The 72,089-nt window shown below is 38.6% G+C and overlaps 2 protein-coding genes across 2 annotated transcripts; one reads left to right on the top strand and one right to left on the bottom strand.

Annotated features, from left to right (window-relative positions):
* Window positions 1-16,026: 16,026 nt before the first annotated feature.
* LOC113329201 (60S ribosomal protein L10a-like) lies at window positions 16,027-32,617 on the bottom strand. Its single transcript, XM_026576165.1, has 10 exons — window positions 32,459-32,617; window positions 22,265-22,306; window positions 21,654-21,746; window positions 21,056-21,206; window positions 20,707-20,912; window positions 19,071-19,522; window positions 17,120-18,188; window positions 16,783-17,020; window positions 16,551-16,680; window positions 16,027-16,272 (listed from the first exon to the last, which is right to left on the bottom strand). The coding sequence occupies exons 1-6, from the start codon at window positions 32,615-32,617 to the stop codon at window positions 19,493-19,495; spliced, it is 681 nt and encodes a 226-aa protein (XP_026431950.1). The 3' UTR covers window positions 16,027-16,272; window positions 16,551-16,680; window positions 16,783-17,020; window positions 17,120-18,188; window positions 19,071-19,492.
* A 13,921-nt stretch (window positions 32,618-46,538) lies between these two features.
* LOC113329199 lies at window positions 46,539-46,940 on the top strand. Its single transcript, XM_026576164.1, has one exon. The coding sequence runs from the start codon at window positions 46,539-46,541 to the stop codon at window positions 46,938-46,940; it is 402 nt and encodes a 133-aa protein (XP_026431949.1).
* The last annotated feature ends 25,149 nt before the right edge of the window (window positions 46,941-72,089 follow it).

Genomic DNA, 72,089 nt, shown 5'->3' with positions numbered 1-72,089 from the left:
GGTTACGATGCGTTGGTTGGCGACCTTGGACATCTAAGATTTGCATCTTAGATGGAAGGATGGCCGTTGATCGTCGCAAGCCTTTGTTTTGATAACCGCATAGGGAAAGCCAGCATGGTATGGCACGTCAAGGTGGCTGGCATGCCATTGGCACATGTGGCGTGGCTGGCATACTTTGACGCGGTTTGGGCGTGACCAAAACTAGGGTTTTGGTGTTGGGCCAAAGGTTACCATGTGTTGGTTGGTGACCTTGGACGGATGAGAATTGCACCTAAGATGGAAGGGTGGCCATTGATTGTCGCACGCCTTCGTTTTGGCATCCGTGAAGGTAAGGCCGGCATGGCATGGCTTAGGCGAGGCAGGGTGGATGAGCGGCATGCCATTGGCACATGTGGCATGGTCGGCATGCCTTGGCGTGGTTTAGGCGGGGCCAAACTAGGGTTTTGGCGTTGGGACAATGGTTACAATGCGTTGGTTGGTGACCTTGGATGGCTGAGATTTGCATCTAAGATGGAAGGGTGGCCGTTGGTTGTCGCAAGTCTTCGTTTTGGCAGCCGTGAAGGGAAGGCCGGCATGGTATGGCGCGGAAAGGTGGCTGGCATGCGATTGGCACATGTGGCATGGACGGCATGCCTTGGCGCGGTTTGAGCGTGACAAAAACTAGGGTTTTGGCGTTGGGCCAAAGGTTACCATGAGTTGGTTGGTGACCTTGGACGACTGAGATTTGCATCTAAGATGGAAGGGTGGTCGTTGATTATCACACGCCTTCGTTTTGGCAGCCGTTAAGGGAAGGCCGGCATGGCATGGCTTAGGCACGACAAGGTGGATGGCGCGGCATGCCATTGGAACATGGGGCATGGTCGGCATGCCTTGGTGTGGTATAGGCACAACCAAACTAGGGTTTTGGCATTGGGCCAAAGGTTACCATGCGTTGGTTGGTGACCTTGGACGGCTGATATTTGCATCTAAGATGGAAGGGTCGCCCTTGATTGTCACACGCCTTCGTTTTGGAAGCCGTGAAGGGAAGGACGTCATGGCATGGCTTAGGCGCGGCAAGGTGGATGACGCGGCATGCCATTGGCACATGTAGCATGGTCGGCATGCCTTCGCGTGGTTTAAGCGCGACCAAACTAGGGTTTTGGCATTGGCCCAAAGGTTACCATGCTTTGTTTAGAGACCTTGGACGGCTAAGATTTGTATCTAAGATGGAAGGTTGGCTGTTGATCATCGCACGCCTTCGTTTTGGTATCCGCATAGGGAAGACCGTCATGGTATGGCGCAACAAGGTGGTTGGCATGCCATTGGCACATGTGGTGCGCTGGCATGGTTGGCATGCCTTGGCGCGGAGGTGCGGCTGGCATGGCATGCCATTGGCGCAGTGGTGCGGCTGGCATGGTTGGCATGCCTTGGCACGGAGGTGCGGCTGGCATGGCATGCCATGGGCGCAGTAGTGCGGCTGGCATGGTTGGCATGCCTTGGCGCGGAGATGTGGTTGGCATGGTATGCCATTGGCACAGTGGTGTGGCTGGCATGGTTTGCATGCCTTGGCGCGGTGATGTGGATGGCATGGTCTGCCATTGGCACAGTGGTGCGGCTGGCATGGTTGGCATGCCTTAGCGCGGTAGCATGAGAATTAGGGTTTGGCATATATGATGTCAGTCAGTTTTAAGGGTTCTGACGTGGAACATGACCAATGTAAAAAAAAGGGTACCCCGGTAATTCTTGCGTAGGCATGCTGATTGATTCAAAAAAATTTCTAATGGTCATAGTGACGTCATGTCAGATATGCAGTTTTACGATTTTGACCCTAAGCTAAAAACCACCATCAACATTAAGTCCCCTGCTTAGCTCGGAACAGGAGCATTATTGCGAGGTAAGCATAACATGGTGACAGGCGAGGACAAAAATCGAAATGACAGGTCATGAAAAGATGGTCAGGAAAGTCCGACTAACATTTTTCGATAGGTAAGGAGAGTTCATGATCCTCATGTTTGGCGGCCTTGCGTATATTCTATTTGTGGTGTAGACCGTGAAGTGGCGAGATGAAGATCGTCGGCTTAGTCTGGCCATGTATCACCTTGGTTGGGTTAGGGAACATGATGACGCTGGCTTGACGAGTTGTTAGTGTTGGCGCGGCAAGTCATGGCGCGGACGACTTGGCATGGTGGGGCTAAGGCAAGGCGCGGTTTGGTGAGGCAAAACATGTGGACGGCTTGGCGTGGTGGGGCCAAGGCATGGTGCAGACGTCTTGGCATGGTGGGGCCAAGGCAATGGCGCGGTTTGGTGAGGCAAAGCATGCGCGGACGGCTTGGCATGGTGATTTGTCTTCGCGGGCCCGGTTGCCTCTTTTCCTTACTTGACTCAAATAGGAAGTCCTTTCCTGATTCAAACTCCCAAGTACCACGCCTATAAAAGGGGGTCGGCCTCTCCTTTTATTTCACACCTTTGTATTTTTTTTTATTCTAGCCGTGTGGTAACAGTAAAGCGGACGAGCGAATCCCAGGTATGTCTTCCAGCACTTCCTCTTTAACTTGTTTTTCTTGTTTTCTTCAGTTAGTGCAAACCCTAGTTGTAGGCATACCATTTCATGAACTTGTAAAAATATCGTTCTTTTGTGTTGGTATGTATCCTAGCCGTAAATATGCTTTGCGTTAACTTGTATTAACATTTAGGCGTGAATACCGTAGTAATGTTGGCCGCCTCAATTGCTGTGCAAAGTAGGCATGCATGAGCTAGTAACTGTCATTCCCTTCCCGTGAAAACCTAGCTCCTAGGGTTTCCTCCCTTTTCCTGGTGTGCCCGTGTGTATTGTTCCCATGATGGGGCGCGCCTCCTCGTCCGAGCGCAAATTTCCTGCTGCAGGGTACGGCCTTGGCATGAGGTGGTGATGCAGGGTCTGTCAGTCCCCATTTCTTTGCTCATGTGCGTTATGACTTTGCAACAAATTGGTTTGCGTCCAGGATGGATCTCCTGTGTCTGATAAAATAATTTCCGTGCACTTTTCGTAATAATTTCTCTTCGTATTGTTCCATTGTAGTTATTTCTAAGGTGAAAGTAGCGTGAAAGAATTTCGTTAGGATGTCATTTGAGAAAAGTTCTGCCGTACTGAAAGATGTTGGCAATTCCAAGACAAACATAGACTATGAGTTCTTTACAACATCCACCACAATTAGGAAAAATCATCCCAAGTATGTGTCGATTCTTCTGATTGGTCCCGAAAGTGAAGGAGAGGCCCGGTTAATTCGGACTGGAGGTGTAATAAGGTTTTGTCTTCAGAGGAAAGAGTATTATGCTTCTCCCATTGACTTAGAATCTGTGTGAGTCTGTTGCGTCCCTTTGAGAAATGGATGCGATTCATGATAAGCCAGGAATGTGTAAAAGCCAGTTTGACCAATGCGCAGATTATTGATGCTGTCGCGGCTTCCGCAATGCTTCAAATTAGGAAAGATATTCTAGGCTTGGTTGCTTTTATTTCCAGATGGTATCCGGACACTCACACGGCCATATGCAGGTGGGGTGAAATGACTATCTCTTTAGAGAGCATGGCCGTCTTGCTGAACCTTCCCGTAATAGGAAACCTCGATGTCAAGTTGTCTGCAGATGAAGAAGAAATGCGCGCCGCTTTGGTTGCGAAATCAAAAGGATTCGTTCGGAAAGTAAATGAGACGAGGTGCTTCTATGGCTGGTGGGTGTCTCAATGGTTTCCTGATGAGTTGGAGCCAAATCAGAAAAATAGTACACTTCATGTCGCAGCGTTCTTGGCTCTTTGGTTATCCAGAGATATTTTCGATGACGACTCTGGTAAGAAGGAGATAAGACAGGAACTTATCAAGTTTGCCATAAAATTGGCAAAAGTTTTTGTTCTCCCTATTGGCATCTTTTTTCTTGGTTCTCTGTACACAAACTTGGATCATCTAGTTGCGGACATGTGCACTTCAAATGTCCACATGAAAGTGGATTCGTATATTCATGCCGTCTTTCTCCAAGCGTGGTTGTGGGAGCACTTCGAAAGGTATGCTCCAAAACTGTTGGTCGTACTTCCCGAGTCTTGGGGTGGTTCTAGGATACTGCGCTGGTTGAATAGGCGCCCAAAGATTGGTTCGAACCTGGTTGGATTCCTTGACAACTCGCACACGGTCAATTTTCGTCCATGGTCTTCGATGCATGTGTCCATAACTCAGACCAATACCTTTGCTCCTTCTCCGAGCATGTCTTTGTCTTCTGATAAAGAGGATATGAGTGTTGGAGAGATGGTGTTCATGTGAAGCTGCACGCCCGGTCATGTGCCGTCTTTCTTTCTAGGATCTTGCAAAACAGTTTCTTACAATATCGATAGGGCGGTTCGGAATATGGGTTTTGACCAAGGGGTCCCACTCGTTCGTCAGCCGTTTCTTCCAGAAGACTCGTTTCCAACTGTTCCCGATGCTAGTGTTCTTGTGTCGGGTAAAAGTCTCCCTTTTCCGCTCGCGGAACAAAATCCATCAACAACCTCCAAATATAACATATTTTGGCAGGATGAGTTTCTCTCTATCCATGGATTCGTGAATGATGTGGTAGAAAACCGTCGCGGTAAGCCTTCTCCTGCGGTTTTAGTGGAGAATCCACTGTTGAGGGATCCTTCTTCGACCAAGCGAAAATTCGTTAGCCCGAATGCAGATAGTCCCCAAGTGAAGGAGCGAAGGTCTAAAATCCATGCAGACGGTTCCCAGTCAGATTCGACAGCCCTACCGACTTTCAGTTCATCTAATATGCGGGTACTTATGCTTTTCCTCTTGATTTTAGTTGGATCGCGTATATCCTTGTTTATTTTCTGAGTATCCGTCTTTGTATCTTGCCCAGGGTCTCTGCATCGTGAACATCTTTACCAAACTTGCAAGTAGTTAGAAAACATCGTTTCTCAAGACGGAGGGTGGCGGTGCTGAGCCTATCCATGGTGATGGAGAACCCAAGAAGGATGAAAGTTCAGAGTCCAGTGATGGAGAGAGTAGTTCTCCCGACAGCAGTGCTGAATCTTCCTCTAGTCGGTCTGAAAGCGAATTAGTGAGTCTCTCGCATGTTTTTTCTTATTTCCTCTCTTCCTTTCTCTTTGGAAAATATCTAATCCGTGATATCATAGGGGGAAGTTGTTTCTGAAGATGGCACTGAGACGGAGACTGGCGGAGATACAACTTTGTCTCCAACTGTGACAGCCGCACCGGGCGACCTTGAAATGGATGTTGATCGAGATGAAAACGTCGTTGTGACTCAGACAATGGAGAGTACTTCAGTGACCGCAGGTGCAATTGTCGTTAGGAATCCCTTGTCGGTTGATGATGCAGTCGCGGGCGCCACTTTCAACCCTCCATATCTGGTTCCTCATACAGACCATGTGTTGATCGGGGGATTTAGCGTGCCATCCAAACACGCGGCGCTATACACCAGGATATGGGAAAGCTACGGACATATCGCCACGACCAAGAAAATTACTAGTCCATTTGCGTTGGTTAAGCGTGTGGATGAAGCTTTGTCTTCGATTGACGACATGTGCAATATGACTGGTAATACTATTTCTGAGGATGTAGTCTCGAGCTGGAGGTTCCATCGTGACACGTGTCTAAACTTCGAGTTCAATGTTCCTTGGTTCGTTGAAGGTTTCTCTGAGGTTGAAAAGTTGCTGGTCGAAGGTCCTTCTGCGTATACAGTGAATAAGAAGGAAGCGGAAGTCGAAAAGTTTTCCAAGAAGCTGAAGTTGAAGAGGGCCGCTCTCCAAAGCACGAAAGAGGCTTTTGCCAAGAAGAGCAAGCCATTGTTGAAAAACTTTCCTTGAACTCATTTCTGTCTTCTGAACTTCTTATTTTAGGTTTTTTTTTTGAAAGGCAAATGAAACGCCTAGTTTATGGTTTTGATTTCCTGGATTTTTGGTTTGACAGAAAAATGTTACCTTGAGGGTTTTGGATTATTATTTGGAACGAATAGTTTTTAGAATAACGATGATTTTTGGTTACGATTGCGAATGGTGCAAACATCCCAGGAAAGCCACTGAATCGTGAGCATTGCTTGTCGACAGAGAGCATGTGATGAAACATAACATGTCTATTGGTTTTATCATTCCCGTGAAAACCTGAAGTAGTAAACCACGTATTTTGTCTAGGCAAGACTTACTCGGTTTTTGGATCTCCTGGTGAAAAAGGAATCTCCCGGATGTAAGACCGAGTTTTGTGGGAAACATCGCCGTGACTGTGGAAAGTCCCCAGTCATTCCTTGTCGTGTTGTCGATCCCTGGACGGATAGTTTGCTTCTAACCCCTCGGAAGTCCCCAGACGTCCCTTGCCGTGTCACTACTGGTAATCGAGCCGCCTAGTAGCTGAGTCGTCGATTCCTGAACGGATCGTTTGATTTTACTGTCATGACGTATGGGTCTAGGCATGAGATCGGGGATTCAAAATTGACATCGTGACCGAAAGATCAACCTCCCGTTGTGGTCGCCAATTGTTTGAGGGTGAAAACGATTTCTGCTGATTTTGGGAATTTTGGGTGTGTGGGTGAGAAACGAGTTTAAACCCTAAACAATATACTGCAAGGGATTACTTTAGATTCGAGAGATCAATCTGTACAACTCCGTCCTAAACCAAGAAATGGTCGTTCCAGACTTGCTTCTGTCACAAAGTGAAGGAGAAGGGTTGGTTTTGGGGAGGGAAGCGAAGAGAGTGTTGAGACCAGAATAGTTGATTCTGGAAAAGTAGTTGTTTCACGACTTGTATCAGAAAGTGGGAAGCTAACAGATGGAAAGTTAGCAAATATTTTATGAGTGTTGTATCCTCCTGACCTGAACTTGTTGTTCGGTGGAAATAGGTAATACCTATTTATACAAGTCGAAGTGAAACGTACTCTGGTCTCGTAAGAAATGGAAAACGGTTGAGTAAATAGGAGGAGGTGGTAACCGGTAACGCCTGGAATTGATGTTCCATAAAAGAATGCGTTTCACCATTACTCCCTGTATTTACTAACTGCCTCATCCTTATGACACTGTCTTAAAACGGGCATAGTGTACGCCGCACGCTGTAAACCGCCAAACCAATACCCAATGAGCATCCCCCAGTTTGTGACATGTGTTGATGTCTCGAGTGTTTTCGGAAAACATATAGCATGTTGGTGTTCGGAAAGTTGATCTTGGGAGACTTGCCGGCTCGGTGGTGACCTTCGACGGTCGAGATTTTGCATCTTGAGAGGAAGGGTAGCTGTTGATTATTGCAACCCTTTGTTTGGTAGCCAGTGGCATGAAAGCATGGCCGGTACGGCTTTAATATGGCCTAGTTTAGGCGCGACCAAAAGTTAGGGTTTTGGCTTTGTTTGGGCGCGACCAAACTAGGGCTTGGCGTCGGGCCAAAGGTTACCATGCGTTAGCTGGTAACCTTGGACGGCTAAGATCTCCATCTTAGATGGAAAATTGGCCGCTGATCTTCGCAAGCCTTAGTTTTGGTAGCCGCATAGGGAAGGACGGAATGGTATGACGCGACAAGGTGGTTGGCATGCCATTGGCACATGTGGCATGGCTGGCATGCCTTGGCGCGGTTTGGACGTGGCCAAAACAAAGGTTTTGGCGTTGGGCCAAAGGTTACCATGCGTTGGTTGGCGACCTTGGACGGCTAAGATTTGCATCTTAGATGGAAGATGGATGTTGATCGTCGCCAGCCTTTGTTTTGGTAACTGCATAGGAAACCCGGCATGGCATGGCGCGGCAAGGTGGATGGAATGCCATTGGAACATGTGGCATGGCCGACCAGCCTTGGCGCGGTTTGAGCGTGACCAAAACTAGGGTTTTGGGCCAAAGGTTACCATGCGTTGGTTGGCGACCTTGGACGACTAAGATTTGCATCTTAGATGGAAGGATGGCCGTTGATCGTCGCAAGTTTTTATTTTGGTAACCGTATAGGGAAGGCCGGCATGGTATAGCGCGGCAAGGTGGTTGGCATGCCATTGGCACATGCGGCATGGCCGGCATGCCTTGGCGCGGTTTGGGCGTGACCAAAACTAGGGTTTTGGCGTTGCGCCAAAGGTTACCATGTGGTTGTTGGTGACCTTAGACGGCTGAGATTCGCATCTAAGATGGAAAGGTGGTCATTGATTTTCGTCCGCCTTCGTTTTGGCAGCCGTGAAGGGAAGGCCGGCATGGCATGGCTTAGGCGCGTCAAGGTGGATGGCGCGGCATGCCATTGGCACATGTGGAATGGTCGGCATGCCTTGGCTTGGTTTAGGCGCGGCCAAACTAGGGTTTTGGCGTTGGGCTTAAGGTTACCATGCGTTGGTTGGTGACCTTGGACGCCTGAGATTTGCATCTAAGATGGAAGGGTTGCCGTTGATTGTCGCAAGCCTTCGTTTTGGCAGTCGTGAAGGGAAGGCCGGCATGGTATGGAGCGGCAAGGTGGCTGGCATGCCATTGGCACATGTGGCATGGCCGTCATGCCTTGGTGCGGTTCGGGCGTGACCAAAACTAGGGTTTTGGCGTTGGGCCAAAGGTTACCATATGTTGGTTGGTGGCCTTGGACGGCTGAGATTTTCATCTAAGATAGAAGGGTGGTCGTTGATTGTCGCACGCCTTCGTTTTGGCGGTCGTGAAGGGAAGGCCGGCATGGCATGGATTAGGCGCTGCAAGGTGAATGGCGCGGCATGCCATTGGCACATGTGGCATGGTCGGCATGCCATGGCGTGGTTTAGGCGCGACCAAATTAGGGTTTTGGCGTTGGGCCAAAGGTTACCATGCGTTGGTTGGTGACCTTGGACGGCTGAGATTTACATCTAAGATGGAAGGGTGGTCGTTGATTGTCGCACGCCATCGTTTTCGCAGCCGTGAAGGGAAGGACGGCATGGCATGGATTAGGCGCGGCAAGGTGGATGGTGCGGCATGCCATTGGCACATGTGGCATGGTCGGCATGCCTTGGCGTGGTTTAGGCGTGGCCAAACTAGGATTTTGGCGTTGGGCCAAAGGTTACCATGCGTAGTTTGGCGACCTTGGACGTCTAAGATTTGCATCTAAGATGGAAGGGTAGCCGTTGATCATCGCACGCCTTTATTTTGGTAGCCGCATAGGGAAGGCCGGCATGGTATGGCGCAGCAAGGTGGTTGGCATGCCATTGGCACATGTGTTGCGGATGGCATGGTTGGCATGCCTTGGCGCGGAGGTGCGGGGCATGGTGGCATGACTTGGCGCGGTTGCATGAGAATTAGGGTTTGACATAGATGATGTCAGTCAGTGTTAAGGGTTCTATCGTGGAACATGACCCATGTAAAAAAAAGGATATCCCGGTAATTCTTACTTAGGCATGCTGATTGATTCAATAAATGTACTAATGGTCATAGTGACGTCATGTCAGATGTGCAGTTTTACGATTTTGATCCTAAGCTAAAAACCACCATCAACACAACGATATAACCAAAAAGTGCTAAAAATAATTTGATGCGTTCAACCAAGTTATCGTATAAATTTATCGTCATATATTCTGAATATCTAACTCTCGGCTGGTTTGATAACCCGTAAAAAAACCTAAAGAAAAAAATAGATCGTCTGAAGCACCCTAAATGTGTAAGACGTCCTTGTTTGTAGATGTCCACGTTGTTAGATATCCACATGGTCGGTTATATGGCCTTTTAGATTTTTACTTTCCTTGCGCGCATGGCATCCATAATATGTGTAATTGATTACCATAAGACCCACGCCTTTTTACTTGATGATGATCAGCATACATAGATATTCTCTTTATTTAAATTCCAAATATTTATGAACATCTTCAGTTTGTTGGCATAAATGTTTCATGGTTTTGATCACCTGGAGCCACTAGGCCCACCGCACCATTTGTTTCTTCGGGACTGAATATTCTGCCTTGCTTGTTTTATGATCAAATATTAAAAATGAACACAATTAATGAGTTACTGTTGGTCTTGATAAAACCCAATCGTAAGTTTTCCAAAAACCACTGAAAATTAAGATAAAATTTTACCCAATTATGTTAGGAATCCATTATCACCTAATCGTAAGTAAGTACGGTTGGCTACGAAGGAAAAACCCGACAATAAACCGGTCCGAAAAGTTTTGGTTTGCACGATCTCCATCATGAGGTATGCCAAATTTTGTTTCTCTATTACATAAAGATTCACCCACAACAAATTTCTCATTAAAATCAATCAAGTTTTTTTTGAAAATTTAGGGTTTCAAAAAATTTCCCTTTTCCATCTGCTACTCTTCCTTCCAAAAACCAAATACTAACTCTAATTTTCTATCTCTAACTATAAATCAAAGTCATTGATCTAATTTAATAATAAAAAAATTGACAACAAAACAAGCAAAATTTATTGGTTATGATATACTAGTGCATACATAGTGAGCCGGTTGGAAATCCAATGGGCAAACAAACCATCATACTTTGGCTAAATTATTTTTTCTTACATGCTTAACCATTTTATAGGAAACTATGTTACGAGCTCTAATTACATACAGACAAGACCGGCAAGGGTTTCAACCCGACAAGCATACACACCTATTAATTATAGAATCATCATGTCAAGCAGGACGTATTTTTTGGTTTTTAAGGATATTTACTACATGCAAGTTATCATTTTCAAATATTACCTTCTTGTATTGACATATGTGTGCTTGTTGCATAGTATATAAAATCTCCATGCTTCAGCTTGAGTTATGTTTCTGGCATGTTGAAGGAGTCTCATCGATTCCACGAATCTCCATGTATGATCTAGGATTAAGATTGCAATTCCGAAAATAATATGATTAGGCAACATATATATAGAAGCATCAGTGTTAATCTTAAAGTAACCCTCTGGTGGCGCTAGCCAATGAGGAAAAATAATAATTCGTCTTTCAAACAACATTAACAGTAACAAGTTTGAAATGAAGATGCTACCACTGAAAATATTGTTCTAAATTCCTTATATTTCTAAGTGCATTTGGGTTACTATGCTGGAATACGCTATCACATCTATATTTCCATAAAGCACACATGATATATGCAGCGCAATGTATGGTTTCATGGTTCTTGAACTTGATACAACTTGTTTTGTCTACCCATTTAAGAATCCGGTCTCAAACCGTATTGTATCCACTAGTTATGTTGACCAAGCTTGGAGCAAATTCACACCATATAGAACAAGCAACCAAGCATTACATAAATAAATGAGTTGTAGTTTCTGGAGCTTAATGGAAAAATGGACAAAATTGATCTTATTGAGACCGAATTCTGAAAATTCTCGTTTGAATCGGAAGAATGTTATGAATCAACTTCCAAAGAAAATGTACACGTTTATATGGGATTTTTAATTTCCATAGTTGCAACCAAAACTGTGGGTGGAATTTGCATTTGTTATAGTTGATTATGCTGGGACATCGTGAAAATATAGTTATAAGAAGATTTTGTAGTGAAATGTCCAATGGAGGTTAGAGGCCAGATAAGTTTGTAGCTGAAAATTCTTGTCCAACCCGGAAGAGTATTAGGAGGCAACTTCTAAAGAAAATGTACAAGTTTATATGGTTTCTTTAATTTCTACAGTTGCAACCAAACTGTGGGCGGAGTTTGCATCTCTTGTAGTTGATTATGATGGTATGCCTTAACCATATAATTATAAGCTGATTCAGTAGTGAAATTTCTAGTGGAGGTTAGAGGCCAGATAATTCTATCTTTTCTCGTCAGATCCGGAGGGTCGAGTATTTGTTGTACGTGGTATGGAGTAAACAATTGTTGAAGAAGCATCACTTTCTAAGATTGGTTTTCTTCATCTACAAGTTCAACAACATATTGATAATCATTCAAATTCATCTCTTCTAGATGTAATATTGGGCCGCATGAATTCGGAATCCAACGATGTCTCCAGATATATATGTTTTTACTCTCACCCACTTTCCAGATAAAATTCTTTGCACCTGCTGCAACCCATGGAAAATACTTTCTCAGATCCATGAAGTTCCTGGCTTGAGAGTGTATGTTAACAAGTTTTAACAAGAAAAGTATTTGTTTCTCATTATCATAACCCAAGAGAATCTTGATTATGTAATAGTTGTCATGCCATTTTGGATAAGAGTGCCGAATTATAGAAGGATAAGTTTTTAAAGCCCAAACCTCCATATCTGAAAAGACAAGGGTACGCAAATACACCACAATATTTTATTTATCATCATATAAGTCCTCTTCCGAATGTGATCGTCTATGGACAGAGTCGAGACAATACGAAAATTCGATTCACACTTCGTGTGGTCGTCTATGGATACGAGATCGAGATAATACGACAAAAAAATCACTTGTGTGATTGACTATGGATACAAGATCGAGACGATACGACAACAAAGTGTGTACTTGATAATAGGTACGGTAATAACCGAAACTCTATAGGATCACTATCAAGTATTACGGAGTCAACGTACTTATGTATTCACTTAATTATAATAAAAATTATAATGTGGAAAACAAAATAAAAGACACCGCAAAATTTTGTTAACGAGGAAACCGCAAATGCAGAAAAACCCAGGGACCTAGTCCAGTTTTGATTACTCTCGGAATTAAGCCGCTATACAAAATCTAAACCAACTTCGTATAGTTGAGACCAACAAGACTACCCACAAATACTTAATTCCCTCAGTATCCCTGCGCCTTCGACTTCTAGAGTCACACGTGAACACCAAGTCTTTTGGATCGCATTCAAAACCGCAAAGGAATAATCTTTTTGGTAACCACTCTAATCAATCTTGCTATAAGATAAGATGAGTTGTTGACAAAGGCTCTTATTTTTAATCTAATAAACTCCTTTTTATATCAATCTAAACCAAAATAGTAAATTGCCAAAATACCCCTTTCAAATCAAATTACAAAAATGCACTTTTGGTACAAGACAAAAATACCCTTGAAATTCGGACGGATATTATAACCTCACATACTTTAAGAAATTTAGTCCATAAATTTAATCAAGACTCAACCACTAAATATAAAACATTTATTATTCGTTTACACAACAACTAGCTCCGAGAGGATCTAACTACTACTATGTACCAAATTGACACCCCGATTTTCGGGTCTGGATGCTGCCCGAATCCATTGGCCGAAACTCCGAAGTGCTACGTCAATATCATAGCCAAATCCCGGCTATTAAGCCCAAGCTCATTAAACAATCTATTTGGGCTAATTTAATTTAATTATGTCACTTACTAATTTTTTCGCAGTGGAACACTCAGAAAATTATTTAGGAAAATCTAACTATTGATTTAACCTAATTTTAAATCTACACGAAACAAAACACAATTTTGTTTTCAAATAAAAATACTACCACCGTTCAAGTCTTAGGATTTAATTAATAAGTAACGATTTCAACACCAAATTGTAAACAAAGGTAGACTCCTAGAATTTTACAGGCTTCATACAAGCTCCAAAATTAATTATAATTATATGGATAAAATATTAATTAAAAATATCATTAGGTATCAATTTTCCAGATTTTTGAATTAATTTTAATAATTTAAGACCACGGCCAAACATATAGTTAACCAGCACTGTTGAAAATCGAAACTGTGACATTCTGTTTCATAAAAATTATTTAAAATCACACACAATTTAAAATTACATGAGGCTTGTCATTTTAGAAAGATAAAAGATAGATGCTGATTTTCTCATAAGGCACTAAGGTCTAAAAATCAATGGGTCCTGGTTTTAAAATAGGATATTCACGAAATATTGTCAATTATCAAATAATTTCTGGATTTAACTGTACAAAGATTTATTTTGAAATATGTATAGAACTCGGAAAATTCCATACATATCACAAGATTTCCCTTAAGATGTTTTAAAATTATTACAAAATGAATCATAACCATAGGGAATTTTAAATCATAAACAGTCAACTCGGCATCATAAAATATTTTACGGTTTTGAAACTAAAGCTAATTACATCTTAAAATAGAGTTTTAGGGATACGCAACAACTTTAAGCATGAAAAATCATTAATATTTATATTCACTCAAATTTATAGAACAACACCGATTTTGTCATGATAATAAGTGCTGAACCGACATGCGGCTACCTACATACCCAAAGGGATCGAGCACGACCGTAGTTCCTCAAACGATTCACGGAAAATAACATGGTCAAAACCATTGTCAGAAGTAGTTTCTTCATAGATCTGTCTTGAATTAGAGATATCAAGACTAGTAATAATTGAAGATTCAGGTATGTCTTGTAGGTGAGGAAGAATATTATTAAAAGGATCATCCAATAATTGTTGTTGAGGAAGAATATTACGGAGTGGATTAAAATTATTAAGATTAACTTCTGTAAGCATAGACCGAATCCAAGTAGCAATATCAGCAGGATTATGATGAACAATATCTGGTGATAGATGTGATAGTAATCCATCTTCTTCAGCATTATTATTATAATTCACTTGCATCACCATTTCTAATTTTTCTAAATTCTCTGCTACTTGTGCCATATCTGTTGATTTAACTTCATAACCTAATCCTGCAAATAATTCATCCATTACTCTTCCCTCCTCCTCCGACTGATGATTCCACTATTGAATATACACATCTCCATCTGAGCGAGAACCACCAATTCCTCCTCCTCCTAATCCACCACCACCACCGCCACTACACTTTTCTTCACAATCTCTCTTTCCCTCCTCCTCCTTCTGATGATTTCACCATAGAATATACAAATCTCTATCTGACCGAGAACCACCAATTCCTCCTCTCCTAATCCACCACCGCCGCCGCCACTACTACTTTCTTCATAGTCTCTCTTCATATTTTCTTTTTATTTTGTTTTTTTCTCTCCTGATAGAAGTATGTGTGAGCTTCCAACTCAAAACCAATTGAAATGAGTGGAGTGGTACCACACCTTATATATAGGATCTAGACTAAGGAGTTAACCCATGTGGAACTATTTTAGTTCTCCAACATCTCCCTCTAGGTTTCATGCCAAAGTGGTCGGCCAGCTTTGTGATCGTGGATGACCATCCTTATATTATCTAATATTCTTGTATATTAATTTTTCCAATAGGTTTTCAAAGTCTAAAGGTAGAATATTATTAAAAGGAATATCATTGTTATATTTTGTTACTGGCTTTGCATATTCATATTAAAATTAAGATATTCGACTTATAAAAATTAACTTTTTGTGATTTTTGTGGTTTTTGTAATTTTTGTGATGTGGTATTATTGTTAATTCGCTACACCAAAACAACCTTTTTGTGGCGTTTATAAACGTCGCGCATAATTTGTAACAAGTGTTGGCAAAATATAAAATCTCCCTCTAGGTTTCATGCCAAAGTGGTCGGTCATCTTTGTGATTGTGGATGACCATCCTTTATATTATTTAATTTCTTGTATATTAATTTTTCCAATAGGTTTCCAAAGTCTAAAGGTAGAATATCATTAAAAGGAATATCATTGTTATATTTTGTTATTGGCTTCGCATATTAATATTAAAATTAAGATATCCGACTTATAAAAATTAACTTTTTGTGATTCTTGTGATGTTTGTGATATGGTATTGTTAATGTGTTACACCTAATAGCCTTTTTGTAGCGTTTATAAACGTTGCGCATAATTTGTAATAAGTGTTGGCAAAATGGCGTTCGCACGGATTGCAACGCTACAAAAATTATATTTAGTAACGCTTATAAACGTTGCAAATTGTTCGTGCAACGGTTTATTTTTCCATTTTGTGCACTATATTTTAACTTTTGCAACGATTATTATTAGTAGAATAGTATTTTTGTGAGTCCCATTTTGGTTTTCTATCCAATTTATTTGTTTGGTTTCAGTTTATCCATTGCTCATTGCTCATTTCAGGTGATTTGTGCAACGGATATTTTCCCTACTTTTATATCGTTGCAAAATTATTTTAAGGTCAATTTTTTTTTGCTACGGGCTGTAATTATTTTTGTGCACCTGAATGTTAACTGATTCTGCACCTGCATGCATATACCATTCTAGATGAACTAGAAGACCCAATTTAGGACACAACCTCAATATCATTAAAATCGATCAAGAAAAATTATTAAACATCACAATATATCAAGAACGATTCATACATCAACAGAGTAGATAGCTAGATGAACCATAAACCTATACAATATTAAACAACTTACGCAAAATCCCAAATATTATAAACACAAGTTTCTGAATTTGAAACTATGAAAACCCTAACCTTCTGCTGTTACATTCTGAGAAGTCTTTTGCAAAATCCCACTTGAAGTTTTCAGCAGATCTCATATTCAAAATATATGTATGCGGTCTTTACCTACAAAACATTCATTGGATTTGACAGCATGATGATATTCAACATTTCCAGGAATAAATAGTGATTATTATTACTGGGTGTGCAGATCATCAAAATTGAACTACGGATCCATATTAGAAGTCATGAGGAGGAAAAGTGCTTCCAGAATATATAGTAAGTAGCATACCAATGTAGGTTCTACATGTATAAAGGACCACCAAAGTATATCTATGCTACAAATGTTGTTCTATTTTTAAAACATTTGCATGCTTAGTAATCCATATTGAAGTTCATCTAACCTGGTCAATTAAAAGAGGCTTAATAGCAATCTTCTTCTTTCTCAGTAACTGAAAGAACTCATCTGTTGTCATAGGCTCGCTCCAGCAGCGCATCTGGACCAAGCTCGGAGATCGGAGGTTTCAACATTGGCTGCACCAACAAAGTTAACGGCATGAAATACTGAAGGAAAAAAGCAACTAAGAATGCAGTGGACAATTAACTGAATAGTGAGTATTGAGAGGGTAAGACTACATCTTTGAGCAAGCCCACTTTGGAAAATCGTCGCTTATCAGTAAAAGACATCTCCAAACCATCATCTAAGCCCACTTTGAGCAATGGATAAGCTTTGCGCAGGCACACTTCCTTGAATCAATACAAGCTCCTGTGCAGTTGCAACCAAGCGGGGCGTTTGTAGGAAACTTTACGCTTGCAGTAGCTTGGGCTGTGGTGATACAAGTCACACCTATATCATCTAAACAAAATCCATGCTCTACAAAAAGGAGAATTACGATAGCAATAAGTTCACTTCCCATATAGTTTAGTATCCAAGATGAAATTCATATTCTCTAAAAAGACGAATATCACCGACCTTGAGAGCCAAATTGTCATGTTTCAATACTTGGTCAGCTATTTGACATTTATTGCCAAGCAAATCATCCCACCTTGTCCAGTGTAAATAACATCGTCAGAATTATCTAGGTCATCTTCATACTGTCCAGACAACACAATTACAGAGTAACCACGGTAATAGTAGCGCAAGGAATACATAATAATAGAAGTAAAAGCAACTAGTAAATACATTTATCAGCTACATGTGTCAACAGCGAAACAATAGCTTTCTGCTTATCCAATAAACAAGATCGATGCAGTCAAAATCAAGCTGGCCAAAAGGGAGCTCCTTGCCAATAATATATACTACAATTGCCAACTGAGAAGACTTGGGTTTCCACACACATTAGTATGGTTTTAAGATAACTTAATAGATCAAATTCGAAATCTTCTAGCAGCTAAGGGATGGTAGAAAACAGACTATGTTTTCGTTCTTTGTAAACAATAAATTGGTGATTTCATTTAACTTCTATGTAACTCCGCAAAAATGAAGTAAAACTGAAGGCTCGACGATTAAAAAGAAAAAGCAAACTGAAGAAGATAATTTCGCGAAATACACTCGAAGAAAAGCACCTTTGTAGGCTACGAAGAAGATAGTTTCGTGAAATACACTCGAAAAGAAAAGCACCTTTGTAGGCCGCCCTTGCTAATAGAATGTCGCAATATCTTCTTCGCCCACTCTGGCGGACCTTTATCCAACGCCTCGTATGCACATTTCCTAATCCCGGTTCCTACATTTGTGGGCAGCTTTCTTGCAGGTTCCTAGACTTTTCCCCACTCTGGAATCTCGTTGCTGCTCTCAGGAATGATTGTTTTTGGGCATCAAATTTATCAATATAGTCCATTGACCAATATCATTTTCTATCTTCAGGGACCCAAAAATTTTGCTTTGTAGCCTCTGCAAGCAGCTGAGAATCAAATAAATTAGTGCTCTAACAGTTATATATCACTATTACCTGATTAGAGTAGAAAAGACTTAAGTCCATTGACCAATATCATTTTCTATCTTCAGGGACCCAAAAATTTTGCTTTGTAGCCTCTGCAAGCAGCTGAGAATCAAATAAATTAGTGCTCTAACAGTTATATATCACTATTACCTGATTAGAGTAGAAAAGACTTAAAGCTGAAAACAAATCTGGAATAAAAAAACGTACGGACAAAGAAAAAAGCGAAGTATAGTACTACGGCCATACAGCTTTAAGTTTCTGATAGCCCCTACAGCAACAAATCAGCATCTTTCTTAGACACTAATGGAAATTACTTCTGTAGGGCCCTTACTTGTAAGGTCTTTAGTGCGACTCACTCTTGCATTTAGCAATAGGTGGGATATTTTACCGCCACATTGAGCTTCTCCGCAACTTTAGTTCTATCTTCTACACACTACTTCCATGACTTTGCCAAACGACAAAGAAACAAAATATACGAGAAATGAAAAACAGCATGAACATTATCAAGGCAATTATATGTGGATGCTGATATATCAAAGAAACATGTGCATCGGTAGAAATATTCTAGATCTTATCTAGCACAGCTTCAGATTATGGTATTCGGGAAATGGTATCAAAAATACATGTAGAAGCGCAAAATAATTTGATTTGTCGTGGACCGTTCATATACTAGACTAGTTGTTAGCTCCTTAAGCGTCTAATCCTAATATATTTCATAATATGTAGACTTGAGAGATGACTAGTTAAGACATTTCCTGACTGTGACAAAACATTAAATACTGGCTCTATGGTTAGAAGAAGCCTTGAACACCATAGAGTGAGGACAAACTTCACCAACGTTATCCTACCGATAATAAGAAGATGGCAAACTATGCCCATATTACCAGAGAATTTTAAAACTTGGAAAATTTGAATAACGGGAACAGTATAAGAAATAACCCAAATGATATCTGGACAAAGAATAAAGTTGTGATCTAAACTTACCAGCGCATCCGCTTCATTCCACCCACCAGCTACTGAGTTGCACTCACAGCCACCGTTTCCCCCTGTCCTGATTCCTTAACTCTTATGCTTCTCCCAGGATTGCTGGCATGAGGTTCAACAATCTCAACATCAGAGGGAAAATCCCCATTTAGCCTATTTCTCATTCTCGGATATCTGCAGAACTATTGGCTCTTGAATGTCTAGCAAGCTCCTTTATCCTGGGTGAATTGAAGGAATTAATACTCCTAAATCTTCTCATAGGAGTGGGGTTCAAATCTGCATCATCAAAACTCGTACTTGTATTTTTTTCAGAAGCTAATTTGTTGAGGTGTGAACTCATGCCAGATTCTCTTTGCACATTAAATCTAGCACCAGAATGCCACAAGATCGGATATTTCACAGGAGTACCGTACGGAAAGCCACTAAAATTGGTATCGCCTAGAGTACACATCCTACAAGCGTAACAGGACTAATTAAATTTATAAATTTAAAGTTTGAGCAATTCAACAGTGATATCAACCAAAGACCAAAAATGAAACAGCCAACAACAGATTTTACCGAACTAACTGCTAGGGAAAGAAGAACTAGTGGTCTCCTAAATCTTAATTAACTGAATATGATTTCTTAAAATATCATTGCCATGTGAAACAGGAGCTGCAGTTCACAAATAACATCAGCTGTTCTTGTGTGCTAAATCAGTCATTGCATATTCCCAACATTATTAGCCAAATGGAAAATAACACACACAATGTAAGTTCAGTATTCAGTAGGACAAGTAAGTTTGTATGACAGTAAAACTAAAAACAATTTGTTTCCCTAATTCCGTACACCTCCAAGAAAAATTCCACCGAAAAAACAACTTAACTTGGCTTAAAATGCATCAAACTCTTGGAAATTCACAAATAATTATAAACATATTTGTCATGTCCCGTGCCTAGGAGGAGGGTGCGCATATCATTTCGATGACGGTATTTAGCATAATTAGTATCGTTGGTAGCCTTTAGTTGTAGTAGGAGTGTCTTTATCCTTTGTAATGAGAGGTTTAGATGTAAGCTTGTGGTGGCATTGTAGCCGTTAGATCTAGGGTGGTTTCATTGTCTCTAGCTTTATAATGGTACAGACTCTGTAAGAGAAGATCTAGCTAAGATTAATGAAAAGAATCAGATCGTTTCAATCGATAAAACCGTGTTCGCTGAACCGGGAGGCTTGATCTGTGAGGATCTTGACGTTACTACTATCTCTATCCTATTCTTGTTGTGAATCTCACCTAGGTTCATGACACATATATACTTTTTTCTTTGAAGCAAAACAGTTCCTACCTATATCGGGTTACAGACTCGCAGGCATTCTCTACATCTAACTCTCCAGGGATCTCACGAAACATGAAGTACAAATATTGAAATGTAATGCTTAGAAGATGTGGACTGTCTTTCCCATGGTACTCTTCAAGTACAAGCACCTCACCCGATTCAACAAAAAACACAAAAAAAAAAAATCAATATTTGACAAAGATACACTCTCAGAGATGGCAGATCATAGACAATTATGTTGAAAATCATACTAAGGAGGGCATATAACAGGCAAAATCATGAATAAATGGATCAAAACCACCAAGAATAAAGCTAAGAAGACTCACATTTTGCCAATTCTTTTTCAACAGTGATACTAGAAAGTTGACACTGAGCTGAACGTTCCGGAAGATCTGCTTCTCCTCCATACCAAGGTTACCAACAACAACACCCATACAAAAGACTTTCTTCAATTGAAACTTAACCATAGCCTTGGTTTCATTCACCTTGGCCTCAAATGACTCTTGATGAGTAACAAGAGTTGGGAACTTACCTGCGTTTCCTAGTATTAAAAGAACGCAATTAGCAATGACTGTGGTGGAAAATTCCTAGTAAACAAGAGCATAATAACAAAAAGGCAAGAAAAAGCAGCAACAACAAATTAATAAGTACATAGTAATTGGTAGAAAAACATGCCTGCCTTGTTAAGACCAGGTCCAAGAAGACGGGGAATCTGCTTGATAACAGCTTCTGAGGCTAGAAAAGCATGGAACTTCTTTGCAAGCTTATTCTTGTTCTGGTTAAGCTTCTTAAGACCTTCAACATCCATGTACTCAAGATCGATCTTCTGAGCCAGTAATCAAAAGTAACAAAGTATTATTACAAGGGACAGAAACAATTTGATCAACTCTCACCAATGTGGCCCTTGTAACTAGAGAATTGGAGAACTCAAGCAAATAATTAACAGAATAACAATATGAAGATGTAGCCATCATAACGAGCCATATGTTGATTAAGAAAGAGCAATGGCTTTCTGAGATGTCAATTTATATAAGACCCTAAATCAGTTTCTAGAGAGACTCGTCCACAAGGTATGCGTGATTGAACACTCAGAGATTGCTGTCCCTTTCAGGCTCTATGAACATGTAACAGAGCTGTTACTATTCGTATTAGACACATTATCATATAATTATCATATAACATCCTGACCAGCACAAACTATACTAAGACTAGTTACATTCATGAATTCAATTTACTACATAAACAAGTAATGGAATTATAGAGCAAAGCTCACCTTCTCAACATGCTGAGCATCTCCAAGCATGCAGACTTTCATTTTAGGGCGGGGAATATGTGGCAACTTCACTGAATCACTGAAACGCTTGTCCTGAAATCAAGTGCCGTCACACAACGCCGTTAGCTAAGAAATAAGAGGAAAACTTTCATAGGAAATGTAACATATTCCTCCATCCACCAATACTAAATGGGATCACGAGATTAACATAAAAGACCGACACTACAATGAAAGACATAAACCCATCTATACACTTAGAGAGCATCAACTAATTACTTGATAATTGAAACACAAATAACATCAGCACTCCAGATTACATTATGATAGTAGCGAACAAACAAACAAAACATATGAACCTGATCCTACAACAATTACAAACAAGAGAACTGAAACCCACCAGACATAGAATTTCCACTCTTAGGATTTACTGAAAATATAAAATTTGTTTGAACCAGGTATACATTAAACTTTCTTATTGGTACAAAAGGTGATGATTCTTCCAGCTCAGACAAGTAAATCAAAAATTCAGACCATGGGATTAACATAACATAAAAGATGAAATTTTTATATGATAAAAAAGAAGATTAAAAACCATAGGATCTGCAGCTCACCTCGAAGAAATTGAGAATCTGCAAAAATGGTGGAAACAGACTCTACACAAAAACTTAATCCTCAACTGAATACTTCAAATCTACATGTTAAAAAAAACGAACACCAAAATCAAAAACCCTAACTATTTCAGATACTAGTTAGGTCAAAATCAAAAACCCTAACTCTATCAAATGATTTCAGATGAAAACAAAATTAAGCACAAACTAGTTTATACCTGATGATAATCCAACAAACTAGTTAATGTCAGACTTGAATGATCTGATTTTTAGATTTCAGGGAAACCTAAAATCTATTGAAGATGGGGTTTGATTAGATGATGGATTTGTAGATCGATATTTCTTGATGATGGTCATTGGATGATGGATTACTCGTTGAAACCTACAATCTATTGAAGATGGGGTAGACTGCAGATTTGTTGAAGATTGAAGAAAAGAAATTTCTCCGTTAAAAAAGAAAAACCCTTCGATGAAAATGAAAAAAATAGAAAAGAGAGAGAGGGAGTAATTTACCTGGCTTGGTTGGGTATACCCGAATTAATTGGGATATACCCAGATTTAAATGGACTCAGTGCCCTTACTAAGGGGAGGTGGATATAAAAACAACGCCGGCTAAATAGCAGCCGGCACGGTCGAAATATAAAAAAGTGGCGGCCGATCTACAGTCGACAAAGTCCGTATCCACTACAATGTCGGCGTAAGCATGTTTCAAATAACATTTCATGTGTTGCAAAAAATCTGGTAGTCGGCAGGTTCATATTTTCGACCTTGCCGACTAAACAATGTTCATGAAAAGTCGGAGCATTATTTAAACGAAGACCACGCCGGCTCTTATAGTCGGCGGGGTCGATAATCGTCGACCTTGACGACACTGAGCAGCAAAAGTGAAAAAAAAAATCGATCATTTACACGGAAAAATCACAATCTTCATCACGTAAGTTTGCTACCTGATTACTTGCAGCTCCATTCTCTTCTTCTGGGTCATTGGATTTTACGTTTGGCTCAAGACATTCATTAATTAAATATTTAATGTGGGTTGTAGTTGTAGTGGTAAGGGGTATCGTTCAAACTCGAACTTGTGAAGGTAATGGATTTTTAGATTTTAAAATATATATACAAAAATATTAACAATGGGTGCGAGAGGTAACCAAGACACTAGATTCCACTATTACGTAAAATTGATTGATAAATATTTCAAAATTCTATTCTATTCTTAAGTCTTCTTTTATCTTTAATTCACTATCAATCATACAAATTCTCAAATTTTATTTGTAAACTTTAAGCATAGATTATCAAGAGATTTAACCAAGTATAACCTATCAAACTGAATAACAAATAATTAAGACAATCATTCAAATAATTTAAAACTCTGCAAAAGCAGCGATTAGGTGAATTATATAATTAAATGAAATAGTTACCCCTTTATGTTGCGTTAATAGCTTCCTCCATTGCCTTGGTTACGAGGGAATTAGTCGCTCATCATATTGGAAAACCTCTCAAAGAATTTCATTGATGCTCAAAAGTGTTTTACAATGAAGAGAAAGATAAGTAAATAGTATAAAACAGGATTCTGCGACCCACAGAAGGCGTCCAGAAACAACGACACAGAAGAAATAAGACTGTCGTATAGCGAAGTGCTGTAGAACAACGACAGTATTCTGCGACTGTTGTGCGTGGGTTGATGTTCTTCGTGTTCTTCAGCAGCACCAGCAGAACAACTTCTTCTTTCAGCGCCTGGTTCTTCGATTTTACGCCTCTATTCACTTCCAACTCTCGACAGCCTCTTCCCGATGACCAATACTTGTATTTATAGTGTTTTGGAGCAAGAAATCCGACCATTGATTGCGTATATTTTCTCTTTAATTCGATTATTTTTGCTTCCCAAAAATGAGAATACTTACCATTTATAGAATTTCCACACGTTAACTCGCTCCCAAAACGCTCCAAATTAGTTTCTTCATGCCTCAGAAGCTTTCCCGCACCTCCAAATCACTCCATGCACAGCAGAAACACACTTGAGCTCGCTTACAGTGCGTGTTGCTCTGTTTTGGTTTGGTGAATCGAACCAGGAATTTTAGCCAAAATTGACCGATTCCGTCACCCATACTGTGTTCCTCAACCTATATCATATCTCTATACCAAAATTCAGCCATTGAATCGACCTACCACTACTTCATTTCTTCGATCGAAAATTCTCCTGTGTTGTGAACATTTTTCCCGCCAAAATCGATATTCAAATGAAGAAGAGGGGTGTCCCCCTATCCTGTCTTGGTGTCCCCTTAGTAATTTGGGCTGAAATAGTAATTCTTGGGTTGAAATAGTAATTTTTCTGGTTTCCTCCGGGACATTTCTGGGACATTTCTGGGGTGCCTTTAGTACTTTTCTCCGGGGTGTAAATCATCACTTTTTGAGCATCTCTTTCCATACAAGGGTATTTTCTCCAAAAACACCTAAACAAACATAAAAACACCATAATGAGAACAAATGGGTACTAATAAAATACATAAAAGAGATCAAAATAGACACATAAATGCGTCTATCATTCATCACTTCCATACCCATCTTGAGTTTGAGGAAAATAAAAGTGAGGATCATGCATTTAATCCATTTGATCATGATTTGGTAGATCATCATACAAGTACTCATCTGTAGGAGGAGAGTTAGAAGACTCCCCCACTTCAAAATCAGGATTAGAATCACTCATTTCACAAATTTCACTCATATCACAAATTTCACAAATTTCAAAACTTCCTCTACTACTTCATTCTACATCTCTATTTAAATTATTTCTAAAACTCCACTTACAAATCAACTAACTAATCTAATCATTTCAATTAAATTAGTGCTAATCATTCTGGGAGCGTTTTAGTCATTTTGAAAATACGTGATAAAGCGGCTTTCTGTTTTACTTCAAAATGATCTTATTTTGTCTCATTGGGTATACCCCAATTAATCTGGGTATACCCCAATCAAGCCAGGTAATTTTAATCTTTTTAAAAAGAAGTTTTTAAAAAAATGTTTAAAATGGTAGACAAACAAAAGACAAGACATAAAATGTGACAAAGTAGTTTTTTTTCTTTCAATCTTCTTCTTCAAACCTAGATTTATTTGGATTGAATCTGATATATCAGATTTTCCTAGTAAATTTTGGTTTGTAATTGTATAATTAACTTTTCCTGCTTTCAATAAAAATCACTTTGTGATTTAATGTTTAGGTTTTAGAATTTACTTTTATATTTCTATTCTTCTGTATATAATGGCCATTTCATGCCTTGTAATACTTTTAATTCTAATCGCCATTAAGGCGTTTTATTATAGCCTCTGGGTATTATATTGAAATTCAAAGAGAGATTCAAGCATATCTTTGAAGACGATCAATTCCGACGTGACGATGATCAAGCTCTATACAAATAAGATCAATGGCTATCGGAATGGATTGTGATTACAATGATTAGCGGAAACTACTTCTACAACGGATTTTATTTTACCGAAGAAGAAGCCTCCAAATGGTTGAAGATTAATCAAAATACCATTACTCATATTAGTCTTTTTCATTTTTCTTGGTTTCATGTAGATCAAAAAAAAATACATTGTAGATTGGTTGTATCAGTATGCAATGTACAATGATGAAACAGGAGGGTGTGTTTATCTACAACTTCTGTCATGTAACAATCCAAACCTCAATTTGAATGAGGTAATCTAATAAATAATTCTATGGGTTTTCCAAAGCCCCTCTTTCCATCAAAAAAAAAAGAGGGTGACAAAGTACGAAAAGAGAGAAGGAGAATCAGATGTGTTTCTCATTAACATTTACTATTTAAATACATAAGATGAAGACAAGGTAGGACTCCTAGATTACATGTGTTGAGTATCATACAAGAAGTGTTACATGTTTCTATCCTAAGATGGAAGTTGTCCATGCATAGTGACACATGGGGGTGGTCAACCATACCACCAATAACATTCCTACAACACTCCCCTTTGGATGACCACCATTGTAAACTAACTGCTTTGTCAAAACCTTTCCAGAAAACATCTATTGATGAAAAAACTGGTCAAAGGAGAAAGACACTTGAGCTTCTGAAATGGGGTCGCTTGTCAGGAATCTTCTCCTTTGTAGAACTGTGTTAGGAAAACTACTTCGCACAAAAATTGCACACTTGTAAGGAGAAGAATAACCTCAACCTAAGTTGTATCTCTAGTGTTTTTGTTGTCTCATTAAAAACCTTGACGAGTAACAAAACCCTGGGGGAAAAAGTAACCTCGGTGAAGGAAAAGAGTACAACACACTTTGATGTCATTAGTGCATCGCTAGATGCTCCCTCTGATGTCGACATCTCCCCATGATTAGTATTATGGTATTATGTTTGTCTCATTAAAAACCTTTCTGAGTAACAAAATCAAGTGAGAAAAAGTAACCTCGGTGAAGGAAAAGAGTTCAACATACCATCAGGGTGCTCCCACTGATGCATGACAGTTTCTTTAGTCAATACATTCATGGGAGTGGACAATTCCTTTAGTTATCCAATTCACATGTAGTCATGGAAGTTCGGACAATTTCTATAGTTCTATACTTCTCACATGTTTCTCAAATGTGGACTTAGGTAATGACTTAGTAAATAAGTCTGCCACATTTTCTTCAGACTTTACCTTCCTGACTTAAATGTTTATAAGACATTGTTGTTGTTGATTTTAAAAGAAATTCGGTGATATATGTTTCGTATTATCTCCCTTAATATACCATGTTTCATACGTTCGATGCAAGCTGCATTATCTTCATAAATGCAAGTTGGCTCTTCGGTGATAGATTTCAAGCCACATGTCCCTCGTATATGTCTAATGATAGACCTTAATCTTATACACTCATGAACCGCCTCGTGTAGGGAAATGATCTCAGAGTGGTTCGTGAAGGTAGCCACCAGGGTTTGCTTGGTCGATCTCCAGGATATCGTTGTATTCCCGACAGTGAATACATATCCAGTTTGTGATCGACCTTTGTGTGGGTCTGAGAGGTACCCAGCATCAGCAAAACCAACCAAAACATTATTTGGGGTCTTGGTGTAAGGAGTTTTAATTACATTAACAACTCTCCTTTCGTCTTCCTAGGGATAAAACATACCCAAGTCAGTGGTTCCTTGTAGGTATCTGAAGATATTCTTTATACCATTCCAACGACGTTGCGTTGGCGCTGAGCTATATCGAGCTAACAAGTTCACTGAGAATGAGATATCTGGTCGAGTATATTGTGCTAAGTACAATAATGCGCCTATTGCACTAAGATGGGGACATTCAGATCCCAATACATCTCCGTCATCTTTGTTTGGATGAAATGGATCCTTATGTATATCTAAAGTCAGACCAACCATGGGAGTGCTAGCAGGGTGACTTTGTCCGTATTAAATTGCCTGAATATATTTTGGACATATGCAGATTGATGGATTAATATTCCAAAAGCGATGTTCTAGTTCAAGTCCTAGACACATCTGAGTTTTCCCAATATCTTTCATCTCAAATTTGGATTTCAAATAGCTTGCGGTTTCTCTTATTTCATCAAGAGTACCTACTATGTTCATGTCACCGACATAGACAACTATAATTTCAAATCCGGAACTTGTTTTATTTATAAACACGTAGGGGCATAATTTATTTTTGTATATCCCTTCCCAATCAAATAGTCACTTAAATGGGTATACCACATCTGCCCGGATTGCTTTAATCCGTAAAGCGATCGTTTCAACTGAATTTCAAATGCACTCCGTGGTTGGAGTTACTTTATTTGGGCAATGGAATTCCATCAGGAACTTTCATGAATATCTCTGTATCAAGATCCCTATAGAGATATGCGGTAAACACATTCATAAGTTGCATTCCAAGTCTTTCTGAAACTACTAAGATGAGTAATTCATAATCAATCCCAGGGCATTGTGGGAAACTTTGCGCCACAAGGAGAGCCTTATATCTCAGTACTTCGTTCTTCTCATTGTGCTTTCATACAAATACACATTTATGTCCTACAGGCTTTACAACTGGTGGGGTTAGCACTACCACACTAAATACATGTCTTTTTGCGAGTGAATTTAATTCAACATGGATTTCATCTCTTCATTAAGGCCAATGTGCTCTCTTTTGGCATTCTACAATAGAGCGTGGATTGATATCAACGTGCTCTACAATCTCTCGAGCAACAATATATGCGAATATGTTAGAATACTGCTCGGTCGAACTCGCATGCGTTGCTATCTCAAGCATGTTTGTCAATGTTAGTGATGAAAACTATAAGTCTTGATTTCTAGTCTACTATAGCTAAGTCTCGGACTAGGATAGAAAGTGTAATTGAGCTCAAGAACACCATGGCGATCATCATACAAGACGAAGAACTACTCAAGGAACTGGTGGAACTTCATCGACTATAAGGTATGTGGAGACTTGACTTATCTATCAATCAAAAGTCTATCTACTCTATCTCCTACATTGAGAAAAAAGTCGTTTTGCTATATAGACTTTGATTATATACATTTGCTATTTCAAGCCGAGTTTATCTCGCTTATCTATTTCTCGAAATATGTGTTGGTAAGCTTTTTCTTTTTCCAAATTCATCTTTACATAATGACGAAAATCATATTATGTTTCAATTACTTGAAAATGGCTTTGAAGAAAAATAGTTTGTGAACAACAACTATATAACGTCCTCTAAGAATGTTTTAATGATTGAAATGATAGTTTAGATTATATAGCCATTGTTGGATATAAGCATTGTGTGGTAACACATATATGTATAAGTCCTTATTCCTTGAACCAAAGTATGCGTACTTTGCTGCTCAGAAAAACCGGAACAGAGTCCGCGAACCCAGTCCGCGTACTGTCGGAGGTCCTCTTCCCGAGAAAATTTGCTGGAGTTTGTAAACAATTTACAAACTTATTCCGGGTACTTAAGTCCGCGGACTTAGGTTGGTTATTTTCTAAAAACGATTATTCATGAACTTATACTTATATAAACTAAGGAATGCAAGTTTGCAAACCGTGGCTATAAAGTTCATGAATCGATTCGAGTGAATCAAATCGTTTTGGCTTCGTTTGTGTCTTGTATACTTCTATAATATCTAAGCAATAGAACAAATCTCTAACTAGTTCATTTGAGTCATTTGAACTAGTTATGGTAAAGAAGAATATGGTTGATATGAAAGTGCTCATATGGCTAACTATTTGGTTAACTAATGTTGAAACAACGAATGTACATGTTTGAGTACGGTTACACAAACCTAAAACGTGCATTTCATTTTTGTGTAACAAGCTTAGTTTTCAATCTTTCGTTTGAAATATATTGGATGCTTTGTTACTAAGATAACATTTATTGCAAACCCTGATTTGAAAGAATATATAAGGGTGAACTCTAGCAACTGGGAAACCTAATCCTCACACCTCCTGTGTGATACTAGTTGTATAATCTAGAGTCGATTCTCCTTTAAACTTAGGTTTCTACAGAGACCCTGTAGGTTAACGACTTGAAGACTTCATTGAGATTGTGAAGCCAGACCGGTACAATTTTCTTGTAGTTGTGTGATCTGATATTGCTGTTTCTATCGTATTGAGTACAATCATAACGATTGGCTTGAGATTGATATCTCCGATAGAATATATAAAAGTAATCACAAACATCTTCGTATCATCGTTTGTGATTCCACAATATCTTCTTTCGCAGCGTCGATTAAGATTATTGTGAGGTGATTGATAATACTGAGCTATTCTTCGGGAATATAAGTCTGGATTATCAATTGGTTCCTGTTCACCGTGATTTATCAAAAGACGGAACAAAACTAGTACGTGTTTCTGTGGGAGACAGATTTATCTATTACCGTAGACTTTTCTATGTGATACAGATTTGTTTATTAAAGTCTTCGACTTTGGGTCGTAGCAACTCTTAGTTGTGGGTGAGATCAGCTAAGGGAATCAAGTGCATGGTATCCTGCTGGGATCAGAGATGTAAGGAGCGCAACTGTACCTTGGATCAGTGCGAGATAGGTTGGGGTTCAACTACAGTCCAGACCGAAGTTAGTTTGTAGTAGGCTAGTTTCTATAGCGGCTTAATACAATGTGTGATCAATCTGTACTAGGTCCCGAGGTTTTTCTGCATTTGCGGTTTCTTTGTTAACAAAACTTCTGGTGTTTGTGTTATTTATTTTCCGCATTATATTTTTTTATATAATTTAAATATCACAGGTTGTGCGTTTGAATCAATCATTGGGAAAACCTTTGGTTGTTGATTGATCCTTGAACATTGGTTTTTGGTACCGTTCATGTGATTTCTCTTGTATTCAATTAGACTCACAAATTTCTATTTGCTTGAGTAAGAATTGAATCGAGAAAGAGAGATATAACTCTTTGATATACTTTATTAATATTGAGTCTAGTTGATTATCTTGAAAGTATATTGGAGTTTGTCCATACAGATTGCTAATCGAAATATTGGGTGTGGTTGTTGTACCCCCTATTTTTCAATTGGTATCAGAGCAGGAAAACACGTTTAAAGACCTTACAAGTCTGTGTTTGTAGAAATATGACTCTATGGATAAGAGTACTATCTATGATAAACGCGTCATCAGAAACAAAAGTTCTTCCTCGACTATTTCTATTAAAGAGAAAGATTATCCAATCTCAAATATAGAGGAACCTTGTGTTCTGATGAGACAGACAAACATTGGCACGTGTTATTCCGACTACCCTTCAAAAGAGTCTATCTCTATTAATAAACGGAAAACACCGGAAGAGGGTGAATTGATTCTAAATCTTGTTAGAATCCAAGGTGGTAGATTTAATCGGTTGAAAAACCATGTCAATGTTCTTCTTGGTGTTGTAAGAGACTCCAATTTCGAAGAAAATACTGAAGATCACTCTTCACGTATGTCTCTTGAGGCAAGCCTTAAAAAGGACGCTTTGGAAATTGAACATCGCTTGAGTAAACTCTCAATTCAAGGATGCTCTAAGCAGTATAATATGCCATGTCATTCTGCTAAAACTAAAAAATTCCATCTCCAGAAGTAAAATCAGAATCCCTTCCTATCAGGAAAGATGTGTTAGTTCCCTCCTTGAATCAAGGAAGTTCCACATCACATGGAAGGAAGAAATCTCCTAACGAGGCTGTTAAGACTGTTTTGTCTAATCACACTTGTGATCAGAAAGGATGCCTCTTTTGCGAAGAAAAAGATTCTGCTAAACAAAAGGGGAACTCTAGGTTGAATAAAAATTCCTTTGTTCAACTTCAACACACCTTAGACTTAATTCTCAAAGGTGTAACTGATATTCGTATTTCTAAACCAATTGGTTTTCGTAGTTACCCTGTGTATGCTACCAGGAAAGTCAGTTCAATGAGTTCCTCGAATGCTCAGACCAGAACAGAAGTTTTAACAAAATTCGTCTAAGGAAAGAACAAGTCTCTTCTTACGTTAAAAGAGGAGATAATGTTGTCTTTGATGTGAATAAAATTCCAGGAGAAAGGAGCAAAAATAATGATATGAGAAACAACCCGAGGGAGATGATTAAAGGTTATAAAGAAACTATCAACATGTTGTCAATTCCCTCAAGTCATAAGTCTTCTGGTAAGAACTCAAACTATGTATAGTATTTTGATGACAATAAGTTTTATGATAAGCTTTCACATCAAAAGGGATCGCTTTCTAGAATTGAAAGGAAAAAGAGACTCGATCATAAACACAATCCTTTTAATGAGCTCAGAGCTCATACTTGCGCTAATTAATCACAAGGGTCAAAGTACTTGCTCGAAAAAAAAATCATGTTGAGCAAGTTATATCAATAATCAAGTATACCGTGGCAAATTGGTATCTGCTTAGTTGAGCTATATTCTTATCGTCTATAGCTAAGCTATTTTCTACAGACAACGCTTCCTAAACAGTATTGGTTGTGTCTTCTATCGATTCTCTCTGTTAATGCATGTCCTACTGCATCTCCCTTGTCTGCTACTCTTGTGCTCTAAATTGCTTCTTTGAAGTTATGAAATTTATTGAGCCATTTATGAATTTTCATGTAGCAAAAGTATTTAGTTTGAAAAACCTTTTTTTTGGGGTCAAGTTGTATTTGAACGGATATTTGTGTTCTGGTACGAGTCAACTATTTGAAAACCCTAAAAACCTCCTTCCCTAGAAAACCTTTTAAATACAAATCCTTTGAGTATTGTACGCATACTATGGGTGTTTTCTTATTTCTGTCAAGAATGTCATCCTCTCCACCTTCACGTTCTTGTGGGTTTGCAAGAGGGTTTCTTGATAAAGGTATAGGTTTCGAGTCAAAAAGAAGGAAGGAAGGAAAGAACCCTTGTAGAAGATGATCATAATAATGCCCCATGTTACTATGCTTATACTCATGAGGGATGTTGAGAAGGAGGATATGGTTTCTGCTGAAGTGGTTCATGATTTTCTTAAATACTTCGAGGAATCAAAACTGCAGGTCGTTGATACTTTGAAAAATCTCGATGTATTGAAAACTGAGTTGAAAAAGGTTACCTCTGACCTTGGTATCATAAAATCTCACATCAATGATCTTATCAAAGAGAATCTCTTCTCTGAAGATGCAATGGATGGTGTCAATCACAAGCTCAACGACCTCAAGACTCGAGAGAACCCCGAACCGTCTATTTGACCCAAGTTCGTGTTCAACTTTGGCATAGAAGTCCACTTTTCTTATTAGCTTGTTGATTTTATTTGCCTAGTAAATCTTCAGATGAGAATTTTATTTTCTTGTTTTGTTTAGAAGAATAACTAGAGTTTGGAATAGCCATTATTGTGATTACACATATCTATGTCCAACGTTTCCATCTTCATGTTTTTAGGTTTATTTGTTTAAATTCTAAAATTGTTTGGAAGATGATTTTTGCAGTATTAATCTTTATGGTTTTATATATTGCAATTTGTTATGGGATATGTGTGTTTGCGTCAGCGAACTATGATTGTCTCATACCTTGTCAAAAGTTAAGTCTTTCATATGTCAATATGTATGTATTGATAAAAGAATGAATGAACTTTTGACATTAAAAAAGTTGCAAGCCTATTATATGTCATTATGCAAATATTGATGGAAGATAGGATGAACCTTTGTTTACGAGGATTATGTCTATTGTATGTCATTGTGCAAATAGTGATGGAAAATAGAATTAATCCTTGTCTATTCCGCAGTATTGATCATCCCTGATCCATATTTTATGTATATATACTGTGCGGATCCATAAGTTCTCTTATGTTGAGCATTTCCGATTAGATTAATCATGGGTTTTCTTGTGGTTAATTTAATTGAGTATTATTTGGATTCAAATTCATATTCGTGTGTGATTTGTTATGTCCAAATAAATCCTTCTTTCTTTTATGAAATTAAGGTCGCTCTTGTTGTTTTTTCGGCAATGACATTTTATGGGGGAGAGTTCTTAATTGAACTTGTGATTAATTGCCAAATCTTTGTGGGAAGTACGGCTGTGGAATATTATAGGGGTTATCTTGTATCTTTATAAACTCCTTGGTGAAAGCATTTAGCTTCGGATTTATGATTGCATCTAAATAAGTTGATATGTGCTTGCTTTTGGTCATGAAATGTCTCTATGGAAATATTCATTAGGATCCCTTTTTCGTACCTTTGTCAAAGGGGGAGAATTTATGTGTAGTTCACCCTACAAATACATATGGTTTTCGGATCATTATGTAAGGGGGAGTGGTTTCCATGTGAGATGGAGTATTGATTAAGGGGGAGTGATACATATCACCATAGTATTGTTGTCAAAGTTGTGATATAATTGAACTTTGATGTTGTGTAATAATACTATGGCACTGTATAACAATGATTGATAATTCTTGTTTTCTCATTGTTATAGCTACGGATTTTCAACAACGATGATGCTAAACTTACAACCTTTGGAATAATTGGAGTACTTGGAAGTGACGAAGATTTCAATTAATGTTGAATATTAGGCATGTGGAAGAAGAGATACAAAATTTTATTTATCTATTTTTGTATTCCATATGTATTGATAGTTTGTCATTAAAATTGACAAAGTGGGAGATTGTTACATCACTGCTCGGTCGAACTCGCATGCGTTACTATCTCAAGCATGTTTGTTAATATTAGTGATCAAAACTATAAATCTTGATTTCTAGTCTACTATATCTAAGTCTCAGAGTAGGATAAAAAGTGTAGTGATGTAACACATTTTCTATCACTCAAAAGTCTATGAAAAAGTCGTTTTGCGATTATACACATTTTCTATTTCGAGTTGAGTTTATCTCGCTTATCTATTTTTCGAAATATGTGTTGGTAAGCTTTCGCTTTGGCCAAGTTCATCTTTACCTAGTGACTAAAGTCATATTATGTTTCAATTACTTGAAAATGGCTTTGACAAAAAATAGTTTGTGAACAACAACTATATAACGTCCTCTAAGAATGTTTTAATGATTGAAATGAGAGTTTAGATTATATAACCATTGTTGGATATAAGCATTGTGTGGTAACACATATATGTATAAGTCCTTATTACTTGAACCAAAGTATGCGTACTTTGCTGCTCAGAAAAATCGGAACAGAGTCCGCGAACCCAGTCTGCATACTGTTGGAGGTTCTCTTCCCGAGAGAATTTGCTGGAGTTTGTAAATAATTTACAAACTTATTCCGAGTACTTAATTCCGCGTACTTAGGTTCGTTATTTTCTAAAAATGATTATTCATGAACTTATACTTATATAAACTAAGGAATGCAAGTTTGCAAACCGTGGCTATAAAGTTCATGAACCAATTCGAGTGAATCAAATCGTTTTTTCTTAGTTCGTGTCTTGTTTACTTCTATAAGATCTAAGCAATTGAACAACTCTCTAACTAGTTCATTTGAATCATTTGAACTAGTTATGGTAAAGAAGAATATGGTTAATATGAAAGTGCTCATATGGCTAACCATTTGGTTAACTACTGTTGAACCAACGAATGTACATGTTTGGGTACGGTTACACAAACCTAAAACGTGCATTTCATTTGTGTTTAACAAGCTAAGTTTTCGATCTAACGAAATGCTTTGTTACTAAGCTAACATTGATTGCAAACCCTGATTTGATAGACTATATAAGGGAGAACTCTAGCAACTGGGAAACCTAATCCCCACACCTCCTGTGTGATACTAGTCGTATAATCTAGAGTCGATTCTCCTTTAACCTTAGGTTTCTACCGAGACCCTATAGGTTAACAACTTGAAGACTTTATTGGGATTGTGAAGCCAGACCGATACTACTTTCTTGTAGTTATGTGATCTGATCTTGCTGTTTCTATCGTATTGAGTACAATCGTAACAATTGGATTGAGATTGATATATCCGATATGCAAGATATAAACGTAATCACAAATATCTTCGTCTCGTCGTTTGTGATTCCACAATATCTTCTTTCGCCGCGTCGATTAAGATTATTGTGAGGTGATAATAATACTGAGCTGTTCTTCGGGAATATAAGTTTGGATTATCAATTGGTTGATGTTCACCTTGATTTATCAAAAGACGGAACAAAACTCGTAGTTATTTCTGTGGGAGACAGATTTATCTATTACCGTAGACTTTTCTGTGTGATACAGATTTGTTTATTAAAGTCTTCGACTCTGGGTCGTGTCAACTTTTAGTTATGGGTGAGATCAGCTAAGGGAATCAAGTGTGTAGTATCCTGTTGGGATCAGAGACGTAAGGAGCGCAACTGTACCTTGGATCAGTGTGACATTGGTTGGGTTCAACTACAGTCCAGACCGAAGTTAGTTTGTAGTAGGCTAGTGTCTGTAGCGGCTTAATACAGTGTGTTCAATCTGGAATAGGTCCCGGGGTTTTTATGCATTTGCGGTTTCCTCTTTAACAAAACTTCTAGTGTCTGTGTTATTTCTTTTCCGCATTATATTTTGTTATATAATTGAAATATCATAGTTTGTGCGTTCAAGTGATTTCTCTTGTATTCAATTAGACTAGAATATTTCTATTTGCTTGAGTAAGAATTGAATCGAGAAAGAAAGATATAACTCTTTGATATACTTTATTAAGATTGAGTCTAGTTTATTCTCTTGAAAGTATATTGGAGTTTGTCCATACATATTGCTAATCGAAATATTGGGTGTAGTTGTTATACCCCCTCTTTTTCATAATATATCATCAATATGCGTGGAAGATCTTTCCATTAACACGTATGCACTTTCACAATCCATAAGATTTCTTTGTTCTCTAGAATCAACTAAAACTTTGGGACGTCCCTCAGTAATGATTCATGGACATAGTTTTAATCAGAGACAATCGTATGATATAGATTCTCTGTATTGATGATATATGGATCGGTTTGTGCCTTACTCTCCTTTTTCTTCCTTGGATGAGTATCGATCGAACCAAGTGGTCCCCCCCTCTTCCTTTTGGGTGTCACGGCCTCAGCTACACTTCCACCAAGTACATCCTTGGTACCTATATCTATGGTACCTTTTCACTTTGTCAGGAATTTCCAACCTTGCAGGCACGTTTGCAGCTGGTATATGTGATCTCGTAACTTTAGCGGTATCAGTTAATGTATCAGGCATTGAATTTGCCACATTATGAAGATGGATAATTATTTTCACTTCACTTTCAAACTGTGGAGTGCAGGGATAAAGATGAGACAACGTGGGAACACACCACGACAATTCATGTCGTTCCCTTTGGAAGTCCTTTTGCATACCTCCACCTATTGACGGGAAGGTTGTCTCATCAATGTGACAATCCGCAAATCTAGCGGTATTGATATTGCCTTCAAAGAATCTAAGTAGCGGATAATTTTTGTGGATTCATATCGAACATAAATACCTACTCGTCTTTGTGGACCCATCTTAATTAGTACGCTGTGGGGGCGTAATAGGCACGTATACAACACAACCAAATATGCGTAAATGTGAAATATCAGTCTCATATCCAGTTACCAACTGGAACACAGAAAATGGTTGGCTAACAATGGGTCTAAAGCGAATAAGTAATGTTGCATGCAATATGGCGTACCCCCGGAAAGTAATAGGTAGGTTGGAACGCATAACCAATGGCATAGATATCATCTGTAACCTTTTGATAGTTGCTTCTGCGAAACCATTTTGAGTGTGTACATGGGGTACGGGATGCTCTGCGTAAATTCCATTAGACATATTTAAATCATCAAATACTTTATAAATAAATTCTCCAGCATTATCGAGTCTGATAGACTTGATTAGATGATCAGGGTGGTGAGCCCTTAGTCGTATAATTTGTGCTAGGATCTTTGAAAATGCAGAATTTCTTGTGGACAACAGTGCAATGTGTGACCAACGGGTCAAATCATCAACCAAAACCATAAAATACCTGAATGGTCCACATTCTGGATGTATATGTCCACAAATATCACCTTGTATTCTTTGTAAAAATGGAATATTTTGTTTGGTATTTTTAGCATAGGATGGTCTCGATCCTGTCTTTGCTAAAGAACAAGCTTTGCAGAATGAGCGACGTGCCTTCGATAAGGACAACGAAGAAGAATGGGATAGGGGGTGCGCTTCAATTACTTGGGGAGACGAAGGTTGCGTTTCTCTTACTTTAAAAGGCATAAAATGTGCATCATTTACTTTAGAATTCACATTGTTACTTTGCATTGTAACAATCTTTTGTCCCATTTTCTTTTTCATCCGAAAGAAAGAATATACATGTGAGTTCTTCAAAACACGGATCACGACCTGGGTGCCCTAATCGATCGTGCCAAAGCTTATACAAGTCACTGGCCAACAATTCATCGTTGGGAACCACATGGGATTCGATAATCCTAATAGTGGTGATATACAATCCACTAGAGTGACTCATTAGTTTCTCTAATATGATTTTCCTTTTGTATTCACTAGAGGTCACATATATGTACTCAATTCCATTTCACAGTGGGTTTCCAAGTGATAACCATTTGCAAGGATATCCTTGAAACCTAACAAAGTGCGGTGAGCTCTTGGTACATATAAAGCTTCTATGACTTTAATCATTGTGTGGAAACAAGAATTGAGCATTACCTCGCCCAATTATTACTTGTGATGATCCAATCATCATAGTCACAGATGTATTATAAGGAGTAAAATTGATACATAATTGTCTATTTCTGAGGATAGTGTGGGTGGTTGCACTATCAACTAAACATTCAATTTCTCCTGGAGACATTCATACAAGTACATTAGGAAGGAATGTTACAAACAAAGAAAAACGAACAATTTATCTCACTTCCTTTAGAGAATTTTGTTATACTAGAATGACGTACTTTTCATTCTAATTTACATGCTAAACAACATATTATCATAAAAAAAGTAAAATTCTATTGAACCTAATGGAAAATAAGTACTTATAGATAATCCATACACATAAAGATGGTAAAAACATGTTCAGCAACGGTAACACCTACTAAAACTATTAAACAAACGGTAGTCTAAGATAACATAAAAACTTTAAAGCATCGAATTACAAACAAAGTCTAGCAATCTAGAAACTAAATTGTTAGGCCCAAGCAAAATCATGCACATCCATAGTTGGGGCAAAGTCCTCATTGCCCAGTAAGTCTGAAATTGTAAGGTTGACGTCAGGGGTTACATAATTTTCTTCCATATAGTTAGCCTCTTGTCCGAGAGTTTCCCGGTACTTTTTGTAGTACGCAGCTACATTGGCACTAGCCTTGCAATGCTTGTACCAATGTCCGGTAAATCCACACCTAAAACAAGCCGCAATTTCGTCCGCGTCTTTTTTGTTAGCGGGATTTTTAGGTGTTTTTTCAAACTTAAAATCACCACCACTATGACATGAAGTTACTTCTCTATGTCGAACATTAGGTGACCTTTACATCCTTGACCTCGATTATGTTCCATACATCCTCTTCTATGAGAGGGGTAGACAATCTAATTTCGCACAATCATGGATCTAAATTGAAAATGTTGTCACGATCCGAATCTAGCAAAGGCACGGTGAGTCATTGATAGTAACATGTAGGGGTGCATACACCCTACCCATATCCGTTATTTCTACCCTACCCGCCAATGATTTAACCGTATCCTACCCTACCCGCCATTGAACGGGTAGGGTGACGGTTAGAGATTTTCTTAGCCACTATTAAATGGGTAGGGTGACGGGTGAAACCCGATATTATCCTACCCTACCCGCCTACCTGCTAATATACTCAAATGACTGAGTAATCCTCGCATTGTTTTCATCTCCTGCCTATTTTTTTTTCGTAATTTTGAAACATATCAGGGGTAAAAAGTGAGGTTGGTTTTTTCGCTTCCATATCTATTTTCTTTTCCAAATCACAAATCGAAGAAAAGTCGAAAACCTTTCTCCCTGTTCTCAAATCAAACTCTGCTCCAAATCTAGCAGTAGAATCACTCAATTGAAATTTTCAACGAAACCCTTTCTTCTTTCAATACCATCTTCATCTAAACTCGTCTTAAAACTCAGCTCCATCTCCACCTAACGAGTAAATTGAGGTTTGATTTTGTTGTGAACTTGTGAGAATTTTGATTGATTTATCTACTAATTTCATAATCTGCATGTTTGATTTTCGAAAGGGAAAACGAACTATTCTGAATCATTAACTCATTCTCATGATTTTACTCTTTGTTCATACACCCTCTTTTAAGGTTTGTTTCAATTATCAGCTAGTTCTTTGTTTAGGATTTGAAAGACTAGATTGAATTTTGTTTCGTTTCAGATAAAACTAATTAAGAGTTGGCTTGCAATTTTTAGTGGTTTCTAGAAAGAACTAAGAATTCGTTCATTCAATTGTTGGTTGCAGCAGCAGCAAAAAAAACTTATCTGGAAGAACAAAGTGAAAAAAAGAATGGAATAAAAGTTGACTGCTGAGGTAAATATCATTTCCATAAGACATAGTAGATGCTAGTTTTAGTGTTGTATTGTAATGCCGACTTAACATTGAAAGAGTATTCAGTACAGACCATTTAATTTGAAGATCCGTTTCAGCCCATGTGAAACCCAAAGATTTGAATAATGTTTCGAATGAAACGCACTCTAATGTCAATCCTCCTAATGCAACACATGATAACTTGTTATAATTCTGCAGGGGATATATAGTCCTGTTGGTACTTGTTATAATTCTGTAGGGGATTTATAGTCCTGTTGGTATTTGAACATTTCGGTTGGCTAGTTGTGATATATAGTCCTGTTGGTACTTGAAGTTGCATATCGAGCTTTGGGGGGTTGTATTGTACTTTCTTTTGTAATCTTAGATAATGTTGGCTAGTTTTGATATAGTCCTGTTGGTACTAGAAATTCAGTATCGTGCTATGGGGGGTTTTATTTACTACCTGTTGTTAAACAGAGATGTGGAAATGGTATGTATGATAATAGAACTGTTAAAGAATGAACTCCAGTAATAGGTAATTCACAAGAAAGCAGAAGTTTTAGTGGCTTAGCGGTGCTTTAAACATCATATGTCTTGACCTCTTGCTGGTGAATTGCGTCTTTCTTCTTGTTGCTTTACGTTGCATATTATCTCGTTTTGCCCATTCTAGATTTGTTATCTCGTGGGGATCATCCCGGTTCTGTAATTCTGCTGCTACGTCATTCTTTTTGTTTTCTTAATAGTGGTTCCTTCTTCTCTTTGCTGCTGTTAATTTACTACCTGTTGTATGTATATATGGACAGGTCCTTCCCAAGTTTATCTAAGCCTGAAATAAGGATATTCCCACTTTCTTCTCTCATATTTGTGATGAGCTAATGGATTACACATATACTTTGTTTTTCACTTCCCCCTCCATTGTTTGCTTTCAACAACATGCACCAAAAGTGAAATCAACATGTTATATCCTGTCTTTTGTTGTACTCTGCATTTGGAAACTGCATTGAATATCTTGGGCATTTTTATGTTGAACTCTTTTCTGTTTTTATGTTGATTGGCTCCAACTGTTGTTATGCAGCTTTATTTGGTGATCTTAGTGCGTATTCCATCATCGTAGATGATGATTGAAGAAGGTCATATGAAGAGCTTTTGGTGGTGATACTCTTATTTGAAGAACAAGGATGTCCACCTTTTCAAGGATACTCTTATTTGATTCTCTTTTTTTCTTGAGACTACAAATGGCCTAGCAGGATGCTTTTGTTTGTTTATTTTTCCCTAGTTAGATTGGCACATATTGTTGTTGCAAGATTTTTTTTTGTTTTATTGGAAAGCATATTATACTATTATGTATAAAGAGTGAATAGTAGTTGTTAACCAGATAGAAAAAAAGAAAGAAAAAAAAAACGGTTATACCCGCCACCCTATCCTACCCGACCCGCCAAATAATGAGTCGGGTAGGATCTTACCCGTTTAGTGGCGGGTAGGGTGGCGGGTAAAAAAATTCTTACCCGCCAGTTAGCGGGTAGGGTGGCGAAACAGCCCATATCCTACCCACCCTACCCGTTGTGCAGCCCTAGTAATATGAACCGAGTAAGTTGGACCAAAATGAACCCATAGAGTTCGTCCACTTTTTGAAAATCCACTAATCAGAATCCAAACGTTTCTAGTTGGACTTTGCTCCCAATAGTGCGACCATTGATAAAGGTCCTGTCCGTCCCCACTAGCTGGACGTCCACCAAGTCCCCACTAGCTAGACGTCCACCAAGTCCACCAAGTTCGTTGTCTGGTACGAGCCTCATAAGTTAGATTCCACCCCCAAATGTCGACATACTTTTATATTAGGTTCCTTTGTTCCCAAGTCTTTCCCTTCAATTAAGATCCAGGTTTAAATGAAATCTTTTACATTTTGGTAATAATATCCAATGAATTTATTAGAATGAGAAAGAATAATATTTTTTGAAAATGGGTAATAAAATTTAGGTTTTAGAGGACAACCGTTTGATCTTAGGCATTTAATCCTATGATCCTAGATGATTGGAAAAGACTATAAATAGGGGGCTATATCATGAACCAAGGGAGGGGGAAATTTTTTAGAGAGAAAGGCATATTAGTTTGAGAGAATTCATAGAAAATGGTGAGACTATTTTGAAACGGTGGTACTTCGGTTGCTGGATTCGGTTCGCAGAAGCATTATCTGTTGGTTCTAATAAATCCGAAGTTACATTTTTATCAACCGCGAAACAGGTACATAGCGTAACCACTTAGAGCAGACATATGATTTGGCTTCTATAATGGCTATGTAATGATGTTATCATGATTACATGATGGAATAAATTAGAATTTGTTTTCGTCTGTTTATGTGCTGAAGGTGCTAGTCCTGTTTTATATATATGCCCTTTAATCTTCTTCCTATCATGTCATGACGTTTGGATCTGCATCACATGCTAGTACTCCATGAATTAATTATTCTTGCATCAAGAGGGGAACGTTGTTTGTGTTGAATACTATCATATATGCGTATGTGCATGATTTGCTTTGGAATAGTTTCATGTTCGTATGTCAATCATTGAGTAAAGTTGTGATGCTGATATGTGCATGATTGTGTCTGTTCAGCCTTCATCTTCATAGTTTGTAGCAACATGCGTTTCCATTAAGTCCTAGCTAAGTCATCTACGTACACCAGTATGAATGCTTGATATTTGTTTCGTTGGAGTGGATTGAATTCTGTTCTTATGGTGTATTGCATGAATCCTGATCGTATCCAGTTAGCGACAAAAACATTATGTCCCTGTGTGTTTCATGCTACTATGAGATAACGTGTGGTTTAATGGTTAATAATAATAACAAAACTAGTCATAAAAACCCAAGGTGACCGAATTTGTGGTACAAAAACCCCACTTAAATATTGGAATTCATTAAAACTCCATCTTAAACTAAATGGATACAAAATCCCCAAATTTTAAAAAATTGATACAAAAATTCCAAATTTCAAAATTGGTTTCATCAAATTTTATGATGAAACCAAAAATTGGTTTCGTCAAATTCTAAGAGGTTTCATCAAATTTTATGATGAAACCAAATTTTGGTTTCATCAAAATTTTGTTTTTTGGGGTTTTGCGTTACTTTTGTTTTGACGGATTTTTTATGGATAGATAGTGACACCTTTGGGGTTATAACTCGCGGACCATAATAATAATGATATGTTGATTAGTGGCCAATAGTCAGCACTCTTTGTTTTGTTCCATGATTTTCTTCATCTAGATTTTGCATAATTATAATAATAATAATAATTGATAATAATAATAATAGTAGTGGTTTGATTGATATTGATTTTGAGTGATAATAATAATAATATTGGCTTGATTGATATTTTGGTTTTTTGTTTTGTCTTAATAATATTTTCTTGCAATAATAATAATAATATACTGATGATAATAATGATGTTTTGAGATACTGATTGAGGTTTGCTTTCTTTTTCAGGATTTAGTGGAAATATTTTATTGGATTATAATTTAATTTGTGAACATGATATTTATTTGTTATTATAAGTTAGAATCCTAAAATTCCAAATATAAAGTATAGGTCAATCTCCGGATTGGACGGGATGGGTGCCTCACACCTTCCTAGCTCATGTTTTGATTCCCGGACTGAATCTCTGATAATTGGAACAATATTTCCTTTTGGGTACCAACTCCCTAAGTTGGGTGGCGGCTTCGATAAAATAATTATTTTCTTACGTGATTCCCATTTTGGATATTTAGAGATCCTAACCGATTTCGACGGTATCTACATTGACGACTTCACTGGGGATTGGAATCTAACTTGAAACATATTTGATATTTTAGGGTTTTAATTTGACACTTCTCGGTGTTGCACACACACACTGCACGCACCCATTCACTTTTCATTTTCATTTTGCATCGTCCGATTCCGACTTTAGGAAAATCCGTGGCTAGTAAGCTGAAGCCACTGGGCGTTATCAGCCGAACCACCACAAGCCTTTGTCCAGTACCAAAGAAGACTAGTTTCGACTGCGTCTGAGGTATATTCTGCTAAGGTATCCCGAGCCTACCAAAAAATCTAGTAAAACCTGCATGCACGTGCATAAACTGCATCCATTGGAGCACAAAATCCGAGGCATAATCACCCTTGTGTTACCATATATTCTTTTGTTTCCTTGAAAACAGGAACACAAGCATAAAATCTGAAATGCATATCGATACTGGGGCATTGTCTTGGTTGTGCAACCAATTCCAATAGATGTTGGATACCAATTTCTCAGAATATGAAGACAAGATAGAGGTCGAGATCAAGAAGTTGACTCTCGAGGCCGTTACTGGGTATCTAGGAAAATATGAGCCTGATGCTGGTAAGATGACTGACGGGTTAGATGATTTCTTTGCAGAAGAACATGAGGTAAGCACTATAAAAGTGGACTCACGTAAGACCTTCACTGAAATACCCTGTTTAATCCAGTCAATTCGATTCGATTAATGGAAGGTCAGAAAATTCGACCATTCATGTTGAAAAAACTTACCTGGTTGGTAAACCAGAGAATTGTGTTTTTTCTAAAAATATTTCAGGAAATCAAAATAATTTTGGAAACAAAATATTTGACTTGGACAAGGAGCACGATTATACTGATCAACCGACTACCAATGACGTGGAAATGATCGAAGAGGACGTACCTCGTGAGCTCCTAAAGTCATTAGATCACTTGGAAGACAAGCTGTAACCGGTCGAAGAAGTAGAGTCGGTCAATCTGAACATGGAAGATCAACCCCAAATGTTCAAGATCGGTACTAATTTGTATTCAGAAGAAAGGAGGATTATGATCGAGTTACTAACTGAGTACAAAGATATATTTGCATGGTCGTATGAGGATATGCCAGGGTTAGACACAGACATGATAGTACATAACTTGCCTATCATCCCTGGAATGAATCCAATCAAACAGGACTTGCGTAATATCCGACCAAAGTGGTCTTTGAAGGTACATGACGAAGTAATCAAGAAATATGAAGCTGGGTTTTTGATGGTTACAAATTATCCAGAATGGTTGGATAACATAGTACCGGTCCCGAAGAAGGATGGAAAAGTCTGAATGTGCATTGACTACAAAAATCTTAACAAGGCAAAAGACGACTTTCCCCTCCCCCATATTTACATCCTTGTTGACAATGCTGCAGGGCATGGATTACTATCATTAATGGACGGGTTCTCAGGATATAATCAGATAAAAATGACAGAAGAAAATATGGAGAAGACATCTTTTATTACACCTTGGGGGACATTTTGTTATGTGGTAATGCCTTTCGGTCTTAAAAATGCTGGAGATACTTATCAAAGCGCGATGACTACTCTTTTTCATGGAATGATGCACAAGGAGTTGGAGGTGTATGTAGACGATATGATTGACAAGACTGAAAGAAGGGAAAATCATCCATCAGACCTACAGAAGTTGTTTGACCGGCTCAAGAGGTACAAGTTGAGGTTTAATCCCAATAAATGTACATTCGGGGTAAAATCAGGAAAGCTACTAGGGTTCATTGTCAGCAACAGAGGAATAGAAGTTGATCCAGATAAAATGAATGCAATCATTAATATGCCCCCCCAAGAACGAGAAGGAAGTGCGAGGTTTTCTAGGTAGAATTCAATATATCAGTCGGTTCATCGCGTAACTAACTCCGATTTGCGCATCAATATTTAAATTGTTAAGAAAGAAATCGCCAAAGGAGTGGAATGAAGAGTGCCAAGAGTCGTTTGATCAGATAAAGAAGTATTTATCCAATCCACCTGTGTTGGTCCCTCCGGTCCCTGGGAAACCTTTTTTGTTATATTTATCGGTAACTGACTCATCAATGGGGGCAGTCTTAGGAAAATATGATGAAGATGGTAAGAAAGAGAAAGAAATATACTATATCAATCAGACATTGTCCGGATACGAATCAAAATATTCCACATTAGAGAAAACATGCCTTTCCCTTGTCTAGGCTACTCAACGGCTTAGACATTACATGTTATCTCATTCGGTGGAGTTGTTATCAAGGATGGATCCACTTAAATATCCATTTGAAAATCCAATGATCTCATGGAGAACGGCCAGGTGGCAGTTATTGCTAGAAGAATTTGACATCACTTATGTGACACAAAAGTCAATAAGGGGAGAACAATAGCGGATCACTTAGCAGTACAACCTATTCCAAATTGTGAGACAGTCATACCAGAATTTCCTGATGAGCATATTCTTGTTGCTGAACAAGATGATTAAGGTGAATTACGTAGAATGTATTTTGATGGAGAAATGAACCCAGTTGGGAAAGAGAAGGGGAAATTTTGATCTCTCCTGATGAGGTACGCATTCCGATTTCTAATCGATTGAATTTCAATTGTACTAACAACATGGATGAATATGAAACATGCATTTTTGGATTGAGAGCTTCCTTAGAATTATCAGTCAAGAAGTTAGAGGTATGTGGAGATTCTTTGCTGATTGTCAACCAAATACAGAAAGTCTGGAAGATCAAGGAAGAAAAGATAGTTCCATACCATGAATGCCTCATGAAGCTGGTGGATAAGTTTGATTGCATTACTTTTCATCATCTTTATAGAGACAAGAATCAGTTTGCAAATGCATTAGCTGCTTTAGCATCACTAATCCCGATCCCAAGATATTCCACGGTCAAACCCATCGAGGTGGCACGAAGAGAGCAACCAGCTTACTGTTATGCGGTTGAGATTGAAGCAGAATTGCCAGACGGAGACCCATGGTATCTAGATATCCAAAAATACTTAGAGGAATGAACTATTCCAGACGGATTTAGCAAAAAAGAGCGTCGTTACATACAATCTTTTCAGTTTATCATCCTCGGAGGAGTGTTTTATAAAAATCTTATGATGGGAATTTGATGAGGCGTGTAGATGGAGATGAAGCTCGACGCCATCTTAATGAGGTACATGAAGGAATCTGCGGCCCACACATGACTGGTCACATGTTATCCAGGAAAATTCTTTGGATGGGGTATTATTGGAGAACAATGGAATCAGATTGCTTCAAGTACGTGAAAAGTTGCCATAAATGCCAAATACATGCCAACTTGTTACATTTGCCACCAACTGAGTTGCATCCTCTTACATCACCATGGACTTTTTTTGTCTGGGGAATTGATGTAATTGGGAAATTGAAACCTTCCACGTAAAATGGACATGAGTACATCATAGTGGAAATTGATTATTTTACAAAGTGGGTGGAGGCAATATCCGTTAAGAATCCTATGGGGAATCAGACTGTTAAATTCCTTACAAACAACATTATATGTCGTTACGGATTGCCAAATGAGATTATATCGGATAACGGGTCCAACTTTGTTAGCAAGGAGGTAAAAAGGGAGTGTGCAAAGTACAAAATCTAGCTAAGGAACTCAAACGTTTATAGGCCGCAAACCAATGGTGCTGTGGAAGCTGCAAATAAGACATTAGGCAGGATTTTGAAGAAGATGACGGAAACATATAAATATTGGAGCGATAAGTTACCTTATGCATTATGGGCCTATTGTACCTAGATCCGTACAACCATTGGTATGAATCCGTACTCTTTGGTTTACGGCACAGAAGCAGGTTTGCCCGTTGAAGTTGAAATTCCCACCTTCCGAATGATAAAGGAAGGCATGGTACCTGAATATGAATGGATAGAGTCGAAGGTTCAACAACTGAATTTGATCGATGAAAATAGGATACGTGCCGCATGTCATGCAAGGCTTACCAGGAGAGGATAACTCGAAGTTTCAACAAGAAGGTTCATCCGCGAGGCTTAAAGGAATGAGATCTAGTGCTTAAAGAAGTCATACCTATAAAATATTCTGACCCAAGAGGAGTGTTCAAGCCTAATTGGGAGGGCCCATACATCATCAAAAGCATCTACCCAGGATCCGCAGTCGGGTTAACTGATCTGGACGGACGAGAAGAGCCGAAACTCACAAATATCGACCAAATGAAGAAATACTACACCTAAGGTAAGTGCTCAAACCTATCTAAGGGCGGCGAATGCTCATACAATTTAAGGTGATTTTTTAGGAGTCCCATATCTCTCTCTTATAGTGTCAGGTAGAAAATAAGTAGGGGCAGAGTCGTCATTATGTTTGGCCCCTTCCGTCCGTCAGTCAAAAAAAAAGAAAAAAAATCAGGAATTATTATTTTTGCATTCTTATAAGAGTCATTCAAAAAAAAAACTAGGGGCACCGCCATCATCATATTGGGCCCACAACAAGTTTCATTCTTCTATTTCAGTTTTGTTGGAGTCATGTAATTTAGAGAGAGATATGTTATTTTATTTGTATGTCATCATTTAAACGTGTACAACATCTTCTAAAATTCTATGAGCAACGGACGTCCAAACGGGTAGGTTTGAGTAGCCAAAAAAAAAAGGAAAAGAAAAGAAATAATTTGTGTAGTTAATAAACAGCCACTTGAGAAAATTGGTCGGCATTTGAAGAAATGAAAGAAGAATAAAAAGCATCGAGGAGAAATGGTCAACAACTGAAGGAGTTAGAAAAGAGTGGTAAGCCACGTGATGAAACAAGGACAGAAGAAGGTAAGCCAACATATATGCACTTGGGAATTTTTGGGCATAACATCAAACAGTTGGGGATGGTTGGAATTGGTCATATTGACTCTTGAAAATTCAACGGTGCCGACGTAATACCAGTGTTCTCCCTCCTACGCGGTAAATCAGTTGGGCTCTTTTATACCATAATCAGGTATTTTTGTTTTCAATTTTATAGTGTTTTTTTAATAATAAAATTAAGAAAAAAAAAACCTCTAGTTGTGTAGAAGCCAATGATGAAAAATCTAGGTAAAAATAAAATAAACATAATAATAAATTACTCCATTTAGATTGACTGAAGCAATAATTCCACACAATTAGTTGTATTTTTTTTTAAGATTTTCTTTTCTTTTCTAGGATTATTTTTATAGAGTTTATTTTCTCGAGGAGCATGTACTACTAATCACTCTCTTTTGTGTGAAGCATAGCCACCGACTCATTGATTATTGGATTTTTTGTGATGCTTCCAAATCATCAACGCACTTTATAGGTTTTTATCTACAATTTCAATCTGTAAATCTTCGCGGAAAACTTTATGCTTTAAAGAAGAAATGGCGACCCGCTCAAAGGAAATAAAGGATTGTCGAACCATAAAGATTTGCGGAGCTTAACAAGGAAAGCATGGGACTATCGGCTCAAGCAAAGAATGTATACCAAGGTGATGAAAGTTGTCAAAGGGGGAAGTCGGCTATTGCAACAAAATGAGGAAAGTTTTGAAAAAGTGTATACAAGAGAGAATGATTAATTGTAATCGGTGCCTAAATGTTTCCTTGTTTTCGCAACGCAACGTTACGGACCTCTTGGCTTACTAGCCATGAGATGTATATGTGCCTAAAATTAAATATTTGGAGGTGCTTCGCGTGAGCTAAACTGTGTCATCCTGAAAAATACAGTAGAATCCAACAAGGTAGGTGAGCCAATTTTTGTGCGAAATTAGGCGTATGGATTTTCCATTCAGTTGTGGGCAACCTCTGGCAAAGAGGGGCAACTGTAGACACCCCAATTTCGCACAAACGTCCGGTCTAAATTGAAAATGTTGTCGCGAACCGAATCTAGCAAACGCACGGTAAGTCATTGAGAGTAAAATGAACCGAGTAAGTTGGACCAAAATGAACCCATAGGGATCGTCCACTTTTTGAAAATCCACTAATAAGAATCCAAACGTTTCTAGTTGGACTTTGCTCCCAATAGTGCGACCATTGATAGAGGTCTTGTCCGTAGAGAGCCACATAAGTTAGATTCCACCCCAAATGTCGACATATTTTTGATATTAAGTTGCTTTGTTCCCAAGTCTTTCCTTGCAACTAAGATCCTAAGTTTAAATGAAATCTTTTACATGTTGGTAATAATATCCAATGAATTTATGAGAATGAGAATAATATTTTTGAAAATGAGTAATAATATTTAGGTTTTAGAGGACAACCTTTTGATCTTAAGCATTTAATCCTATGGTCCTAGATGATTGGAAAAGACTATAAATAAGGGGCTATATCATGAACCAAGGGAGGGGGGGAATTTTTTAGAGAGAAAGGCATATTAGTTTGAGAGAATTCATAGAAATAGGTGAGAATAAAAAATCATTTTGAAACTGTGGTACTCTGGTTGCTAGATTCGGTTCGTCGAAGCATCATCTGTTGATTCCAATAAATCCAAGTTACATTTTTATCAACCGCGAAACAGGTACATAACGTAACCACTTAGAGCAGACATATGATTTGGCTTCTATAATGTCTATGTAATGATGTTATCATGATTACATGATGGGATAAATTAGAATTTGTTTTCGTCTGTTTATGTGCTGAAGGTGCTAGTCCTGTTTTATATATATGCCTTTAATCTTCTTCCTATCATATCATGACGTTTGGATCTGCATCACATGCTAGTGCTCCATGAATTAATTATTCTTGCATCAAGAGTGGAACCTTGTTTGGGTTGAATACTATCATATATGCGTCTGTGCATGATTTGCTTTGGAATAGTTTCATGTTCGTATGTCAATCATTGAGTAAAGTTGTGACGCTGATATGTGCATGATTGTGTCTGTTCAGCCTTCATCTTCATAGTTTGTAGCAATATGCGTTTCCATTAAGTCCTAGCTAAGTCGTCTACGTACACCAGTATGATGCTTGCTATTTGTTTCGTTGGAATGGATTGAATTCTGTTCTTGTGGTGTATTGCATGAATCCTGATCGTATCCAGTTAGCGACAAAATTATTGTGTCCCTGTGTGTTTCATGCTGCTATGAGATAATGTGTGGTTCAATGGTTAATAATAATAATAATGCTATGTTGATTAGTGTCCAATAGTCAGTACTCGTGCTTTGTTCCATGATTTTCTTCATCTAGATTTTGCATAATAATAATAATAATAATAATAATAATAGTGGTGGTTTGATTGATATTGATGTTGAGTAATAATAATAATAATAATTGATAATAATAATAATAATATTGGCTTGATTGATATTTTGGTTCTCTGTGTGGTCTTAATAATATATTCTTGCAATAATAATAATAATATTCTGATAATAATGATGATGTTTTGGGATACTGATTGAGGTTTGTTTTCTTTTTCAGGATCTAGTGGGAATATTTTATTGACTTATAATTTAATTTGTGAACATGATATTTATTTGTTATTATAAGTCAGAATCCTAAAATCCCAAATATAAAGTAGAGGCCAATCTCCGGATTGGACGGGCTCGGTGAATCTTTGATAATTGGACCAATATTTTCTTTTGGGTCCCAACTCCTAAAGTTGGGTGGCGGCTTCGATAAATAATTATTTCCTTACGTGATTTCCATTTTGGATATTAAGAGATCCTAAACGATTTCGATGGTATCTAGAAGAGGTGTTATTTCCACGTGGGTATCGACATGGGGATGTGAATCAGAATGTCGAGCCGTATTTCCTTTGGGGTTTTTTCCTCTATTGACCTTGCCATGGTTAGCTTCGGGAAATTTCTTTTTCCCGACAGCTCTGGTATTGTTATTGACAAGAATCTCATCGTGCCTTTCGGCCACTTGAAGTAAGTTTATCAACCTACTGAATGTGGTGATTTTTTTGTTGTCAACCTCTAAACGATATTGGTTCGTTAATATCATGGACGAGGTGGGAAAGGTCGATAGGGTTTTCTTAATCATTTCCTCATCTGTGAGTTTCTTCCCACAAAAGTCCTTACACACATGAATTGCAACATGTATTTTTGGAAATCATTCACTTTCACATATTCGAGGAAGCAGATTTCGTTTCGCAGGACGTTTAGTTGTGGTATTAAGGAATCATGAATGTTCCCAAAACTTCTATCTAGAGTATCCCATAGCTCTTTTGGTGTCTTCAAATCTTCTAATCTTCAATAACCTGCACAACACCACTTGAATCTCTGGTGATCAATCAAGCATGGAACATAGTCTGTTAACAATGGATTATCACAAGATGTCTTTAGATCTAACAACAATTCTAAATATCTCTTCGATACTTCGATCTAGTTTAAATGAATCTTATATCAGAAGAGAATATTCTCAAGCATAAAAAAACTGGGTGCAATCAAAGTTTGAACAACCGTTAGTCAATCAAATCAATCGGAAACTAATAACACTGTATTTATCTAGTTTCCCACCAATGATACCCGTATAGATTTTTGATCCCATAGAAGTCTTTAAACGAGCAGTCGTAAGAGATTTCACCTAATTATGATACTTTCCTCTCCGTATAGACGACTCCATCAGAAACAACAAGAAATGAAGTTTGCCTGGATCTTAGAATAGTTTGCTAAAAATGCAAACTTATGTATTTATAGACAAAGGATGTTTGGACACCAAGGAATTTCCAAAATCGAAGATATTCTCAACATATGCAATGAATTGCAAATTAGGTTTTCCTAATTCCAATAAATGCTTGTCCAATATTTCCGAAATCTCTCAATAGAAAATCTCCAATTAGTAAATGCACATCACTAATTTTTATTCTCTAGAGATATGCATTAATTGCTGGTAATTAAAGCGTATAAAACAAAAAACCTTAATTAAAAGATTCGTATTTATTTAGGCACATGATCACCTAGAGTACTAAGGAATATATTTGAACAATTAATGATAAGATTTACTGCTCGTTTTCAAAGTATGTTTCCATATTTTCACTGCAAATCCTTATTTCATATTTACATGGATTTACATTCTTGGAATCAGTTATACCACACTTCCAAACAAGTTTATAATTGGTTCACCTGTTTTCCAAGACTACTATGCGATTGATCAAATACCAAATCACATACATGCATGGGTTCAATCGGTTCTACTAATCACTAGTATCGGTTATACCTAAATATGGAAACACTTGTGGTCGGTCTAACCAGTCACTAGGATCGGTTACACCAGTTACAAGGATCGGTTCCATCTGACAGAGATTGTCATGACATGTATATTATGAATGATAGGATTGTATTCAACGTGGTAAACAAGATACAATACATCTGTTCTTATATACAAGAAACATAATATAAAAAGAGAAACAAGATATACCTGAAAAAGGGAATAAAATATACAAGATATACATGCTATGTAGAGCAGGATATTATCTCAACAAATCAGGACAATATCGTTTAACACACTCCCTCAAACTCAAGATGGTGCAACACACATGTTGAGTTTGGAAATCAAGAACCTTAGACGAGCTGAGGTCAATGATTTGGTGAATAAATCAGCGAGTTGCAATTCTGAGCGAAAAAATGGTAAGAAATAGTTTGTTGCTTGAAGTGATGTCTTACAAAGTGACAATCTATCTTAATATGCTTCGTACGTTCATGGAACACATCATTATGAGCAATGTGAATAGATGCTTTATTGTCACAACACAATGGAGTAGATTCTGATAGGTGAACTCCCATATCTTCAAGGAGCCATCTTAACCAAACAATTTCAGAAGTTGTATGAGAAATAGCGCGATACTCAGCCTCTGCACTAGACCGAGAAACTACACTTTGTTTCTTACTGCGCCAGGAGATCAAAGAATTGCCTAGAAATACACAGTATCCTGTGGTTGAGTGTCTATCTATAACGTCACCAGCCCAATCTGAATCTGAATATGCATGAAGACAGAGATCAGAAATAGATGAGAACTTTATACCTTGATACATGGTGCCTTTGATATAACGTAATATCCGATGTACTGCAGCATAATGTGTGTACCTTGAAGCTGACATAAACTGGCTAGCTACATGAACTGTATGACTGATATCTGGTCTTGTGATGGTTAGATGATTAAGAATTCCCACAAGCTGACGATATAATGTAGGATTTTTTAAAGATTTTCCTTCGAAAGGATTGAGTTTCACATTTAGTTCAAGAGGTGTATCTGCAGTCTTACTATCTGTTAAACCAACAAGCTGAAGAATCTCGGAGGCATACTTCACTTGTGAGATGAAATAACCATCAACTGATTTATCAACCTCTATACCAAGAAAATACCGTAAGAGACTTAAGTCTTTCATTTCAAAACACGAACTGAGATGAAGTTTGAGAGCAGTAATTCCTTCTAAATCATCACCTGTGATAACCATATCATCAACATATAAAAGGAGAATAACCATACCCTTCTCAGTTTATCGAGTAAACATTGCTGAGTCATACGCACTTTGATTGAATCCGTACTGAAAGATAGCATTTGAAAACTTCTCAAACCAAGCACGTGGTGCTTGTTTCAGTCCATACAAAGTTTACATACTTCATTTGGAGAATGAGTCATTCCTGGTGGTGGTATCATATACACTTCTTCTTGAAGTTCTCCATTAATAAAGGCGTTCTTGACATCCATTTGATAAAGATTCCAATTACGAGAAGTAGAAACAACAAGAAGTGTACCTACAGTAGTCATACGAGCAATGGGAGCGTACGTTTCTTCATAGTCTACACTATATTCTTGTGTATATCCTTGAGCAACCAATCGATATTTGTGGCGTTCTATCTCACCTGCTGATTTTTTTTTGATCTTGTACACCCATCTACTTCCAATAACAGTTTTTCCTGGTGGCAAGTCAACCATATCCCATGTACCAGCGTTCTTGTGAGCTGTTAGTTCTTCTCCCATAGATGTTTTCCATACTGGATTTATAGATGCTTCCCTATATGATTTTGGTTCATGTATAGACAAAATGGATGATAAAGAATAATGATAATCTGCAAACCTGGACGGTAGTCGACGAGAACGTGGAGGTAAAGCATCATCCTCAGGTACAAGATCCCAAAAATTAGAGGGAACTGAAGCTGAAAGAAGTTGTGTTCTAGCTGTCTCTATGATATGACGATGTTTTCTTTCTGCTATACCGTTTTGCTCTGGAATTTCAGTACAAGATAACTGAAGTAGAGTACCTTCTGTTTTAAGAAATTCTTTGAAGGGATTTGATATATACTCACCTCCTTGATCATCACGAAAGGTTTTAATGGATTTTCTAAATTGAGTTTTGACCATTCTAGAGAAATCTGTGTATATTTTCAAGAATTCTGATCTAAAACTAAAAAGATATATCCATGTAAAACGAGAGAAATCATCAATGAAGATAACATAATAAAATCCCCTCCCTTAGAGGCAATGGGATACTTTCCCCACACATCAGAATGAATAAGATCAAAAGGTTCAACTGAATAAGTAACACTATTATTAAAAGGAAGTGCAGGTTGTTTACCCAACTTACATGAAATGCAATAAGGTTATTTATCAACTTGAGTTGTTCTAATCCTTTATTGATCATATATGTAAGACGTAAAAAAGAGACATGTCCTAGCTTAGAGTGCCAAGACATAAATGGAGACACAGTAGAACGAAAGGAATTTGCAGATGCAACGGTAAGTTCATTCTTTGATTGTTGAGGAACAACGATAAGGAGATATAGTCTACCGACTCTACGGCCTATCCCAACAAGCTTCTATGTCCTGGGATCCTGTATTACACAACCAAAGGAGAAGAAATAAATGTTAAAACCCTGATTGCATAGTGGTCCAATTGATATAAGATTCATCTTGATCTTTGGAACAAGTAACACATCAGATATACATATTTTTTCTGATACTTTAACCTGACCAATATGACTAGCAGCTATCTCAGATCCATCTGCAGTTTGGATTTTGGGTGTAACAATAGGATGCTTGTTTTCAAAAACATTAGAATTGAATGTCATATGATTAGAAGCACCTGAGCCAAGAAACCAACCGTTTGAAAATTTACATGTGGCAACAGAGAAAGCAGACGCTGTTGTAGAATTATTGTTACCAATTGCAAGGGCTTGTTTGAGCATCTCTTGAATATAAGGAAGATTACTTGATGTAGATGCTGATATTTCATGACTTCTTTCCAGTGCAGGTGCTGCAAGAATAGATGGTACAGGTGTGTATGCAATGCCATTCATCCTTCTTCTTTCTCTCATGTTTCTTGAAGATGGAGATGTACAGTTTCCTACTGTATGACCAGGTTCTTTACAATAGTTGAACTGAATCTGAGAATTCGAACTTTGATTGGTCGGAGGTTGAAAGGATGATGTTTGTGACACCCTCTCTGTTGATGCTAAAGTGCAGGTTTTGGCCAAGTGACCTGGTTTCTTGCAGTTGTAACACTGAACCTGTGAGATGTCACGATAGTTTCTCTGAGAACTGAAGGTATTATTAAAAGTTGTACGTGAAGGAACTGCAAACACAGCGGGTATTTCAGGCTTGATCCGCTTCCGAGTTTCTTCAGTAATAAGCTCAGATAACGCAGCTTCCACCGTAGGGAGAGGTGACCGATGAAGAATTGAAGCTCTTACAGTCTCAAAATCATCTCTTAACGCCATCAGAAGTTGAACCAGACGTGACTCTTCTCTGTATTTCTACCATAACTCAATATTTGTAGTCCAATTTGGTTCCATGAGTGCTAGTTGATTCCATATAATTGACATCTCAGAATGGAAATCTGAGATTGACTGATCCATCTGTTGTTTCATGGATCGAATATCTTGTTCTAGTTTGTAACGTTGAGCAAAGTTGATTTGGGTATATCTTCTTGAAAAAAAATCCCATGCTTCTTTGGCAGTTTCAAAACCAGTGAGTTGCATACTTATGGAGGTGATCATTGTATTGCTTATCCATGTCAGTATCTTGTGATTGTTGATCTCCCAGTCTTCAAGGTTTTCTTCAGTTTCTTTGTCTTTGCTAGGCTCAGTTTGTTTATCTCTAATAACAACACCAGTCGTAACAGTACTAGGCTTTTTGTCATCACGGAGGTATTATACACGGAGCCTAGTCGACATCGCGACTATTGGTGCACTTCATCTATGGTCATGCAGGGAACCTAGCCATGCTCCTGGCTTATCTGGTGTATTTCATTAAGCTATACACGGAGCCTAGTCGACATCGCGACTATTGGTGCACTTCATTTAGTCATGCACGGAACCTAGCCACTCGGGGCTATTATCCAATTTTCATGGTGCATTCGAGGCCACCTTTTCTCATTTCTCAGCCCTAATCATGGCTATTCCTAATTCACAGTGTTTTTCACATTCAAAATTTCTTAAGGTTCAATACAAGATGACATGGATATTCGGTGAACTTAGTGAAATTATTAAGATGGTAGTCTACACATGCAGACTAGATGATATACGACACGTTTAATGGAACTCAAATATCAATATGCAAATAGGCGTTATTCTAGCACTTCTTGGTCTAATCTTCTAAATATGCCAAATGGATGTGTGTATTGGTAATGGCGAGAATCAATTTTGTACCCTAGAGAACCAGGATAGAGCGGAGCTGGTATTGTGAAGCGCTGATAGTCGGTTTCATGTCCGGATCTGCTTAGTGCTTGATTCATCTGTAAATAAGCGCTGATGTAGATAGGTTGTACTGATGTTGTGGAGTGGCGCTGATCATGGTGTTCAGCGGCATTGATGTAGGGGAGAGAAATTAGAAGAAGGTTGTTCAGCGGACAAAGAGTTGTTTAAACAGCTGGTGTCTGGATCGTTGAAAAGTCCTTCTATGTGGAATTTGTACAAACAGTTGGTATACAAGCATCGACTCTTCGCCTGTTCCGACTCTTCTCTGCTGAATGGAGACTAAATGCCTTTATAATTATTTTGCTGATGAAATTGTGTCGAAATTCTGACATCCTCTGAATTTATCTTCGATGAAAGATGACACAGGTTGGTCTTGGTAAAAAATTCTCCGGATTCAAGCAGTAATGGTTGCAGCTGCTCTTGTAGCTTCTGCTGATGTTGAGAGGCGATGATTTGCTGCTAAGACTGGTAGTGTTGGTGGAGCTTTGAAAATTATTGTGGATGGCTGCGGATAAGAGAACAACGGAGACTCCGGATGGCATGGTATCAAGATGTACTGGTAACACTATGGATGCAATTGTCGGCTGAGAGGGATGACACGGCTTGTAACTGATGGGTGGTAGCGCCTAAGGATGACTATTGCGAGATATGGGCTCGGATGTGGAGAGCAAGGAAAGACAGGGTGAGAAAAAAAAGAAACATAGCGTGAGAATTGGGAAGATGGGTCTTGCTGGGCGAGAGACTAAACTTCTCCCACTGTGGTGTGGTCGCAATGCTGATAGGGAAAAGTGGGAAAGAAAAGCAAGTCCAAGCCACATCAAGCCCTCCCTCTTAGAGGTGAAGAGAGAGAATGGATCAGGTTAGAATGATTTCCTAAATGTCCTTTCTCCATTTTTATAACAATCTCTCCTCCTCCTCTTATGGATAAGCACCCATAAGATCAATATATTACAAAACTGTCACTTCTCCTTTATCCAAGTTACCATAGGCTTTTGGCTTGGGGTGAAGCCCAATTCTTCCATTTTCCTCTTTTTGGACTAGGATCACCCATCACCCTATGGGTTGAGTCTAGTCCCCAAGTGTTCATATCTTAAGAGGGATTCCTAAAGGGTTAAGGGGACTGTTTGTTTTTAAAGATAATTATTTTCATGCATCAACAACTATACCATTATAAAACGCAACAGGATCCACAGCTTGAGAACTACTACTGTACTTCCCTGTTCAGTGTGTTTATGTGGAGGGAGGAAAAATCTTTGATGGTACTTTAATAGCAAATGAGCTTGTGGATTCAAGACTTAAATCTGGATTTCCAGGAATTGTCTGCAAGATAGATTTAGAAAAAACATTTGATAGAGTAAATTGGAGCTACCTTGAATCTATAATGAGGAAAATGGGGTTTAGCTCTAACTGGTGCAAATGGATAAAATTTTGCTACTCAAAATCTTCATTCTTAGTTCTTATTAATGGATCTGCTTTTTTTTTTTTGGAAGTACAAGAGGAGTTAGGCAAGGCTGTCCACTGTCACCTTTATTGTTCAATATTGCTATGGAGGGGTTCTCTAGATACTTGGACAGAGCTGCAAATATAAATTTATTTACTGGTTTTTCAGTTGTGCAAGATGGATCTGTGGTGAACCATCTCCACTATGCTGATGATACAATTCTGTTTGTGGATGACAAAAAGGAAGAACTCATAAACCTTTTCTTTATTTTTCATTGTTTTGAGTTTATTGCAGGATTGAAAGTAAACACCTCAAAAACAAGGTTAATTGCAATTGGCGAAGTTCCAGAACTTAATGTATAGGCTGATGATTTTGGTTGCAAAAAAGATACATTACCTTTCATGTATCTTGGAATGCCTTTAGGGGCTAATGCTGACAGCAAAGCAATATGGATACCATCATTGAAAGATTTGATTCAAGACTCTCTTTCTGGAACTAATGTTTTTTTCCAAAGGAGGTAAATTAGCTCTTTTAAAGCACATTCTCAGCTCACTTCCAATGTATTACTTCTCTCTTTTTAAAGCACCTATTTCAATAATCAATATTTTGGAGAAGAAGATGAGAATTTTTCTTTGGGAGCACAGTTCTTCTGACAATAAATGTTCTTACCTTGTAAACTGGAATCAAGTAATGGATTCTAAAGAAAGAGGGGGTCTAGCAGTTCTTAATCTGAAATCCATGAAGCTTTGTCAGCCAAATGGTGTTGGAGGTTTGGAGTTGGGTAATCTCATCTGTGGTACAAGTTAATTGTTGAAAAGTATGGTTGCTCATTCTCTTATTAGTCTAATGGTATGAATGATTCAGTTCATGGGATTTCTTGCTGGAAAAATATTATTGCTACATGCTCTCTTATTACTTCAAATTATTCCCTAGCTGTGCGCTCTGGCACTCTTATCTCCTTCTAGCATGATAGATGGAGGGGAGAGGTTTGTCTTATGGATTGTTTCAAAAATTTGTACAAGATTGACAAATCGAAGTCTGCAAACATAGCACAGCATGTCACAAAAGATGGCTCATGGAAGTTTGACTATAAAAGAACTTTATCGAATGATGAAGCAAACTCTTTTGCTGCTCTTCTAAACATTATAGGCTTTCCACCTCCAACTTTCGATACTCTTCCAGATAATAGAAGATGGTCCTTAAGTCATGATGGAGCCTTTTCAATAAAAACTTTATATGCTAAGTTGAACAGTGGTGCTAGAATTGATAATTTTCCATATAATTTTGTTTGGTCTTCTAGAATTCCATCCAATGCAAACTTCTTGTTATGGGGTGTTGTGCATGGAAAGTTGAATTCTCAAGATATGTTGCTGTGTAAAGGGATTGACATTTACAGCTCATGCAGTCTCTATGAAGAAAGCTCTGAATCTCAAGATCACATCTTCAATCATTGTAAAGTCGCACACAAGGTTTGGTCTTCCTTAACACCTAATGAAAATTGGTTTTGGGATTTTCCAGATTCTATGCAAAGCCTGGCTAGAACGTGGTCCAACTATCAGATTTCTGGCAATGAAAAATTGGTTTGGAAACACATTCCAGCAGCAATAGTTTGGGTTCTTTGGATTGAGCGCAATAACAGAATGTTTGAAGAAAACCATTCTTACAAAACTGATGAAGAGTTATTTATTGATGAAAAAACTCTTATACTCAGATGGGCAGATGCTTTCGGAGATAGGGTACACTTAAATTTCACAAACACAATTTACAACTGGGACATTCTGCTACTCTTAATAAACTTCTCCTTTCTGATCAACAAAAAACTAGATGAAGAAAATCCAACTCGAAGGCTACCTTAATTGCATCACGAATAGTAGGAGATTACTTTTCGAGAGGTTTGAAATGTGGTTTTTGGTGAGGGAAAGATTTGAATACTTCCTGTTTAGTAGTCTCAAATTCATGTGAAACATAAAAACAATGAGTGTAGCTACCAAGTGATTTGGTGCTACACACTGAGGAGGCTTGTTGATCAGTTGAAGAAACAACAGGTGATGAAGGGGAAAAAGAGATCTTTCTTTTGAAAGGTAGAGAAGACATTCTGGCTGTTGGCTAATTATGAGTTGTTGAAGATGAGATACGAAGAAGCATGGATATACAAAACATTAAAGAAGGGGCATTTACTAGGGTTGGGTTTTTAGAATAAATGAAGCTTAATGGCTACAGCAGAAATGATTCTTATCAGAAAAATCAGGCAGCATTGATATACTAGCATTAATGAACAAATCTTGTCTGCAACTGATTGTTGAGATTATTAGTCCCACATTGTCTGGACAATCTAAGATCCTGTGGTTTATAACTCTATGATCCTCTCCACTCATTGCCAATTTGTTTTGAGTTGGATGCTCGTATTCTAACATGGTATCAGAGAAGGCTATTTGTGTCGAGTCATTTGACCGCACCTTTACGCCGCGTCACCCGATTTATTATCCACGTGTTAGACCCAACAAGGCTACACGTGAGGGGGCGTGTTGAGATTATTAGCCCCACATTGTCTGGAGAATCTAAGATCCTGCGGTTTATAACTCTATGGGCCTCTCCACTCATTGCCAATTGGTTTTGAGTTGGATGCTCGTATTCTAACACTGATGTTGTTGATGGAGAGTGATCAACCACTAGATATTTTATAATGGATGATCCTGACCCTTGACCCTTGTTAGGAAGCCTATTCATTTCCCCTTAATTAAAATATGCTTTCCTTACTACAGAAACTGAAAATGACATATCAGTTTGGTTTGGGTAACGTTGGAAAATAACCATTGGAGAAGCCTGCCTACTCCTCTTGTGATATATCACTGGCAAAGCGTGCTGATGATAACCCAAGTGGAGAGGACGTAATTATAAAGAGAAACGTGATAAGGAAGCGTCTCATAGGCTTTACAAAGCTCGACAAATCTTTGAGTTTCTTTCTTGAAGGGTCGGGAGAAATAACCGGATGACATTGAAGAGCCATTCTTCTATAAGCTTTCTTTATTTCTTCGTAATCGATATTTTTGTTTGCATCAAGTGAAAGTACCTCGTAAAAATAGTTTTCTTATCGATGCTCAAGGAATTGCAAAGATCTGATTTTCCTACTGTTGATGGTGGTTTTTAGCTTAGGGTTAGAATCGTAAAACCTTACATCTGACATGACGTCACTAGGACCACTAGCGCATTTATTGAATCATTCAACACGCCTACGTAATAATTACCAGGTTACCTTTTTTTTTACATATATATGTGTCATGTTCCAAGGTAGAACCCTTAGTATTGACCGACATCAACTTCGTACACCAAACCCTAAATTCTTACACTACCGTGCCAATGGAAAACCATGCCATCCACGTCTCCGCGCCAAGGAATGCCAACCATGCCAGCCACACCACCGTGCCAATGGAAAACCATGTCAGCCACGTCTCTACGCCAAAGCATGCCAGCCACATCTCCGCGCCAAGTCATGCCAACCATGCCAGCCGCACCACCGTGCCAATGGAAAACCATGCCAGCCATGTCTTCGCGCCAAAGCATGCCAACCATGCCAGTCGCACCACCATGTCAATAGCAAGCCGTGCCAGCCACATCTCCGCGCCAAGGAATGTCAACCATGCCAGCCGCACCATCGTGCCAATGGCAAACCATGCCAGCCACGTCTCCGTGCCAATACATGCCAACCATGCCAGCCACACCACCGTGCCAATGGAAAACCATGCAAGCCATGTCTCCGCGCCAAAGCGTGCCAACTATGCCAGTCACACCACATGTGCCAATGACATGCCGTGCCAGCCACACCTCCTCGACAAGGCATGCCATCCATGCTAGTCGCGCCACCGTGCCAATGGAAAACCATGCCAGCCACGATTCCATGCCAAAGCCATGCCGGCCCCGCTACATGCCGCTGGCTGCCAAAACGAAGGGTTGCAACAATCAACGACCACCTTTCCATCTGAGATGCAGATCTTAGCCGTCCAAGGTCGCCATCCAACGCATGGTAACCTTTGGACCAACACCAAAAACCTAGTTCGGCCGCGCCTAAACCACGCCAAGGCATTCCGACCATGTCACATGTGCCAATGGCATGCCGCGCCATCCACCTTGCCACGCCTAAGCCATGCCATGCCGGCCTTCCCTTCATGGCTGCCAAAATGAAGGCGTGCGACAATCAACAGCCACCATTCCATATTAGATGCAAATCTCAGCCGTCCAAGGTCACCAACCAACACATGGTAACCTTTAGCCCAACGCCAAAACCCTAGTTTGGACGTGCCTAAACCACACCAAGGCATGCCGACCATGCCACATGTTCCAATGGCATACCACGCCATCCACCTTACCGTGCCTAAGCCATGCCATGCCGGCCTTCCCTTCACGACCTCCAAAACGAAGGCGTGCGACAATCAACGTCCACGCAGATCTCAGCCGTCCAAGGTTACCAACCAACACATGGTAACTTTTGGCCCAACGCAAAAACCCTAGTTTGGTCGCGCCTAAACCACGCCAAGGAATGCCGACCATGCCACATGTGCCAATGGCATGCCGCGCCATCCACCTTGTCGCGCCTAAGCCATGCCATGCCAGCCTTCCCTTCAAGGCTGCCAAAACGAAGGCGTGCGACAAACAACGATCACCCCTCCATCTTAGATGCATATCTTAGCCGTCCAAGGTCGCCAGCCAACGCATGGTAACCTTTGGCCCAACGCCAAAACCCTAGTTTGGCCGCGCCTAAACCACTCCAAGGCATGCCGACCATGCCACATGTGCCAATGGCATGCCGCGCCATCCACCTTGCCGCGCCTAAGCCATGCCATGCCGGCCTTCCCTTCACGGTTACCAAAAAAAAGGCGTGCAACAATCAACGGCCACCCTTCCATCTTAGATGCAAACCTCAGCCGTCCAAGGTCACCAACCAACACATGGTAACCCTTGGCCCAACGCCAAAACCCTAGTTTGGCCGCGCCTAAACCACGCCAAGGCATGCCGACCATGCCACATGTTCCAATGGCATGCTGCGCCATCCACTTTACCGCGCCTAAGCCATGCCATGCCGGCCTTCCCTTCACGGCTGCCAAAACGAAGGCGTGCGACAATTAACGTCCACCCTTCCATCTTAGATGCAAATCTCAGCCGTCCAGGGTCACCAAACAACACATGGTAACCTTTGGCCCAACGGCAAAACCCTAGTTTTGGTCACGCCCAAACCGCGCCAAGGCATGCCGGCCATGCCACATGTGTCAATGGCATGTCAGCCACCTTGCCACGCCATACCATGCCGGCCTTCCCTATGTGGTTACCAAAAAAAAGGCTTGGGACGATCAACGTCCATCCTTCCATCTAAGATGCAAATCTTAGCCATCCAAGGTCGTCAACTAACGCATGGTAACCTTTTTCCCAAAATCCTAGTTTTGGTCACGCCCAAACCGCGCCAAGGCATGCCAGCCATGCCACATGTGCCATTGACATGCCAACCACCATGCCGCGCGATACAATGCCGGCCTTCTCTATGCGGCTACCAAAAAAAGGATTGCGAAGATCAACGACCACTTTTCCATCTAAGATGCAGATCTTAGCCGTCCAAGGTTACCAGCTAACGCATGGCAACCTTTAGCCCGACGCCAAGCCCTAGTTTGGTCGCGCCCAAACAAAGCCAAAACCTAACTTTTGGCCGTGCCTAAACTAGGCCATATTAAAGCCGTACCAGCCATGCTTTCATGCCATTGGCTACCAAACGAAGGGTTGCAATAATCAACGGCTACCCTTCCTCTCAAGATGCAAAATCTCGACCGTCGAAGGTCAACATCAAGCCGACAAGTCTCCCAAGCTCAACTTGCCGAACAACAACATGCTACATGTTTTCCACGAAAACACTCGAGACATCAACACATGTCACAAACTGGGGGATGCTCATTGGGTATTGGTTTGGCGGTTTACAGCGTGCGGCGTACACTATGCCCGTTATAAGACAGTGTCATAAGGATGAGGCGGTTAGTGAATACAGGGAGTAATGGTGAAACGCTTTGTTTTATGGAACATCAATTCCAGGCGTTACAGGTTACCACCTCCTCCCGTTTACTCATCTGTTTTCGATTTCTTACGAGACCAAAGTACGTTTCACTTCGACTTGTATAAATAGATCTTACCTATTTCCACCGAACAACAAGTTCAGGTCAGGAGGATACAACACTCAGAAAATATTTGATAGATTTCCATTTGTTAGCTTCCCACTTTTTGATACAAGTCGTGAAACAACTACTCTTCCAGAATCAACTATTCTGGTCTCAACACTCTCTGCGCTTCCCTCCCCAAAACTAACCCTTCTCCTTCACTCTATGACCGAAGCAAGTCTGGAACGACCATTTCTTGGTTTAGGCCGGATTTGTACAAATTGATCTCTCGAATCTAAAGTACTCCCTTGCAGTATATTGTTTAGGGTTTAAACTTGTTTCTCACCCAAACACCCGAAATTACCAAAATCATCAGAAATTGTTTTCACCTTCAAACATCTACATTGTGTTGCAAAGATGAAAAATCTTCGTTAGAGACAATTTTAGTTAGCTAGCTACTAGCCTGGATAAACTATAGTAGGCGTTTCATTTTTGTTGCACATTTTTTTAGCTTTGCTAGCTATTTAAGAGACTTTAGGTCGTTTGACATGCATTAACCTTTCTACTTCAAAAAAAATCTTGCTAAATTGGGGCTTCCACTAATGGACAAATAAGGTCATTGAAAGGTATAAAAGAAACACCCCTTATCTAATTATTCTTTAAAATGGCTAATTTATCCCTTGATTAATTAGCGTTAATCGGATGACTAATTGATGTTTAACCAAATTAGACCAGAAATTAATTAAAATTTTGATTCTTCATCAAATAGTGCAATTTTTTTTTTTGAAAAACTCGTTCATAATTGGTGGATGTTCATGCTCACATAAACCGATTGTAAGAATCGGTTTATAATACTTAGAACATAGACCGATTGTAAAATTCATGAGTTTTTCTGTGATTTTTTTTCGCCTGAATTGATTTATGTTAATGCCCACAAAAACCGATTGTTAATCTGCGCATTTCTTCGATAGTTTTGCTCATGATTTCTTCGTCCGATGTCGGAATAACCTCATTCTTTTTGCGTTCAATTTCAAATTTCATGCTATATAATATAAATATAAAAATTTCCATATTTTTGCAAAATTCAAACATGGTTAATGAATCGGTTGATGTGTGCATCAACATAAACCGATTTTGGTTGATGTTCATCACATCAACCCAGAATCGGTTTATGTAATTGATAAGCACGTAGGTGCTAAATTTTATACCCATATTTATATTAGTTAGGACTCGATATTTTGGCTAATATCACTATTTTAGTGCCTTTGTAGAAAGTACATGCAAATTCGATTATCAGAAAATAAAAGGCCAAAATAAAAAGCTATATGGCGTTTGCGGTGAAGAAGTCAGTAAGCAAAGCAAAGAGTTGTCTTTGCTAGTTGGAATGTGTCAGGCCCATTTGGAGTTAACAAAACAAGAGTGGATGTGGCTCATCTCTCCACCACATCTTTGCGGAATGGAAGGCATCAGACAGAGACAGTATTGTTCATTCTCTGTCAAACAAATGGAATTCTTGTTTTCTTCTTCAAGCAGTCGGTGTTAAACTGAGATGGAGATTAACGAGAAGTAACTCTGGCGAAGTCAACATCAATTGAAGTACCGGCAGTGATGGCGCTGGATTCAGTCATGAGAAAATTCAGATGCGAAAACGAGGAAGGACTTTGAATGCTAATGAAGATGATGTTCACTGCAACAACAATAGCAGCTAGTGGAACATCTGAACTCAGTGAACGTTTTGTGTTGCTGGAGTAGAGATAATGGAAGATGGTGCAATCAGTGATGGCTGAGATGTTCAAATAACAATGGAAATGGAATGGAGCTGTTTATGATAATGAATGTGTTGGCTTAACTGAGTTTAGTTTGACATGGAAAGATGGATACAGAGTGTTAACTGGTTGCTCGAGTTGTGTTATTGCCGGTTAAGAAAGAGGTGATGTAGCCGAGATGGAGAACGATGGTGCAGTGATGTATGGAGGTGACGGAAGAGATAGTTTAGCTGCTGCCGGCGAAGAAGTTTAGATGACCACGACTTAAAAGTGCTGCCTTGTGGATTTGAACTGAAGCACATGGAGTTATTGGCTCGAATTCTTAAGATTTTATTACATAGGCAACAACAGATTTGGGTGATTAAGAATGGTTTTGGATTTCAGAGAAACAAGGACGGAAAATGGGTTTGTTTTGCTGGTGATTAACCGACAGAAAAGCTGGATTATGTTGGAAGGATGCATGTTGGCTGGATGAAATATAAGTGGACGGAAAGACGATGGAGAGAGGCGTTGTTGGATAGTGGAGATAAGAACTGCATGGAGCTGTTGCTGCTGCAATGTCAACGAGACAATGAGTTGGTGGTGCTCTAAGTGTTGTTAGACTAAGGTTTTGTTGGTAACGAAGATTGGTACACTCTTGAAGAATTCACGAGACAATGAGGAGATGAAGAAACGGAGACCTGGCGGGAAGATGATGGGGGTCTGGCATAATGTTGAGCAGTTGGAATTGTTTTGGTTGCTGTTCGAAATGGAGGAGGAAGGTGCTTAGAAGTTCAGGGTGCAACTGGTGTGATCCACAGCGAGAAGAACTTAGCCGGACAGGAGATATTCATGTTGACCGATGGGTATTCGTGGTGTTGGTCAGGGCTGAGAACACAGGGAGTAAATACATGGCTCCATCCGTTGTACATGCTGTGAGAGATTAATGGAGGTGAAGTCGTATGAGCTGGATTGAGAAGAGGATAAAGCTGATACTTAGCCGGACAAAATGGAGATGGCATCGAACTTCTACTGAACCGAAGGTACTGTTGAGTTAAGAGATTGATTGTTCCTGGAATATATTGAAGTTGGGTTTGTTAAGTCAGGAACTAGTGATTGCTGCCATCGGTTGTCCATGGCTTTCAACAATGGACGGACAGGGAGGATTAGATTGTTCTTATCTGAATACGGAGTTTTGAAGCGTTGAGTTGCTATGGAGCTCGAGAAATCAGCAGTTTAACAACTATTTCAAGCCGTGAAAGCAGCCAGTTGAAAAAGAATTGTGGAGTGGCTGGTATTGTGCCGAGAATTTGTGGAGATTGTTGATCTGCCTATATGAACAGAAACGAACAGAAGAAATAAGGGGAGGCCGGCCACAGAGCCGAAGAGGAGAAGAACTGTGTTGCGTCCGTGAACTGAGAAGAGGCGACGACGGTGAACTGCTCATAAGGAGGGGAGGAAGACTGGTTTTATCGTGGTGACGTCACGATTATTATTGGTTAATCTTCCTTATCTCTTGATTATTATTTTTATGGGTTTTGAGAAATCCATTTTAATGTATTGCTAGATTTCTTTGTAACTAGGGTTTATTATTGAAACCACTTTGGGTATTAGTCAACTCTAAATTGAATGATTTTGCAATAGAGCATTATGATTTGAGTTGATTGATTTTTGAATATTGTTTATCGATTTATTGAAAACGAGTTGTTGCTTCACCGGTTTTATAAACCTTTGTGCTTAATTGTTAGGGTTATAAATATATTCGTCTACTTATTTGATATTCTATGCTTGGGAAAATTCTTTGATAGGGTATGCTTAGAATAGCAGGGTATTATTTGTGAACTTATATTTAATTTCGTATAATTTTCTCGCTAACACAATTTGATGGTGCATGCTTTGGTTTAATCTTTTGATGTACCATGCTTAGGGTGTCCCAGTGATATTTATGATTCTATACTTATAATAGGTGATGTCGACAGATGGACGATAAATAACTCATGGATTATTTTTCATTTCAGTAATTGAATAGAAGTTGTGGTGGATACTATAAACCCTGGTTACCGACTTTTCCTGTTGAATATATTTTATTTGTTTTATTTATTTTCTTTGTTTTTATAATTCTAAAAATCAAAAAACATCATTGCTGGTTAATTGAGAATATTGATTATTGGTATTTCCACCGCTCCTCGTGGGAACAACTCGTACTTGCCTCTGTCTAATAGTTAGACATCGTGCGATTGCGGTTATTACAATATAGGAATCTCCGGATTTATCAGTAATAGTACCATATCAACCAATTTTGGGGAACATAAATAACAATCGGTTTATGTGGACCCTTAAATAATCCAACTGTGAGAATAACAGTTAAGAAATCAAAGGTTGTACAATCGGGTCATGTGGACATACATGTAATCTGATTCTAACCAAAAAAATATACATAAAAAAACGGTTCTCTTCCATACCAGAATCGGGCTATGTGGACATTAACATAGACCGATACCCATTCAATTTTCTCGAAACAGAAAACACATCCAAGATAATCGGTCTTTGTGTGCATGAACATAAACCGTTTCTATATGTAATCAATACACTAATGTAACCCGATTCTGGTAAACCCAGAAAATTTTGATTTCAAAAAAATCGATTTTTGAGTGATTGCATGTTGCTATAACCTAATTTAGGGTCAGGTTTGCTAGAAAAGTACTTGATTCGTGCCATTTTAGGGGAGAAGAAGAGAAGAAGAATTGCTTAGAAGTGGAGATGGAGATGGAAATGAATTTGATTTTGATTTTGATTAAGTTTTTAGTTTTATAATTTTGATTTTATTTTTGATTTTGATTTTAGTTTTTAGTTTTATTATTAGGGTTTAATGGGGACATATTTGTAGTATTAGTATTTGATAAAGAGTAAGTTGGTAGTTTCATCTTTTAATAAAAAAAATTTGTTCTGTAATGGAGACCCAAATTAATTGGAATAGGCCCCAATTTAGCCGGGCCAAAAAAATGCATTAAAGGTTTATAAGATTTCTTGCATATTAATTGCATAATTTATTCTTTTCTTCGGATGGCGTTCATTTGTCCCATCATCATAGTAAAAATCGATTACAAATCCATTTAATCTCTCTTATTAACCAGTTCAACACAAAGTATACACCATCTCTAATTAATTTATAACGTGGCGTTGTTATATTTGGATAATGATGTTGTTAACAACTAAAATTCAATCCAATGGATAAAAGAAATTACATACCAAAGGGTGCATTACTCAAAACATGATTTTCTTATTTCCACTAGATAACTCAAGAATGAAGATTTAAAACAGTTGAATTGTATCACTGTGGAGCGGAATTATTGCTGAATTTCAACCCGAAAGCAATTTCATGTGGTCTATATAATTTTAACCAGACAATATTTCTAGCAAAGTTTACCCGGTATTATCTGAGCATTTTTCTGGTGAGACTCTTAATTTAGGTTGTTTCAAATCGATATAAATTGTATTCGTTTATACATATCTCACCATAAAAAGCTTTTGTTTTTGCTTTTGTGATTTCCATCATTTTTACCAAATTCACCTACACGGTTAAACCTAATTGTTAAACGAGTGAAAGAAAAAAAACATCGAATCATCATGGCAAGGAAAATCACTGCTTTCTTCGTGATGTGCATTGTTCTTGTTGCTGCAACCTTTTACGTGCACGAAACCGCTGCGTCCGATGCTCCGACGCCAGAATTTGTTTCTTGTTTCAAAGATTGCAAAGCCGATTGCTTGACTACTCATGTTGATCAACCCGCGACATGCGAAGTCAAATGCGATAACCATTGCTCCGCTGAGGAACTCAAAGGTAAGTTACATTAAAGTACCTGCGCTTTGCTACACACACAGTAGATACTTGGTCTTATTTCTGTGTTTTTTCCATGAATATTAGTACTTCTTCCTCTGTAATCTGAATTTGATTTTTGTTGTTTGCAGGACAAATTGACAGTGTCACCGGTAAGTAAAGAGGCGCATGGTAAAATGGAAGATGTTAAAAGAGTACTGCGATCGATGGAAAAAATCTATTAAAAGTGGTCTTTAATTTTTCTTTTGAACGTAATCATAACCCTGAAATTAATTCAGGTAATTAAAATTTTCAATAACAATTTTTGGTTTTGCTTTACTTTTTGTATATGGATTTTGAGCTCTCCTATGGTATCAACATTGTTATCAAAATATTTTTATACACGCAGTAACTACAAATTTATGTATGATAATTGTGTGAAGGTTGTAATTCAATAGTTTGATTAAAAAAAAATAATTTGTAATCCAATACTAGTTTGTTATAAAAAAATAACAAAAAATTCTAATTTATTGGTCAGACCCAGCGCCGTGATAGAGATAGAATTGCCTCAAAGCCTTGATTGATAGGGATATTTTTTTGGTCCAAGGCGTTGATTTTCTAATTTACTGGGGAGATGATGGACATCCGGACGGGATTCCCATGCCGGAATCCTCTCGATTTGATCGATCCCTGGTTCTTCAGTGAGAAGACTAGTAAATCTCAATGATTAACCTATTCGGGTCATGGAAGAACAGTTGATCAGCGTAGATTCCACCTTCTTGAAACACGTCGTTTGAATATAATCAATCCCCACGTCTTTAAGCTTTTTCTCCACTATAGCCATGATTTCACACTATACCAAAAGCAAATTATTTTCAGTATATATGCAGAAACAGAATGCTTAATAGCGAATTAGCTAGGTACAATGACAATAGTAAACGCTTATACTTATGCTTATTCCAAGTAAAAGTGATGTTATAATCTTCAGCTCGGCTATACCAAATCTTTGTCCCAGACATGTACGAGGTCCGAGCACAAACGGTATGTACGCATGTGGTACCTTGGTTGCACCTAATATGCAATGAACGAATTATCCTCACTGGTTTAAACTCATTCCCATCGTGCCCCCAAATTTCCCGGTTTCTGATTGTAGTGTAAAGATATTGATGATTTCTCCTAATTGCACATCTTCAACACTTCCCTAGTGATTAGGGTTGTTGGAACAGGAATCAGGCGAAATGTTTCTTGAACCACCATGGCTGACTGAGGGGTTCGTATGTTCTCCAAATCCAATCCAGAGCCATGAGTTCTAGTATTTCACATGCTAAATCTTTAACTGCTCGTATATAATGATTTACAACCTCCCTGCATGCATCAACAAACAAAGAGTTTAATTAGTTAGAGATGGAGAAATTTAAAG

The sequence above is a fragment of the Papaver somniferum genome, unplaced genomic scaffold (assembly GCF_003573695.1).
Source record: "Papaver somniferum cultivar HN1 unplaced genomic scaffold, ASM357369v1 unplaced-scaffold_115, whole genome shotgun sequence".
NCBI classification, from domain to species: domain Eukaryota; kingdom Viridiplantae; phylum Streptophyta; class Magnoliopsida; order Ranunculales; family Papaveraceae; genus Papaver; species Papaver somniferum.
Note: the sequence above shows the minus strand (reverse complement) of the source record. Positions and strands in the feature narration are given on the sequence as shown.

What these genes read in the sequence shown, in the direction of transcription:
- LOC113329199 (XM_026576164.1), top strand. Translation starts at nt 46,539, where the DNA reads ATGGATGAATATGAAACATGCATTTTTGGATTGAGAGCTTCCTTAGAA.
- LOC113329201 (XM_026576165.1), bottom strand. Translation starts at nt 32,617, where the DNA reads ATGGGGCATTATTATGATCATCTTCTACAAGGGTTCTTTCCTTCCTTC. An exon ending in GAAATAAGAAAACACCCATA is followed by an intron (nt 22,307 to 32,458) that starts GTATGCGTACAA and finishes GTTTTTGTGTAG; the next exon opens with AGTCTGTTTCCACCATTTTT. An exon ending in TGAAAAAGAATTGGCAAAAT is followed by an intron (nt 19,523 to 20,706) that starts GTGAGTCTTCTT and finishes TTACGCTTGTAG; the next exon opens with GATGTGTACTCTAGGCGATA.